The sequence below is a fragment of the Anabrus simplex genome, chromosome 13 (assembly GCF_040414725.1).
Source record: "Anabrus simplex isolate iqAnaSimp1 chromosome 13, ASM4041472v1, whole genome shotgun sequence".
Lineage (NCBI taxonomy): Eukaryota > Metazoa > Arthropoda > Insecta > Orthoptera > Tettigoniidae > Anabrus > Anabrus simplex.
This window is the reverse complement of record NC_090277.1, coordinates 86,382,789-86,454,877: the sequence shown is the minus strand read 5'-3', so window position 1 is coordinate 86,454,877 and position 72,089 is coordinate 86,382,789.

Here is a 72,089-nt window from a genome sequence, read left to right as displayed (position 1 = left end):
ATTCAAATTTAAGCCCAGTTCTCTTGCCACCTAATCTAATTCCATTTGGAAATTTGAACTTGCTCATTTCTTTACGCCATTCCCTGATAACTTTCTCTAAAACACAGTTGAACAAAATTATTATTATTATTATTATTATTATTATTATTAATTTTCTTCGTTTCGGTCGGTTGTCTACCACATTATTTCAACCGTTATAGCCCTTGAACTTTAAATCTCTCGCAGTATTTTTCCACATTCAGTTTCCTTCATATCCTTCATCAGTCCATTCGTTGTCTGTCTTCAACTTCGACTTTTCTTGTAAACACGTTCCTGCATGTCTTCATGTGCATTCTCTACTTCTCGATGGTCTTTTTAAACTTCGGTGAACCAGAGTCCCTTGCCTTTCTTGTTTACAAAGTAGGAAAAGATCCGCTTAGTCACCCTCTGCGAGCTCATACGTGTTATGAAGCCATAAAAATTAATCCTCCATTTCTAAATGGTGTCTTTATCCTCTTCGCATGCAGACACAGTTCATTGTTATTCCATCTCCTATATTCACCATTTTCTTTGATTGTTCCTAAGATCTTTCTCAGGGTTTTCCTTTCCTTGGCTTCTAACTTTTCAGTTATACCCTTCCTGTTCAATCCAAGGCTTTCTGAGCAATAATATCTAAGCTCGTCGTTGATGGACACTGATCTTTTGCTGCAGATATTTCTAATTAGTTGGAATGCCACTTCTATCTTGTTGATACTAGATAAGAATGCTACTTTCTCAGAGTTGCTAGGCATTATCCAATCGATTAAGCACTTAAAATGTTCTGCTCGTTTGATTTACTAACTCTCTAAGAACATGCTTGATAATATTATTATTTGCCAGTTAAAATGTAAATGACGCTCAGAAAGGGAGAATTAGGAGGAAGTGGATGGCCTTGATTATTTTACTCGTATTTTTTTTTATTTTTCTTTTATCTTTTGGTACTTCTTGTTCTTTATCTGTTTACCCGCCAGAGTCGGTTTTTTCCTCGGACTCACCGAGGGATCCCAGCTCTACCACATCAAGGGCAGTGTCCTGGAGCTTCATACTCTGGGTCAGGGGATACAACTGGGTAGGATGACCACCTGAACAGCGGCCTTGCGGGCGGGTGGGAAGATTGGAAGGGATAGACAAGGAAGAGGCCGTGGCCTTAAGTTAGGTACCATCCCACATTTGTCTGGAGGAGAAGTGGGAAACCACGGAAAACCAGTTCTAGGATGGCTGAGGTGGGAATCTAACTCATATCTACACAGCTGACCTGCCGAAGCTGAGTGGACCCCGTTCCATCCCACGTACCACTTTCTAAATTTCGTGGCAGAGCCGGGAATCGAATCCGGGCCTCCGGGGCTTGCAGCTAATCACACTAACCACATCACCACAGAGACGTACAATCTTTTGGTACAATTTTAGATAACATCAAATATTTGGTTATTTGTTGTTGTTGTTTTTTCTATTTACAACATTAATGCATTTCACATTATTTTGAATATTTGTCTGACAGTGAATCGCTTGAACTTGACCAATGAATAAAACTTACGACCCGATCAAGTGACAAAGACGAACAATGATTTAAAATATTGCAAATAGCTCTTTAAAAAAGAGATCACAGTAGATAATTGAATAAATGAAAATAAAATAAGGGATGTACCCGTAAAAGAAAAAGTGCTGACCAAAGTCGAGCTCAAACTCAAAACCTTCAGATTTCAGCGTCAATGCGCGAGCGACTACGCCACAGAGACAAGTCGAAGTTACCTTGCAGTTAAAAGACTAAAAACGGGGACAAATTTTAAACTTTAAATTTTGAATAAAGTAAGGCCCAATGACAAAAACACCCAGAGACATTTAATAACAACGATAAAAAGGAGAAAAGCGTCAGTTTTTGGCCACATTCTCCGGCATAATGACTTCATAAAGAACTTGTTCGAAGGCAAGGTGATGGGAAAGAAAGGCAGAGGAAAACCACGGAAGAAGATCATTGAAGAGGTAGTTGAGATGATGGGATGCCAAGGTTATGGAGAGATGAAAAGGATCACAGAGAGAAGAGATCAATGGTTGCAGCGACAAGATAATGAGATGATGATGATGATGATGAATGGCAAAAACGCACGAACAGGGCTATTTTTTTTATGAAGTGCAAATCCTTTTCTAGAAAATCACAAGGTGACCTCCCCTTGTCAGTCAATTCGTTTTTCTACCTGCACAACACAATATTTGGCCTGAGGGGGTAGGGGAAATGTAACATGGCAATGTATTGCTCATGCCTGCTGTAGCTTTACATATCGATGGTGTACAGGCCAATTGGCGTAACTAACTAGTCTTACCTCACAGTTAGCGGAAGGTTGTACCAGCAAGCCACAGTACTGGCGACAGCTAAATCTCGATCTGACAAGTCCGCATGAGCCAGCTGGCGTAGCACTTAGTTTGTCTTTGTGTGTGATTAAGTTATCACTAAAATTAACTACACAATTCAGCAATAGTTTTTTTGTCCCACGGTATACAAATACTTGTTTGTATACGATGCTAATTCAGTCTCGTTGTGAATTTGAGCGTTGCTTCGATGAGGATAATTTACCGGTATTTAAACTTCTTGATACTCGATGAACATTGCCATGTCTCAATAAATAAAAGGTGTTTATAATCGATTCAAATTTATACAATTTTTATTAACATTCCTCTTCATTATTTTTGGTTGTTTTGTTATGAATATTGTTCTTAGTACTTTTACTCGCAATGTCACTTACAAAACACATAAATAATTACCGTAAATATGTTCTATTTCTTAGATTCCTATGTCAATGAATGTGATCAAACCATTTCTATATGCTTACATAAATGTCGATTTATTTGCATGATGCATGACGTTCATTGTAATGCGTTTGTATACATGGCGTTCTTTGTTTTTCAGTCTGGTACGAAAATGAACAGATTCCTTGGAAATGAGTGGCTTAGTTATATGAAAGTACATCTAGAACACGGCATGTTGCATTGCTTTTTCCAAATAACAGGCAGAGAGTTGCCTAGTTACATGAACGTCCTAGCAAGAAAGGTACCTCATAAAACATGGCGGCGTGTTCCCATCCTCCTATATACAGCATTTATTACCGATACAGAGTAAGACGCTGTCGCATAGTGACAATCTGTCCATCAAGGTTGAGTCAGTCTTTGTGGGGCTTTGTAATTAAATGAATTGCATAAAATAAATATATTTCCGTTGACTTTTCAAGAAATGCAAGATTTTTTCTGTGCTATTGAGACGATTTGCAATATTTTGGTACACTCCGCAACTTTTAGCTCCTTCTCGTTTAAGAGCTTCAGTTTTATAAAATATACACATTAGCGCTATACAGTACATATATAGATAAATCAGGATAGAAAATGTGTATTTTATAATAGTTTTCTTAATATTAATGATCATTTTTTCACACAATAAACAACTCACCGTTTTTACTATTATTTGTTATAGCTAGTGTAACGCAAAATATACACTGTTGTAACCAACACTGAGTTGTATCAGCTCCACTGAAATAGCGTAACCCTCAAATTTACGTTAAGGAATTAATTTCAAAAAACTATATGATTCCACACCATATATTCCTGTAGATTACTATCTTAGATACATTATACAATTCATATAAACAACAATTAAGACACATCAATACCTGTAGTGAGGTGCAACTGCTATTTTTTCTCTTCTGAGGAATTTCTTTTTAGTGGCTTACGTTCTCACCGCTGGATACCGTGGTTCAAATCCCGGTCACTCCATGTGAGATTTCTGCTGGACAAAGCGGAGGTGAGGCAGGGTTTTCTCCGGGTACTCCGGTTTTCCCTCTCATCTTTCATTCCAGCAACACTCTCCATTAACATTTCATCTGTCAGTCATTTATCATTGCCCCAGAGTAGTGCGACAGGCTTCGGCAGCCGGCACGTTTCCCATCCTCGCCGCTAGATAGGGCTTCATTCATTCCAATCCTGACCAGGTCGAAGGATGAAAGTGTGTTTCTGATCCCAAAACTTCTACTCGCAATACTGTGGCTATGTGAAGCCATCCTCCAAAATCTGTTTCCACATCTGAATGTTGTCCCAATCACATTACAACACATTGCTGGTATGGATATTGCTATAATCTCCATAAGTCCTTGTTGCGCCATCTATACGCAACCAACATGTAATAATGAGCAGATTGAACATGGCCATCAAAGGGACTGTCTAGGGAGTTGACTGGATCGAACTAACATTACTGATGAGCTTCTGCATGTGCAGTTTTACTCCTCGTTAGTACATTGTGGATAACAGGCAACTGTAACTTAAGAAACATGTTCTACTGTGTGTAATTAAGCTCATTAGCGATTACTGAACAGTCTTCACCATTATTTGCGCGAGTAATAAGTAGCTTCTAGCCCGTTCAACAGTCCTACAATAAAATTTGCATAAATGTTCTGGCAAGAACCATTAGAAACCCTGCACTTTATGCAACTCTCCATAGATATCCTAACTATGGGTTACTTGTTACTTGCAAAATAAGTTTCCAGTGCAACCTGTTGTGGTATCGAAATCCGGGGCCTAATGATTGGGTTTGATCCACGTCTCTTTTCTGGATAGAGATCTCACTGCAATCTAACTTGCCCAACGCCACTGTAGTAAGATTTGCATAACCAACAGGGGTTTGATAAGTCATCTGTGTTCTCTAACCCGCCCAACGACACTGTAGAAAACTTTGCATAACCAACAGGGGTTTGAGAAGTCATCTGTGTACTCTAACCTGCCCAACAACACTGTAGAAATATTATCATAACCTGCACGGGTTTGACAAGTCTCCTGAGCACTCTAACCCGCCCAACGACACTGTAAACAGATATGCATAACCTGCAGGGGTTTGAGAATTCATATCTTACAAGAGAACTGTCTGTATTGGACAAGACCATTTGCCTTGATACTTGGTAGGATGACGAATTAAAATATTGAAACACCGCTGCAAGTCTCCCGTTGTTGCATGCGATATTAGGCCTCTTGTCGATGACGCGAATGTTCGTCGGAACGGAAAATTCCTCCGGCCGGTAGGAAAACCGTGTGGCCGTGTCAACGGTTGTGGCAGGCGTGCGGTGTTCCAGCTTCCACTCCTCTCCAGTCGAGGTAAGTCAGTGCTGTACATTGAACCTTATCGCACTACCCTATTTTTACAAAAAGAAACAGTGGTGACGTAGAAGATATTGGATGTATCCCACGGTACATACCTATATCGTTTCACCCTTCATCTCCCAGTCTTCGAAATTTTGTTTCTGGTGTGAGTATACTTCCTTCCAAGCTTGCAAATTTAGCCGACTGACTATGTACTCTTCAAATGTCTTTTCCAAAACACCGGGCTTTCCTCCACAAGCGTAATTAATAGATTACTGTCGGAATTTAAGTCTGCAATCATTATAATCAAAATGATATCACAGATACTCCGTCAAAGTTGCATTCGATCTCGCTGCCAAGTGATGGCTAGCGGTGAGTTCGCCGGCTCTTGGGCTCGTGTTTATGGTACTACATGTCGCACTGATAACACTGTATACCGACCAGCTGCCGTCTCCACAGTGGCAATTCGGTTCAGCAATCGGCAGTCATGGCTAGTGGACGAACTCCCTTAAGTAACAATTTCTCTGCGTCGTGGACAAGAGGCCTTACGGCATGACAAAATGAGTCATTCAAAACAAGATTCCGATCTATCCCGCGTTTGTGCTAATTAAATTTTATATTAATATAGATGAAAAAAATCATCCTGTGTAATATTTTAGCTTCAATTATAAAAGATACAGAAAGGTTTACACTGTGCACAATGGAAGGAGACCATCAAGTTGAAGCCATATGTCTGTCTGCACTGCTCCTTCCGTGCCGGGCAGTTTCCAGGAAAGCATCCTCTTTTGGCACTGCCACACGAAACATTTGCAGACGTTCCGGGCGCTTGGTCCATAATGCAACGTCACTGCATTGTCCTAAGCGTCCTGTACTGGTGTCTTAACGGCTCATTATCCACCAGTCTTGGACAGATGTGGCAATTAAACTGGTGATTCCACTTACACACTGGGGCGATGCGATCGTGATTTCATTATTCAAAAAGCCTAAAGAATTTCACTACTTTCATTATAATTATTTTATCTTCCAGCAGTGTTATTTGAGGATTCACTGAGTCTCCGGGTTGACAATACAACAGATCAACAGCTCTAAGTTCTGAGAGATCGAATTATCTCACTGATTCTTATGGCCCTTGCTATGCGACTATCGGAAGTTGCATGTTATGCAGCGTCCATTTATTAAATCCCATGTAGGTTATGCAAACCCTACTACAGTACTGTTGTCCGGGTTCAAGAACCTTGAAAACACATTCAAGAAGGACCAAAAAGTTTCTAATAGATAAGTGCGTAAAAACTCTAATCACAACCACAATTGGTGACTACCATCAGCCTTTTTATATTTGACGTTATTGTACTCAGCTTTCGGTACCTTCCTTCCCGTTGTACGATGAATGGAATCTTCGGAGGAATTTGAAAACTAACCTAGCTCTCTCCTCTGTGTATCAGTCGTCTGGATCTTAAGGTTGCGGGTTCAAACCCCAGCACTCATTTTGACGTTTAGCCGAAACAATTAATGAAAATCTCAGACATCCAGATATCCATTCTTGCACACGGTAGTTCAGGTCATATTATTATTATTATTATTATTATTATTATTATTATTATTATTATTATCATAATTTCAAACGTGTGGAAATAATGAGGTGCTGGCCTTCTGACACCAACTTTACAGGTTCGACCCTGACTCAGACAGGTGGTATTTTTAAAATACGTCAGCCTCATGTCGTTATATTTACTGTGACGTAAAATAACTCCTGTGGTACTAAATTCGAACACGTAGACGTCTCCGCAAACAGTAAGAGTAGTTACTGGGACGTAAAGCAAAATTTTATTATTATTATTATTATTATTATTATTATTATTATTATTATTATTATTATTATTATTATTATTATTATTATTATATATGAGTCTTCAGAGGACGTGGAGAAATTTTTAAATGGTATGCGCACAGTTTGGAGAATGAGTGGAAGACGAAAATAAGTAAGTCCGAAGCAAAAGTAATGGAGTGCAGTCCAACAAAATCAGCTGACACAGGAAATATTTGATTAGGAAATGAAGTCTTACAGGAAGCAGATGTTTATCGTTACTTGGGTACTGGATTAACTAAGGATGGCAGAAGTAAAGAGGATATAAAATGCAGATTATCACAAGAAAGGAAGGCCTTTTTTAAGAAAAGAAATTTGCTCACTTCGAACATGGATAAAGATTTTTTTTTCTTTTTCTAGATTTTCCTTAGCAGCGTGGCTTTGTATGGAAGTGAAACACGGCCGATAATGAAATGAATAAACCGAATCACGAATTATGTGATAATGAATGGAATTGGTGAGAGGAGATTGATTTGGCAAAATTTGACGAAAAGAACAGATAGAATAATAGGACCCATCTTAAGACATACACGACTTGTGCAGCTGGTTTTTGAAGGAAGTTTGAATGGTAAGAACATGAAGGGATAGACCAAGGTAGGAATATGAAAATCAGATTAGAGCAGATGTAGATGCAGCAGTTGCGTAGAAATGAAAAGGATAGCACAGTATAGGGTGGCAAGCAGAGCTGCATCAAACCAATCTATGGTCTGATGCCTCAAACAATTATTATTATTATTATTATTATTATTATTATTATTATTATTATTATTATTATTATTTCTTCGATTTTGGCCTACTTTGGACCGCGGTAAACAATTTACTTGCTAGTTAGTCCGTTTTTCTTCTCCCAGAAATTCATCATCATTTCGCTGTGGTTCCTCTACCTCTTCTCTGACCACATTTTCTTGGAATTTTCATTTTGCTGTTCCTGGAACCCCTTCAATTTATCAATTTTAGCTCGAAACGCATCTCTGTTAAGGATTTCTTTCAGATTGATGCCAACTTCCTTTATGTCTTTCCTTGTTTCTTCTACCCATTTAGTAATTGCACTTAACTTGATGATGTAACCAAACGTGTTGTTACTCGACTATCGTTCAGCCCATGAAACTTCACTCTCCTCTTACGTATGGTGTCTGTAATCTTCTCTGTCTGTCTTCATACATCTCCATTTTTACGGTCTTCCTCCATGTACCATTATTATTATTATTATTATTATTATTATTCCCTTGATATTTTACATTATGTCCTGTATTTCCGGCACCTTCCTGTCTCCATTGCACGGAAGGATTTCAACGCGAGCTTTCTGGCTGGGCTCAAAGGACAAGAGATGACAGTTTGCGGAAGTAACGTAAAACTCCCCAGGTAGAGTGGATAGCATGTTAGTTGTGGACCACGCCCGGTTGTACCAGAGGGAATTCATCGCATGTTGTCTATAGCTTTAATATGCTAAATGGCGCCTATATTATTCAATTATGTAAGGTTATGAGAACATTCGCATGCATGGGATATCACCGTAATTGGTTTACGTTAAGTACCTCAAGTCTCGCCAGTGTCAAATGTAATATGGAAGTCCTATACTAGAAGACAGTAATTCAATAACAGCAAAATTTAGTTCATTGTTGAAGTGGAATGATACAATCATCCAGCATTTTATTGCACTGTAGTTGAATATATGTATCAATGGTACATGACGGTTATCAAGTCCTCAGCTAGACCTACGCGGAATTAAATGACGCCTGTCATGATTTCTCTAGGGGTGACTAATTTGTTTGTTCGTGAGCTTACGTTTATGGTTTTGGAGACTTCCAGGTGCCGAAATTTTGTCCCGTAGTCGTTCATTTACGTGCCCGTAAATCTACCGACACAAGGCTAACATATTTGAGCGCTTTCAGGTACCACCGGACTGAGTCAGGATTTATCATACCAACTCCAGCTCAGAAGACGAACGATCTACCGTCTGAATTACTCCACCCGGTACCCTTGTAATTATTATTATTATTATTATTATTATTATTATTATTATTATTATTATTATTATTATTATTTGGATTCGTTGTGCCCAACTGTGGAGCGCGTTTGAACTTATTTTGCACAATGTTCCTTCTCCTTTTCTTCCCAATATCTCTTCATTTTTTCACTGTGTTCCTTTCTGCGTGTTTCTGTCCAGCCTGTATTTTTTCTTGTTGGTTTCTCTGCAAATTTATGTTTGTTTAATAAGCTTCTAAATTTCTTTTTATCTTCAACGGTTTCGTCCTCAATACCCATTTCTTGTAGATCTTCATGAATTTCTGCTAACCAATTGTTGCGGTATCTGATCCCAATTACATTCAGAATCTAAACTAGCTTGAATTGGACTAAAACCAATTCAGTTCAATACATATGATAAGAATATCACTCCTCCTCTCTCACAATAAAATAAACGGAAATAAGCTGATGAAACAAGACAGGAAAAATACGACCTTAACTTCAAAACGGGAAGTTCTCCTGTAAGATATGTGATCCTTCACACAGGCACGTAAAGCGTACGGCTTCCACAATAATATCCAAACCAATGTAAGATTAATCCAGAATTATTTTGTACTGTATTACATTTAACGGCGGCACGATTCAAGTTTAATCTCCTAGCTTCGCTCGAATCCTCCGCCGTGGTAGAACTTTCTCAGATATGAACTTATTTTACAACTTAAAGTGTACTTGAGATGACGTACTGGTGTTGTTAAACAAACAAATAAACAAACAAACTTGCTGGCCAACTAATGCTGTTGACTGGAAAACTTGTCTTTTAAAGAGCTCGCCAAACAAGGGATGCGGCTGGTTTCTACTGCTTTGCACAGGACGCCTCGCTGAAAGTACTCGTAGGAGTTTTATTCAGGAATACAGTTTACAGAGAAATCCATCCCCCATCGAGACAGTAAAAGGCAAAATGTTTTAATTATAATTGAAAGCATCATACAGCTTCTACTTTACATTGGCAATATTAACTTCAAATGAAAAATTTGTCTAAAGGTAAATCTTTCCATCGTCTTGTGAACACGGTTTCCCATTACGTTTCCCGTGAGCGTTCTCGAACAAGAGACGAGTAAGACCATTCCTCATGGACAGAATGAACTTTGAAATTATGATAATGATGGTTATGATGTTTGTTGTTTAAAAGGGCCTAACAGGAAGATCCTCGGTCCTCAAAGGTACGAAGTGCAACGAAATGACACGATAATTGAAACTTCAAAATGTATCCACCGACTAGAATCTAAAGTAAATTATGATGAAAAATTACTATGATTCCAAAACAATCAGTGGATCCAATTCGCAATTTCTTATTTTCTGAGATAATGATTTTTGTCATAAGGGGTCCAAAAATTAAGGTCACCAACACCTCATGATAGTACTAATCACTGGTAATGTAGAAATATGATGTATTACTCGCACACTTTTTAGTGATAGATGGACACCTTAGTGTTGAATCGGTCGACCTCTGTCATCTTCGAGATTCGTATTGGCAACATTTGAAACACAAACTATAAACCGCTTATGCATCGCTGTGCGACATTCGGCGTACACTTTACGTACTAGTACTGTTGTTGTCTACACAGCAAAGCCAACCTATAGAATTCATGCTAGGAACAAGATTCGCATTGAGAAATGTTATATAATGTGTGTGTGTGAGACACAGTTGTTGGCTTAAGATAATAAAGGTTTAGAAAGTTCATATCGATTGATCATACTATCGTTTCAATTCAGATTTCATTTCCATTCAGTTGGCAGTATTACAGGAACCGGGAGAGCTCCCTCCTTACTCCTCAACCCCTTATACAAATCTATCACTAAAAAGTGTCCGAATAATCCCCCATAGAGTCGGACTATTCATTGGAAGCGTAGACTCATGGTGTTTCGCATATAATGGTACGACTAACAGGTAACGTAGAGCCATAGTGTTCCCCATACAGTGGTTCTAATTACAGGCAACGTCTAGACCTGTGGTGCTCATCACGTAATGGGGCTAATCACAGATTATTATTATTAAGCGTATGGAATTTACAGAATGGACAAGTATATACAATATTATACAAAAGAAAAACCTGCAAAGAATACAAGGTAAGTAGGGAACAATTACACATGAATATCTAAATTGTTTATCCACTGCACTAGGGATACTGAAACATCAGCAAAGTCTTTTCGGTCTCCACCATAAGCATGGACAGGGCATTCGTCCATTATATGATGCATGGTCTGGACTAAAGCACCACAATCACACGCTGGAGAGTCCCTGAAGCCCCACTGGTGAAGGGAGAATGCAGATCTTCCACAATTTGTGCGGAACCTGTTTAGCGATGCCCACGTTCTTCTTGGCAAGCTGAAACCAGCTGGGGCGTGGTTTGGATTAAAGAGGCTTGGCCACTCCGGAGCTGTACGAATCCATTGCTCTTTCCATTCCTCTTTTAAATTGAAACCAGCATCCATTAGATTCTTAGCTGTTTTCTCATTGTTCAAAATGCATCATCCCTAGGTCGCTCCTTGTAGTCTCCTCTTAAGACAGGCAGGGTATACCGTGTGTACATTCATCGTCTGCGTCCCCCACACACAGGGGCTTGAACTGTGAAAGTAACTCACCATATAATCAGCGATAAGACACCCCATACTGTACATCGACATACCTGATGGGCAAATTAAAACTCTCCCTGAAAAGATTTACAACAGGACTAACTCAGGATAGACCCGTGTTATTGAACATCACATGATGTTGGGAATGGCCTCATCTGAGGATAAGAAAAACTGCGGATCCCAAAATCCTGATCTCAGAAATCACCGGTAGAACTCAACACGGGAAGGTTCGTCTGAATGCTTTGGCGCATTAACAATAGTGAATTTGAAAGGATACAGATGCAGGGCAATTTTTATAAAGTTTCGAAATGACGATCTCCTAATTCCCACTTGCACAGATAAACGGCGCTGAGATTTCGTCGGACTTGGTTCGAGGCCTTTCTCGGGAGAAGCGCACATGCAACATGTTACAGCAACCGAATGGTGAATCAAACAGCTGGACACGATAGACTCAATCTCTTGGCAAAAGTCAGATCGGAATGAACGCTCACTTCACGGACAGGACTGCTGTCATTGCACTGACTCCTCAACATCGACGGAACTTCAGTTTGAACTGAACTCAAACTCAATAAGTGAACTGAGAAATCCACGCGAGTACTCTCACACACAGTATTCCCTCAACAGTACAAACTCTCTGAATAAACTGAACAATCGAGCTCGTCCGTCCCACCTTAAATATGGGTAGTTCTCCTATTTATTAACAAGGATAAATTCCGCGTTAGTCTTATAAATATTTTCCGGGCAGATTTATAATAATAATAATAAGAATAATGCTATTTGCATTACGTCCCACTAACTACTCTTTTACGGTTTTCGGAAACGCCGAGATGCCGGAATTTAGTCCCGCATGAGTTCTTTTACGTGCCAGTAAATCTACAGACACGAGGCTGACGTATTTGAGCATCCTCAAATACCACCGGACTGAGCCAGAATCGAACCTGCCACGTTGGGGTCAGAAGGCCAGCGCCTCAACCGCCTGAGCCACTCAGCCCGGCCGGGCAGATTTATATTGCCCACACTGTATTTCCTAATAAGGCCAGGAAATTTGAAGTACAATTGAGTGCAATGCAAAATCATTCAACAAAAATCAAGTATCGTCTATCTGCAAGGAACTTTACCAGGTGATAGTCAGATGGCGCCAGGTCAGGGCAGTACAGCGATTTCAAGGTGTCCCTCACTGGTCTTGCTGTGTAACGTGTAACGAAATCACTTTGCCATGCCTTCTGGCCCATTCGGGTCGTCTTTCGATCAATTCGCGATTTAAATTAATAATTTGCTGTGAATGTCGATGCGCATTAACGGATTCTCAGGGCTTCAAGAGTTCATAATACACAATGCCGCTCTGGTTCCACCAGACACAAAGCATGGTCTTCTTACCGAACAGATTTGGCCTTTGTGTTGAAGGACCCGCTTCGCCAGGTGACAGCCACGATTTCCACCGCTTCGGGTTTTCAAAATACACTGACTGACAGTGACAATGCAACACCAAGGAGGAGTGGTTCGAAAGGGATGAAAGTTGGGGAAATACAGAGACGGCACGGACGAATAATTGATGTTTATTTCAAACCGATATGCAGGTTACACAATGCGCACGGCATCGACTCAGTAGGATGTAGGACCACCGCGAGCGGCGATGCACGCAGAAACACGTCGAGGTACAGAGTCAATAAGAGTGCGGATGGTGTCCTGAGGGATGGTTCTCCATTCTCTGTCAACCATTTGCCACAGTTGGTCGTCCGTACGAGGCTGGGGCAGAGTTTGCAAACGGCGTCCAATGAGATCCCACACGTGTTCGATTGGTGAGAGATCCGGAGAGTACGCTGGCCACGGAAGCATCTGTACACCTCGTAGAGCCTGTTGGGAGATGCGAGCAGTGTGTGGGCGGGCATTATCCTGCTGAAACAGAGCATTGGGCAGCCCCTGAAGGTACGGGAGTGCCACCGGCCGCAGCACATGCTGCACGTAGCGGTGGGCATTTAACGTGCCTTGAATACGCACTAGAGGTGACGTGGAATCATACGCAATAGCGCCCCAAACCATGATGCCGCGTTGTCTAGCGGTAGGGCGCTCCACAGTTACTGCCGGATTTGACCTTTCTCCACGCCGACGCCACACTCGTCTGCGGTGACTATCACTGACAGAACAGAAGCGTGACTCATCGGAGAACACGACGTTCCGCCATTCCCTCATCCAAGTCGCTCTAGCCCGGCACCATGCCAGGCGTGCACGTCTATGCTGTGGAGTCAATGGTAGTCTTCTGAGCGGACGCCGGGAGTGCAGGCCTCCTTCAACCAATCGACGGGAAATTGTTCTGGTCGATATTGGAACAGCCAGGGTGTCTTGCACATGCTGAAGAATGGCGGTTGACGTGGCGTGCGGGGCTGCCACCGCTTGGCGGCGGATGCGCCGATCCTCGCGTGCTCACGTCACTCGGGCTGCGCCTGGACCCCTCGCACGTGCCACATGTCCCTGCGCCAACCATCTTCGCCACAGGCGCTGCACCGTGGACACATCCCTATGGGTATCGGCTGCGATTTGACGAAGCGACCAACCTGCCCTTCTCAGCCCGATCACCATACCCCTCGTAAAGTCGTCTGTCTGCTGGAAATGCCTCCGTTGACGGCGGCCTGGCATTCTTAGCTATACACGTGTCCTGTGGCACACGACAACACGTTCTACAATGACTGTCGACTGAGAAATCACGGTACGAAGTGGGCCATTCGCCAACGCCGTGTCCCATTTATCGTTCGCTACGGGCGCAGCGCAGCGGCGCATTTCACATCATGAGCATACCTCAGTGACGTCAGTCTACCCTGCAATTGGCATAAAGTTCTGACCACTCCTTCTTGGTGTTGCATTTGCTCTGTCAGTCAGTGTAAATCCATTTATCGTCACCCATCACAATTCTTTCGTGGCACTGAAGCAGGATGTCATATGTGACTCCGCGATTTTCCATTTGCTGTTTATTCAAATCGTGTGGGGCCCCATTTACCGAATTTATTGATCTTTCCCATTTCTCGTAAACGTCTACCGATTGTTTCTTGTGACACAACTAATTGCTGTTGAGTTTCAGTTGGGTCATCAACCACAGCGCACACTGTTTTTACATTAAAATAACAACACTTACATTGTCGAAACCTTGTCTGATATGTTCTAATCGATGGAACGTGTTGACTATGTGTTTGCACCAGCAAACGATGACTTTCCACAGCCGTTTTCTTCAGATTAAATAAGAAAAGCTATGCGTCGACATGATCACCGAACGATACAACACAGACGCTAGTGTTTGGCGGGCTTAACTTGTGTGTGTTGGTAGGTTAATGTCAGACTGAAGTATGTGTCAAATTCATACGCTGTGTACTGTTCGCTGGGGCCATCCCTTAGTGAAACCGGAAAAGACTTATCCATACATTCGGTATATGAACATGGGTGCGGAAACAATGTTAGAACTCATTTTCTACAACTCTACATAGTACATTAATAATGGGAAACACACAGGAAGAGAACTATCAGCATACCAAAAGAAACTCAGCATTGAAGTATGCACTAATCCACCTTCCAGGAATACATCATCGCATCCGAGATGCAATTGTACCATAAGCTCATTCACTAATTGAATTTCCTATTGTGAACTGCTGTTCTAGAATCTGAGTATGGTAATGAAATATAAAGGGCATCAGATGAAAACTACACACCCGCTACAACGTGACCATGGAATTGTGTTATTCAAAAGTAATTACCAAAGGTGTTAATACATTTATCCCACTGGGAGACGAGGCGATCAATTCCAGTTTTGTAGAAAGAGGTAGGTCATTGACGGATCCACAACTGCACCCACTCATACACTTCCTCGTCCGAATTAAACCGACGTCCACAAATATGTTTCTTCCTTCATGATGCCAAGATGACGATGATGATGATACTTGTTATTTAAAGAGGCCTATCAACTAGGTTATCGGCCACTAATGGTACAAAACGAGACGAAATGTAATGACAATTTAAAAGTGAAAAGTCATCCACTGGCCAGAATAAAAAGAACGTGATGATGAAGAATGAATAGGTCGATATAAATTTGTAACAATCAGTGGACCCAACCCGCAACGCCCCACATTCCCAGAAACTATCATAAACAAACGAGTAGTATTACAAACAAAGAGACTGGTTCTATAGTATAATCCTGAATCGAGGATTCTCGTTGTCTAAAGGTGTCCAAAAATCCAGGTTATCGGCCCCTTATAATGATACTTATCGCTAGAGAAGTAGAACCATGGTATTTGTCATGTTGCGGCACTAATCAAAAGTGGCGTAGACTCACGCTGTTCCACACATTATGGTACTAATCACAGGCAACACCCAGACCCGTGGTGTTTCTCATAATGGTACTAATCACGGCTACTCGAAAACCCATACAGACTCCCATTCTGTTTTTGTTAATCACAAACCTATTTTGTACATAACATAGTGGTACTACTCGCAAGTAAAGGCGACCCATGGTGTTTCCGCGTGATGGTACTAACCACAAGTAGTTTCATGGTTCTAATACAATCATCACTTGGTCGCCTCTTACGACGGGTAGGGGATATTGCGGGTGTATTCTTCCTCTGCCTTCCCCACCCACGGTCGGTCCTTCGTGATTCGTCGGTTTTCCCGGATAAGGCCATCAATCAGCCCTATCACATCAGGAGTAATGGCTTCATGGAGCTGTCCTGAGCAGTGATGTGCGCCCTTCTCGTAATCTCGTGAACCCTCAGCCACCAGCAGACGAACCACACTCCTCTGCTCTCCTTTGCTTACCTCCATTTCTGCATCTGGACGAACACACTAGACCAGTTCATGCACCAACAACTGTGTGCACATGTGAGTTGTCACTAGACAGTTCTCCTACAACAGCGAAGGCAGTATGGACACGTAACAACAGTGTTGCCAATTTTCAATAATATTAATGTTATTTGCTTTACGTCCCACTAACTACTACACGAGTACTCTCACACACAGTATTCCCTCAACAGCACAAACTCTCTGAATAAACTGAACAATCGAGCTCGTCCGTCCCACCTTAAATATGGGTAGTTCTCCTATTTATTAACAAGGATAAATTCCGCGTTAGTCTTATAAATATTTTCTGGGCAGATTTAAAATAAGAATAATGCTATTTGCATTACGTCCCACTAACTACTCTTTAACGGTTTTCGAAGACGCCGCAGTGCTGGAATTTTGTCTCGCAGGAGTTCTTTTACGTGCCAGTTAATCTACCGAAACGAGGCTGACATATTTGAGCAACTTCAAATTCCACAGGACTGAGCAAGGAAATAACATGCCAAGTTGGGGTCAGAACGTCTGCGCCTTAACCTTCTGAGCCACTCATCCCGGCGCTTCTGCCACCTTTCGTGCGGAATGTGCATTATCGCGGATGTACGATTTTCAAGCTCTGGCATTTATTAGTTTGAACTACCAATCGACCACTATTCAGCCAGAAGACATGCATATTGTGGGGTTGTGCGTGGTCAGCGCAACGAATATTCTCGGCCTTTATTCTTGACTTTCTAGACCGAGGTCACAATCTCACTGTCGGATATATCCTGTATTGTAATCAAGTATTCTGGGTGGACCTCCAACCTGACCTCACGTCCACGTAAAATCCCTGACCTAGTGAGGAATCGAACACGGAACCACCGAATGAGAGTCACACACGCTACCACTAGAACACAGTGCTGGCATTATTACTGTTCATACATACATACATACATACATACATACATACATACAGACATACATACATACACACATACATACATACACGTTGCAGCTGCATCAGTGGATATTCTAAACACCAACACAATCCTCTATTGTAACTAGCTTTTGTCTCTTAGTTCTATATCTCAAAATCGTTATAAACTGAGCATAACCATCGTCGTCTTGGTCTGCCTCCACTTCTCTTACCCTTCATGACAGTGTCCATTTCTTTCATAGGTAACCTATCCTCCTCCAGTCGCCTCATATGACCAAACCACCGAAGCCGATTGACGGGTACAGCTTCATGCATCGAGTTCATTCCTAACATAGTTTTATCATCTCATTGTTCTACCTGTTTGTGTAAAAACAATCATTCTCGCTACTTTCATGTCTGTTACTTCTAACTTATCTATAAGATATCCTGAATATACCAAGTTTTTAACTCCCGTACAACGAAGTTGTTCTGAATACAGACCGGCGTAAAGAGAGTTTCGTCCGGGAACTGATTTATTTCTTATACATTACTATTGTATACACCACCCTGCACAACTGTCGTGCCATGAGATTTGCATAAACATTTGGGGTAATGCCCAGCAGAACCCCTAGAATTTAAGTTACCCCTGCTACATTACGGATAAGTGGGCTGAATGTCACATCCCATTACTTTGCATTTTAACCTATTACTGCCTAAATTTCCGGGGACTGTGCGAGCCCTAGTTGAGTTCTATACGCAAGTCCACTAACGGATGATGTAAATGAGTCTTTTAATCTTCATTTATGAACGAAAAGAGGAGTCGAGATTCTTATTACTATTGTGGCTTTGAGTCATATAACTCTTCTAAATTCACGACTTTGAATCTTTCTTTAATCTCCCCTTAATCTTCCATATAACATCTCTGTAGCTAAACGACATAAGAGGCAAATTAAATCCTAATAATTTTGTTTGACGTCCCTTCTTCCCTTTGTATCCTACATTCATTTCTCTCGTCCTTGTCTGTTTTAGTGGAACTGTGCTCCACAGTTAATGAGAAAACTTTGCGCAGAATTTTATGGGTTACACGCGCTGCCCTCATATTTCGTATGTAATGTTACTCACTCCTTATAGCCGTAGTAGACACAGATGGGTGGTTAAGGAACGATCAAATTGTTTTAATACACATTTTGTACCAGATTTATTTCAAAATGAACTTCCCACATCTGTTTTAATTCATAAATAAAATCCTCACACAATCACCATGTTATATATTACATCGTATGCAATACCAACGCTGTTTTGACCGTACTTAAAGGGTTTCATGCGCTAGCAAATATACAGCCACTCAAAATAATTCAATATCATTGTTCTTTACAGTAAAATAGCATCCACTAAAAGCCTTATTTCTGATTCCATTTCTTTACTCATTGCACATATACACAAAAAACTGTCCTCAGCGGAAATCCGAAAGACCGCACATTTTTTCCGCTGTATTCAGAATTCAGCCCCGCCTCGGTGGGATTCACACGATAGTACTGATCGCAAGTAACGTCGACCCATGGTGTTCCTCACATGGTGTTCCTCACATGGTGTTCCTCTCATGATGTTCCTCACATTGTGTTCCTCACATGGTGGTACTTATCGCAAGTAACGTCGAACCATGGTGTTCCTCACATGGCGGTACTATTTACAAGTAGTCTCAACGTTCTACAGAAGTGTGAAAATTAGTAGACACAGCACTAATTTTTAAACACTTCCATTTTTCGAATTACCTATTACTTGCTTGACCATAAAAATCTCTTTTGTGTTCCAGTGGAGCTCTACTATTGTTATTTTTTGTCTGTTTAAAGTAAATTATAGAAAACACGTTATATATTCTTTCAATTACATTAGTAACGATATTATAGTAAATAAACTCCTCTATCAATATTAAATTCCTAAGTTGAAGATTTTTTATTTCTCTTTTGAACGAAGTTAGATAAAGTGGAATTACATGAAGTGGTTCAGTGATATTTTGAGTAACTTGAGCACTGTTAATTCACTGTGCTTTGTACTATTTACTGTGCAAATCCTTGGAAACTGATGTTGTAACATATGGAAGTAACAGAACAGAAGTTTTTAATCTTAACGTAATATTTTAAAAAATTAGGAAAGCAATTTTAACTTGGGTCTAATAATTTTCACAGCTCAGTAATTCCATCACTCCATGGTCACTCCTTTTAGTCGCCTCTTACGAAAGGCATGGTAAGGTTCTGTATTGCATGAACTTTATCAATGAAGTTACGTTTTAAGTAATATGTGCTGCGGGTTAGTATTTCTCCCCTGAACACTGTCTCACCTAACGTTATTTCGGGGAGGTATGACGTCACATATTTCCCAATTTTATAGGCTACCCAAGTTTGGTAAATTTTTTATGATGTTTATTGATACACCAGATTTCAAGAGCCATAACTTCCTTATTTTTCAAACAAAATCCTTCTTTTATTTTTATGAAATGTATCCTCTTTATTCTTAAGTTTCCACTAATAATTCAAAATCAATGTATTACTAACACATTACGGACAAGAAGAAGGCAATTTATGAGCTGTGTTCTTATTGTAGTGGCCAAGACTGTACCTTCTGTTTCTGCTAATCACAAACCTATTTTGTACCTAACATAGTGGTACTACTCGCTAGTAAATGTGATCCATGGTGTTCTTCGCGTGACGGTACTAATCACGAGTAGTTTCATTGTTCTAATTCAATCATCCCTTGGTCGCACCTGTTTGTCGCCTCTTACGACAGGCAGGGGATACCGTGGGTGTATTCTTCGTCTGCGTCCCCCACCCACAGGATTAACTAGAAATACCTACACCAGGCCTGGCCGGAGACCACACAACATAACATGATGATTAAAGCCTATTTGCCTTCTTTATACGAAATCGACTTTGGATTAAACTGAACGGAAGCTAAGATATTCCTTTTCGTTTCTGAATTTATGCCACACATATTCGCTGCAATAATCTTCCAGCCGTACGTTTTCTCCACTACACGAAATGGCATAGAATTATGGATACAGTTTTGGGATTAGAGGACGAAAGAGAGAGTACAGATTCTTCTTTGGTTGTTCTTCTCTAAGTAGCCTCTTAAAATATAAAGGACGAGCAGACAATGCATCTTTCACTCCATGCACAAGAGAGAGAAATATTTTTGATACATCGAAAGAAATATGAGGGTATACATAAAAGACTGAATTGTGAGAAATTAAAGACTTTCTAGGCCCCGTAAATATTATTATTACTAATATTATCATTCTCTTTTCTTGATTCGTTATGCCAAATTAAGGAGCACGTTTGAACTTATTAGCATTAGCTTTGTTTTTCTTCTTCTTTACCCAGTATATCTTCATCCTCTCGGTGTGCTCCTTTTTACGTTGTCCAGTTCATCCTCTATTTAGTCGGGTGAGCTTTACAGAAAATTTGTCTTTGTGGATTAAAATTCTGAATTTTATTCTATCTTGAATGTTTTCTTCATGAATGCCAATTTAATTTAGATCTTCACTGATTTCCTTTAGCGGATTATTGTGCTTTTTGATTGATAAGGCTAAGTTTAAAATTTTCTTTGTGAGCCCTGTTATTACCCATTCTATATAAGTGACCATAAAATTGTAATCGCCCTATCCTCATTGTATCTGCGATTTTACCGAATCTTGATAAATTTCATGTGAATTTCCCTGAAGATTTTTCTTTCTTGTTTTCTGATCCACTTTATTCCAGAACGGCCACGAATTATAATAGTTTCAGATGCATAAAGTGCTTATGTTTTAACTACTGTGTTGTTATTATTATTCTTAGCCAGCTCTGGGGTGTAGAGGAAGTGTGCCTGACTGGGTTGGATTCCTATCCATGTCTGGGATTGATGTAAGGGTCTGAAGGGTGGTTCTCGAGGTCCCCGTAGGTGACAGCAATATAGGAGGTATCTTTCAGTGAGAAAGCGACTCCGGTCTAGAAATCCAAGAATAACAGTGAAGAGGATTCGTCGTATTGACCACACAACATCTCGAAATCTGCAGGCCTTCGGCTTGAGCAGCGGTCGCGTCGTAGGCCATGGCCCTTCTGGGCCGTTGTGCCATGGGGTTTAGATTTTTGTTTTGTATTTAATATGTATATATTTATACAACGTTTTTTTCTATATATATATGACAAGATTCTACCTTAATATCGCTAGGTTTGATTACATTATTAATACGATTACTTTTATTATTGGTAACATATTTCTTATTATTATTACGTTTTGGCCGACTATGGACCACATTAATTCGAATGCAGCTTCTTCTGTTTCTGGGGTTTAATACTCGTCCAGTTCCCCTTCATCCTTTCACTCTACAATCTCCTCCTGTCTTCTGTCCACGGCGCTTGGGTACGGGATCTAACTTTTCCTTGAAACCCCTTCATGGTCTTGATTCTCGACTTGTAAGCATCCCTGTTGCTGGTTTCCATTCCTTGCATTCCAATTTATTTCAGGTCCTGCTTCACCTCCTGTTACCAGCGCACCGTAGTTTTCCTGGTCTCAAAAAACTTATCGTCTTATTGGTCAGCCTTCCCGAGTTAATTCTTTAGATATGACAAAAGAATATGGCTCTCCTCTTACGGATCTTATCGGATCCATCTTGAGGTGTAATCTTTAGTTTCCTTCCTTTCTTTACCATCCATCGTCTGTTCTTTGGGGTGTCAGTATCTACTTCAGAATCTTCCTCTCGACTTGTTCCAACTTCTTGAGCAATCCTGTTTTTGTCAGGTTCAGACATTCATCTGCATGTAAAGCCTCCGGGTGGATGACTGTCTAGTAATGTCTGAGCTTTGCATTGATCGAGATCATCATCTTGTTGTAAGTGTTCAAAGTTTATATACAAAGTTCATTTGTATTAATTTCGATAACTGTGCTTCCTTTTGCGACAAGTTGTTGTGTATCCAAGATATTTGAATTTCTCCAATTCTTCTCATAACTAGGCTCCGGTTGTTTATGACAAGTCATTGTTTCTTTACATTGTTTCGGTGGAAAATACAAGTTAAGCTTGATTTTTATCTGCGGTGATCAGAATTATGTAATTTTCACGGGAAAGTCATATTTTTGCTTTCTTAACGTTTGTGTTATTTTCTAATAATTTTCCATAATATAGTCATATTTCCCGTGAATATTCTATTTTCTACAAATTTGTATCTTTTCTTCCATCTTTGCATAACAGCTTGCAGCCGTTTCAAAGACGGACTTTTCACATATCCTAATTTTAGTCTGTCATTCCTTACAATTATCTTTCTTAGAAATATGTATGTACGTGAATTAGGAGGGAAAGCTGTATAGAAAGGGACAGAAAGGTGCGTCTCAATTGAGCTGTTAATGATCTGATGTATTTAAAATGTGCCCCAATAACATCCTGGGATGTTGAGCGGTTTTTTCCCCGTTACAAGTCAACGTTGGGTGAAAACAGAAGATCGTTATTATTTCAAAATTTTAAAATGAATGTAATTTTCTATTGTAATTCTTTCGGATCACCTTTGTTTCATTCTGTGAATAGCCGACAGTTACCTCTGAATTGAATACTGTAATTAAGCAAATTCAAATTTAATATTATCACTTATTTATTACTATTTAATGTGCTAGATTTTAACAGTATAATGTTAATTTAAACAGCAGCAATATTTTGAACATTTCGAAAATGTTTCCAAAAATTTTGACATCATATTTATTGTCATATTTTAGTACCTTTTCGGGTCATAAATGCTTACATATTAATAATATTTTAGCTCATAAACATCCGGACCCTTTCCATAACCTTTTTGTTATCACATTTATTTTGCTTCATTTAAAAGTAAAGTGCTACTTATCAAGAATGTTTCTAGGTTAAGCGTGGTTAATTGTAAGAACGGGAGTGCATCCTAAACTGTTTTTGTCAGGTTCAGACATTAAGCTGAATATAAAGCCTCCGGGCGGATGACGATCTAGTAGTGCCTGAGTTTTACATTGATCGAGATCATCATCTTATACAATATTAATTCCTTTACTTTTATTAATGGTGAAACATTTCTTCTCTTTCTTCTTCTTTGCCAGGATAAATAAAATATGTGATATTATATTTGAGCTTCCGTGGCACTGCGCCGGTGTCTCTAATCGCTGCTTTCTGTGGTTCAATTCCCGGTCACTAGATGTGAAATTTGTGCTGGACAAAGCGGAGGCACGACAGCTTTTATCAAAGTACTCCCGTTTTCCCTGTCATCTTTCATTCTATCAACACTCTCCAGTATAATTTCATTTCATCTGTCAGTCATTAATCATTACCCCAGAAGAGTGCAACAGGCTTCGGCAGCCGGCACAATTCCTATCCTCGCCGCTAAATTGATTCCATTGATTCCATTTCTGACCCCTTCGAATGAGTGGAAACCGGCTGTGGATTTTCAGTTCCATCTTATCTTCCCTTTTCATGTTGAAAACATATTTTAGCAGACAAAGTAGCGGTCCCCATACTAAAAGAACAGTAAAATTAAGCTATTTCCTCAATTGCGGCGAACGTTTAAGTGCTAAAAATCCCCCAAAAAAGTTTCAAATTGTGAGTCATCGATAGCTCTATCACTGAATGAAATTCGGAAAAATAGCCTAAAATCGCTTGCTTCTTTATTCGTTTTCTTTTTTATTCAAATCCTAGCCACATTAACCAGGAGGGGAGGGGATCAAATGAGGTGGGTAGGGTTGAGACTCTGGTCATGGGGGATTTTATCGTTAGACATGTAGGGAAAGTGTGTGGAAGAAAGGGAACCAAGGTAGAGTGTTATCCAGGAATTACGTTAAGGCAGATGTTGAGGAAAGTAGAAGAGAAGGAGGAGGGAAAGGAGAAGGTGACAGTGTTTCAACGTAAGACAAGCAGGTATAAGTACCAATATAGTTGGGGATGTCTGGGACCTGGTAAATGCTGCTCGGGTGAAGTTTAAGGAAGCGGAGATTGTTATCAGTGGAATACTGTGTAGGAGGGACACTGACTGAAAGGTGAATTGGGGATTTAAATGAGACTATGGACTGGCTAAGTGGGAAACTGGGAGTAACATTTCTATACCCTAATGGGTGGGTAGGAGATAGGGATCTGCGCTCACATGGCCTTCACTTAAACCGCAGTGGTACATATAAGTTAGGATATTTGTTTAGAAGGATTAAAGGAAGGTACGTTCAGGGAAACAGGGTGGCCTAGGGAGCGGTTTTAATGGAACAGGGAACTGGAAATCAAGTAGGGATGACATAAAAATGTTAGTGAACTGTAGAAGTATTGTAAGGAAAGGAAAAGAATTAAGTAATTTAATAGATATATACTCACCAGATATTGTAATCGGAGTTGAATCATGGCTGAGAAATGATATAATGGATGCAGAAATTTTCTCTCGGAACTTGAGTGTGCATCGTAGAGATAGGATAGGATTGGTAGGAGGGGGAGTGTTAATTCTGGTGAAAGAAGAATTTGTAAGCTACGAAAAAGTTAAAGACAGGCACGAAATTCTAGGGGTAAGGCTCATCTCTAAAGATAATAGGCAACTTGATGTCTTTGGAATATACAGACCAGAAAAGGGTAGCGCAGGTGCTGATTCAGAATTATTTGATAAGATAATCAACTATGTGGGAAATGATAAGGAAAGGAACGTGATCGTAGCGGGTGATCTCAATTTACCAAATGTCAATTGGGAAGGTAACGCAACGACAGGAAGCATGACCAACAAATGGCAAATAAGTTAATATGGGAAGGGCATCTGATTTAGAAAGTGATGGAACCAACTAGAGGGAAGAATATTCTGGATGTGGTGCTGGTAAAGCCAGACGAGTTCTATAGATAAACCGAGTAATAGATGGTATTAGTGATCACGAAGCAGCCTTTGTTGTAATTAAATGTGAAAGAAAGGAAGGGATTAAAATTAGGGCTATTAGGCAGTACCATATGGCTGATAAAACAGGCATGAGGGAGGTTTTAATAAGTAACTATGATCGGTGGAAAACGGTAAACAAAAATGTAAACAGACTCTGGGATGGGTTTAAAGCAATTGTTGAGGAATGTGAAAATAGGTTTGAATCTTTAAAGGTGGTAAGGGATGGTAAAGATCCACTATATTATAACAGGGAAGTAAAGAGTCTAAGAAGGAGGTGCAGCTTGGAAAGAAACACCGCTCGAAGTGGTAGAAAAAGGCAAACTGATAATCTAATAGACCACATAACGATGATTAAGAAATGGTTGTAACTTTTAGGAATAAATAAAGAGTATATTATCATACTTTATTATATATATATATATATATTTACTTACGTACTACGTAATTCGTAGCTCGTATCCCAAGAATATTTTCAACATTGATTTTCTTGCCTGAAGAGCTAGAACTGTGGATACTTCTAGGTTACAATTATTATTAAGGAGGACAGATTGTTTTCCCATAAGGATGGAGGCAGTTCCTTTCTCGTCTTCTCTGGAGGATAAGCTCGGACTATGACTTAAACAAACACGCGCGGCCAGAGATATTGCAGTCCTCGAAAGACCGACCTGGACAGAGAGGTCAGGCTTGTGCAGTGTGACCCAGGCAATTACACAGCAGGACTAGAGGGACTACCAGAGCGCGCTCAAATTACTTTCAGAGTACCCAATTCCCCGGCATGAAACCAAACCTGAGATTCCGATTAAAAGTCTTAAGGCTCTTACAGCTACACACGGTGTCTGAGCGTAGTGTCCAACAAGTTTTAATCAGTGTTACGATGAAGGTTTTGGCAACAGAAATTAAGAAAAGAATTGCCATAGCAAAAGAAGGCTTTAAGAAAAAATCACAACTATTTTGTGGACCACTAAACAAAGATTTGAGGAAAATACTTGCTAAGTGTTACATTTGGAGCATAGCGCTGTATGGCGTAGAGACTTGGACATTGAGGAAGAAAGATGAGAGAAGATTGGAGGCACTAGAGATGTGGGTATGGAGGAGAATAGAACGAGTGAAATGGGAGAGGAGGTATTACGAAGAGTTGGAGAAGAACGAAGTATGTTACAAATCATTAGAAGGAGAAAAATGAACTGGATCGGACATTGTTTGAGGAGGGACTGTTTACTGAAAGAAGGAATAGAAGGAATGGTGAAAGGCAAACGAGGAAGAGGAAGAAAAAAGTATCAAATGTTGGACAATATCCAAGGAAATAAATATTCGGACCTTAAAAACATGGCGCAGGACAGGCAACAGTGGAAGAGGTTCATCCCATGACAAGACCTGTCATAAGGCAGAATACCTAGATGATGATGATGATGAATGCCTTAGCAGTAGTTTAGAAAGTGTAGGAATTTTCTCATCTTTACAGATACAACTTTCACACAGTAAAGGACACAGTACACTATATTCGCAGACATTTACACTTAAACGACTCTAATGTGATCATTACAGTGCGAAAACGGTTCTCATATGTTTTCTGTTAACCCTAGAACTGCGGACAGTCTCTCGGTCTGTTTCATCAAGTGCGATTGGCTCAGAGGCTGTCCCCGAAATTAAACTTAGGTTTATTAGAACTTGATACACTCATGCTCATTCCAGAATACTCCTCATGGTCATTTCTCCAAACCTATTCCAATACGAAAGCCAGTGCGACAAGGACATCCTCTATCTCTGATCCTCTTCGCCTTAAGTGTAGAACCCTTCATTGGAGCTACCCATCACCTCGTAAATGATTTACCAAATCCGCACAAGATGTTTACCGTCCGAGCGTATGCTGACGACGTAACACTTTTATTACGGAACCGAGCCCAAGCGGAATAATATCTGTGTACGAAAGAGCCGCCAAGGTGAAAGTGTATTATCAGAAATCTGTCTTGTTACCTCTCGGTATCTGCCCAAACCACATAACAATTGCTGGAATCCCTGTCAAAGAAGAAATAAGAATTCTCGGTTTGAAATTTGGAGGTAATTTTCATGAGACAGTCGAAAAGAATTGGACTGCAGTCATCAACACTGTTCGGAATACAATGACGGTGCATCTCAGCAGGAATCTTAATCTAATACAGAAAGTATAGCACATTAACTCACTCATTCCCTCTGTCTATGATATGGTACGCGGCTCAGGTCCTTTCCATTTCAGAGAAACATAAGCAAAGAGCGGAATTTGGAATGAGTTGTTATCTATGGCGAGGATACATCAGTCGCATATCAAGAAATCAGCTCAGAAGGCCGGTTGACCAAGAGGGCCTAGGTCTCATCGCCCTCTCCGCTTCTGACAATGAGATCAATTCTAATGCCAAAGAAAGGACTCGGAGATATAAATGATATGTACTTTTGGACATCACCTCAGACTTCAAGCTTTAAACGAGTACTGTATAATATTAAATCTTTCTATCCTCATGTGAATCAACAGTGCATTTCGTCTTTTAAACCGTCATCTTGTTACACCACAGTTCATGGAAGAATTCCCCAACGGAAATTGGAAAAATATCTGGAAGCAGTTCACAACTCAAGAGATCCCAACAAACTGGAAAAGTTCAGAATGCATAGCCATCAAAGATGCCATACCAACCGAGGAGAAAAAATTTCGCCAGAACTTGGTCCAGTCACCCTTGCGTAAAAAATGTGAGATTCCAACTATTGACACACAACTCGACATACGAACACGATGTGATGGTGTGATGGACGCTTGGCGATGGACACTGAATCTGTTGCAGCAGTTAACATCTTCCAATAACCCTAACGATATATATCGTATCTTGTTAACTTTGGACATACCCAACAGGAACAACAATGTTGCCCTAGTATGGCTAGCAATGGGCTTCCTTCATTATGCGCAGACCAACGAGAGATGCTCTGTACAATGTTTTAGGCAGTTTCTCAAGACACCAAGACAACAACTGAGAGTGTATAGTGTATAGTGTATAGTGTATAGTGTATAGTGTATAGTGTATAGTGTATAGTGTATAGTGTATAGTGTATAGTGTATAGTGCTTCTGAAGCGCAGGAGGATGTTAGAGCTTGTAAATACTATTTTGTTTCTGTATGCATTTATTTGTTTCTCCATTTAATAATTTAAATTAACAATGTAACTGTTTCGTAGTTATCGGTCACAGACGAAAGTGAATCGTCTTTCTGGTCTTCATTTTAAAGTGATGGATCACGTGTGTTAGTTATTACAAAACGGAGATATCTTAATTGTCGTGTCCGGCTCCATGGCTAAATGGTTAGCGTGCTGGCCCTTGGTCACAGGGTTCCCGGGTTCGATTCCCGGTAGGGTAGGGAATTTTAACCTTAATTGGTTAATTTCACTGGCACGGGAGCTGGGTGTATGTGTCGTCTTCATCATCATTTCATCCTCATCACGACGCGCAGGTCGCCTACGGGAGTCAAATCTAAAGACCTGCGTCTGGCGAGCCGAACTTGTCCTCGGACACTCCCGGCACTAAAAGCCATACGCCATTTCATTAATGGTCGTGTATCTCTGAAGATGTGTTGTTTGTTGCTTTTGTGTTTGATGTTTATTCTGTAACAGTATGTCTAGTTTAAGCAGCACTGTAATTAATTATGTATCCTTTTCTTGGCTATAGAAAATAAAATGCTGTTTTTTAAATTACCTGAGAGGCCGTCCCCGAAATTAAACTTGGGTTTATTGTAAAAATAACCAGATGGCATTAATGTCAATTCACGCTGGTTCCGGATAGTTCTGTTTTTCGTTTTGAAAGGCTTTGAGAAACAAATGACTATCGCATCCTATTATTTTGCTGCAGAAGTGCAAGTACTTTCATGTTGATACTGAACTTGCATTGAGTAAAATGGCAGCCAAGATACACTGAAGAAAATGGAAATTGCAACACCCAGAAGGAGTGGTGCTACATTGCTGCAATTGAACATGCAGGACAAGTGTTCCGGTTGTGCTTCGATGATTACACTTTCAGGTCCCTCTGACCGCAAGTTTGGACAACAATCAATACAGAATGTGCCCACCACGAACTGCAAAATACATTGATGAATTCGTCGAGGCATGGAGTCAATAAGGCCCTGGATCGCTTCCTGAGGAATTCTGGCCCATGCTTGCTGCACTGCACGGGTCAGTTGTTCCAGAGTTGTGGGTGGCTGAGGACGGTTGACCAGTTGTCGACCCATCATGTCCCACACATGCTCAATAGGACTGAGGTTCGGAGATCTGGCGGGCCATTCTAAGGTTGTGATGTAGTGGAGAGCTTCTCTGGAGATGCGTGCAGTGTGAACCCGGGCTGAGTGGACCTCTAACTAGCCTTCAGATGCAGGTAAAAATCCCCAACCTGGCTGGGAATCGAACCCGGGGCTTCCGGGTAAGAGGCAGGCCCGCTACCCCTACACAACGGGACCGGCGATGGTAACAATCATGTATCGTATATAGTCGTCACTAGGCAAAGGAAACCTCGAATCTCCATCGGAGTAATGTTTACAGAAGAAGTCTAAAAATTAATGGCCAGCAATGCCCGGAGAACTATTTCTGGCATTTTCATTGTTTATCCCAAATGCAACCGTAAGCGGATTGATGCGCGCTCCGTCTTACGGGATAAATGTCCATGAACGTACTTGTCCGCATCCGTAACCCCATTAGAGAATTGGAAAAGCGGTGGAGAAACGAAGAAAGATAACAATGGCTGAGGGCTTATTCGATCTAATATGACTCCCATTTATCTTCTTTTATCCTTCTTCCTCCGCTTCTTCTGCTTTAGGAAAGAAAGAAACAAATAGAGCAGTTGCTGAAGGTTTACTCGATCAAATATGGCTTCTTTTCTTCTTCTTCTTCTTCTTCTTCTTCTTCTTCTCTCATCCTTTCCTTACTTCTCCTCTTGTCTTCGTCTTCTGCATTAGGAAAAGCAATATCAAAAGAAAGAAAACAGTTGCTGAGGGCTTACTTGATCAAATCTGGCTCATTGTTTTTCTTCTTTCCTTATTATTTTCTTCCTATCCTCCTTTCTCTTCATTCCTTCTCCTTTAGGAAAAGCAATGGAGAAAGAATGAAAAATATCAGTTTTTGAGGGCTTACTCGATCTTTCTTCCCTTCTTCTCTGCTAAGAAAAGCGAGGGGAATGGAAAAGAACAATGACTGACGGCTTACTGAATCAAATACGACCTATTCTTCTTCTTGTTCTTCTTCTTCTTTAAGGAAAGCGGTGGAGAAAGACAGAAAAAGAACAGTTAATTAGGGCTTATTTAAATCAAATATGGCTCCTTGTTTTTCTTTTCTTCTTATTAGTTCTTCTTTAGGAAAAGAAGTGGAGAAAGGAAAATACGACTTGTTAAGAGCTAATTCGACCAATTATGGCTTCTTATTTTTCTTTTCTTCTTATTATTATTATTGCAATACTTTATTCGCTGCAGATAAGTCAATTTCTGGCTTGTTCGTGGCACTTCGGAACAGTCCTGCTGAAAGCATTTTGATTCCAGTCTATAACACCAAAACTAAACACTAGAAAGTTGGCGGAGTCCTACCATTGTCAGTGAACATGGCAGCTGAGTGCATACGGGTTAATGATAACCCAATTATTCGACGATTGGAGTCTTCTCTTACCTTCTCATCCGAAGTGGTAAGCCTGCACAACACAGCTGGAGAAACATGGTTGAGTGGAATTACGAAGTTTTCATTGACCAGCAACGATATACAGCGCTACTAAAGCAAACTGAAGTTAATGACAAAAAATTAAACAGGAGCAGTGCAGCGTAAGTCCTCCTGACAGATGTCCGGTCGTGAAAGTCTCTTTCTGTTCCTCGCAGTTCCTGCAGATCCTTCTTTACTTCCATCAACCATGGTGAACTGATGTTCCTCTTCTGCCAGCTGGTTGGTCAACCTGGCCTTATGCATCCTGTAGACATGGTCCATAAAATTTTAGATCTCTCTTTGTGGCCATTTCCATGATTTTCTCACAGTATTTGTAGAGCTCTTGATTTGGTCGCCTTTTCTATTTGTTCCCTTCTTTGGCTGGTCCTAATATCTTACTTCTTCTTCTCCTTCTTGTTTCAGAATTTGCCGCCTATGGACAGCATTGAACCTAAAGCTATCTCTTATTTTTCTTCCCCTTCACCTTCCAGAACCTCTTTTTTGCTAGTTGCTTTACGTCGCACCGACACGGTAGGTCTTATGGCGACGATGAGACAGGAAAGGGATAGATAGGAGAGGGAAGGAGGCGGCCGTGGCCTTGATTAAGGTACAGCTACAGCATTTTCCTGGTGTGAAAATGGGAAACCACGGAAAACCATTTTCAGGGCTGCCGACAGTGGGGTTTGAACCTACTATCTCCAGAATACTGGATACTGGCCGAACTTAACCTCTTCATCCTTTCACTTTTAATCTTCCTTTCTTTCTCAGATATGACTAATTTTGGTCTACATTTTGGTGGTTTCTCCTGGAATGTTTTGATGCTCTCCACTCGGCGTCTAAATTATTTTCTGTTGTGAATCACATTCATTGTAAGTCCGCTTTCTATTGCATCCATTTTTACCTCTTCCACCCACTTCATTGAAGCTTTTAGTCCAGTGATGTACTTGAATATTTTCTTAGTTAGCCGTTTCTAATCTATTCTTTCTAGATGCCCATAGAATTTTAGCCTTCGCTTTAGCATAGTAACAGTGATTTTTTTTCGGTGTACTTGTTGTAGATCAACATTTGTTCTATTCCTCCACTTCCCATCCACATTTTTCTGTAGTCATAAAATTGTTCTTAAGATTCTCCTCTACTTTTTTCCCATGTCTTGAAGCTCACCCTTTTTATTCTGAAGCGTAGAGACCCTCTGGCTTTACCAGTAAGTTTCGCCTTGTAAGATATTGCTCTTTTGTTGTATTTGTTCTGGGTTAACCTGTAAGCTAATTCTATTTTTCTAATTCTTGCCCTATTCGCCTCTTTATCCAATCCGTTAGCTTATATCCGTTCCCCTAGATATTTAAATTTATCAGTTCTTTGTACAGTCCCATGGTTCAATTCTAAGTGTCTCTCCCCTTGATGTCTATTTTCCATGTATTCCGTCTTCTCATATGAGACTTTGAGACCAGTTTTCTCAGTTGTGAGCCAAGAGGGCAAGATGATCTTCGAAAGCCAAACATTTAATTTCTGTCCTTTCCTCCCTAAATGTATTTTCAATTATTCCTTTCACTTCCAGTGCTTTTTCTCAGGTTCTAATCATTTTTCTAGGACATTTTTAAAGATAATTGGTGATAGGCAGTCCCCTTGTCTGACTCCCGTTTTTATCTCAAATGGTTCAAAAATTTACTTATTTCACGTATTTATTAGTTCCCTGTTCGGAGGCGAAGTTAAGATTCAAAGCCCTTTCTTAAACTTCACCACACTATTTTTGCAATCTGAAATAAAATAAAAATATCTAAATTAAAGTACAATTGAAAGAATTTAAAATGAATTAATAATTATCAGTCACATAATCATCGAAGGAATCGAGAAAAGTCCTAAGAAAACTCCTGCAACCCAAACAAATGCGCTAATTATGCAGCAACAACAAATTTTACAAAACAAGCTAAAGGAAATTAGACGCCATTTCGAGAATGAGCGATTACAGGCTAACAAGAACAATTCGACCATTTTAACAAGTGCAGTAGAAAAGAAAACTCATATGAAAAATAATTTCCTAACGCCAGAAAGGACATTCGAAAAAACGAATATAATGAAGGAAGACATCCACTACAGAATCAAGATGTAGACATTTCAGAGGTTCCAGGAACCAGAAATAGTGACCAAGAAGAAACAAAATTGTACGGATGAAAGGAAAGAATCTGCAAGCGTATTAATGAAGTAATTTAAAAAATCCACAGCCTGTTTCCCGTCATTCCACCAGGTCAGGAATGGAATGAGTGAAGCCCCATCTAGCGGAGAGGACAGGAAATGTGGCGGCTGCCGAAGCCTGTCACACTCCTCTGGGGAAATGATAAATGACTGACAGATAAAATGTTAATGTAAAATATTGCTGGAATGAAAGATGACAGGGAAACTCAGAGTACCCGGAGAAAAACCTGTCCCGCCTCCGCTTTGTCCGGCACAAATCTCAGATGGAGTGACCGGGATTTGAACCACGGTATCCAGCGGTGAGAGACCAGCGCGCTGCCGACGGAGCTATGGAGGCTTCAAGGATGAAGGCATATCGTTGCCAAACAAAACTGAAATCTTAAAGCGTTATTACGTAGCCATAAGTTCTCCAAAATCGATTTTAAAAATCTAACTAAATTAATATTAAAACATACCGTAATTTATGACATAAGCGCATCAGAAAATAATTAATATAATTAAAACCAAGTAAGGAGAAATAATGAATCCTTAAAGAAAATTAGATCTTTCTTAAGAAGCATATATGAACATAACAAGGTAACAAAAAGCTACAATAAAATAAAAATATGCTGTGACTGATCCCAATAAATTCTAGGAATGAAATACAAAATCAAAAGCGCATAATTCAACATTATTCCATAGACCCTATTTCATTCTCTTATACTACAGCGTTATAGTCAATACGTTCATCGCTCACCACAGACAAGAAGTTAGTGGGCTGGCGCCTACAATATAGGCAACACTGAATACACTTATGTACCACAGTGACACTAGGCAGCCAGTCCACGGACTTAATAACTGCACTGCATATATCTTACTAATCCTCAGCACACGCTCATTCATGAACAGCCATTCAACTATATGTGTCTAACTAATCTCTCTAGCGTGGGGACTATTTATTTATTATATGAACATATACTACCTCATACAGAAAAACACTACTAATTCCCACTGAAACGCACTATAAGGGCATACATACTCCACGTATAGTTGACGTCAGGAAATATATTTGGTCGTAAAACTGGGCTTTATTGACCCCGAGAGCCCATTTCAGTGAATTGAGAATAATATCAGTAAGACGAAGATACAATAAGAAAATTACTGAGTTTCTTCATTGTCTGGCAGGAAGCAGAGAAACATGCTTAGAATATATATATAATAACTGACGTAATACTCGCATGAAGCAGTAGTAGTCCCCGTCCAGTAAGTTATGGATATCTCCTAGATATAAGTCACGTTCGGGTTTGTTCTCAACCCAATCACAGATTCAATGAAAGGTAGAATTTTATTTTCCAAATAACGACATTCAGTGTTAAGAAGGAAAGTGATTCGCTCCCTCATTCTCCCACCTCTAATCCATTATTATTTCCCCCTTTCTTTCATCATCATCATCATCATCATCATCATCATCGTCAATAACAGGGTGATTTGCTATGCATTTATAGGGTTGTACATGCAGACTAGCCCGCACTTAAGTGCTGTATACAAAGTTGCATATTAAGAGGAGTGGCACGCCAACTCCTGAAACCGAACCGCTTTGCGGCCAAAAAGACTCTTATTACTCGTTGCAATCTAACCTGTTACTGTAAAAAAGTAATCAGCTCCCAAATCCGCCACTGAATTCAGGCGAACTCAGTATGTAAGGAACGGAATTAAAACGGCCAACGAACTGCGCCATTAATATCCACTAGACGGAAGATAGATAGCTACGAAAAATACGTCACGGTCTGATGGATTATAAGGATTACACTGGGCCACATCACACGATAAATGGACTGATAACACAAGAGTTAATTAACTTCTGTTGATGAATAAAGCTGATAAAAGAATTTAAATCGATGGACCATAATTACGCGTATTTTTAAAAAGGATTCTGTTACCAAAGTAAATATATTTGACTTTGTGTAATGAAATGGAATGATGGACGTAATTACATGTTGGTAATAAACAATGCTGATCAACTGTTTGCGTGGAACAGTACAAAGGCTCAGTGGAGAGCTCACTGACGTTATGCAGGAGGAACTATCGGGCAGGATGCACAGAGAGTAGGAAAAACAGCTGAACAATAATTACAGGACACGATAAAGGGAATCATGTCCATTAAAATCAGAATGGAATGTTACGTTCTAACTCGCAATTTATTTATTTATTTATTTATTTATTTATTTATTTATTTATTTATTTATTTATTTATTTATTTATTTATTTATTTATTTATTTATTTATTTATTTATTTATTTATTTATTTATTTATTTATTTATTTATTTATTTATTTATTTATTTATTTATTTATTTATTTATTTATTTATTTATTTATTTATTTATTTATTTATTTATTTATTTATTTATTTATTTATTTATTTATTTATTTATTTATTTATTTATTTATTTATTTATTTATTTATTTATTTATTTATTTATTTATTTATTTATTTATTTATTTATTTATTTATTTATTTATTTATTTATTTATTTATTTATTTATTTATTTATTTATTTATTTATTTATTTATTTATTTATTTATTTATTTATTTATTTATTTATTTATTTATTTATTTATTTATTTATTTATTTATTTATTTATTTATTTATTTATTTATTTATTTATTTATTTATTTATTTATTTATTTATTTATTTATTTATTTATTTATTTATTTATTTATTTATTTATTTATTTATTTATTTATTTATTTATTTATTTATTTATTTATTTATTTATTTATTTATTTATTTATTTATTTATTTATTTATACATTTATTTATTTATTTATTTATTTATTTATTTATTTATTTATTTAGATTCAGTAACATGTTAGATTCCAACGAGTAGTAGGAGTCCTCTTGACCGCGCAGCGTTTCTGTTTTAGGAGTTGCATAGACATTAGGGGCACAGGCTCTTGCTACTCCTACCGGTACGCGACTTCCCATACATCACTTCAGTGCGGGCTAGAGAACAAGTAACACCATATCGATGCAATCTGGTCCAGAAAATATTTACAAAAGGACTGACACGGGACTGACACTTCTTAATGAACATCACAGAAGATAATGGAAATGGACTCATCTCCAGAAATGAAAACTTGAGGACCCAACTGTCCTGATTCCACTTCAAGACGCGAAGGTTCGTCTAGACGCCTTAACGCAGCCGCAACAGTAAATTTGTAAGGATACAGATGCAGGTCTTTTCTGATAATATTTCGACACGACGAATTCTTAATTAACATTTGCACTGATAAACAGCGTTGAGATATCGTCGGAATTCGTTCCAGGTTTCCTCTTTGCTTTTACAATTTACCTTACGTCGCACCGACAAATACGGGTCTTGTGGCGACGATGGGATAGGACTAGGATTATGAGGGAAGTGGCCATGGCCTTAATGAAGGTACAACCTAGTGTGAAAATGGGAAAACATAAACCATCTTCAGGGCTGCTGACAGTGGAGTTCAAACCCACTATTTCCCGGATGCAGACTCACAGCTGCGCGAACCTAACCGCATGGCCAACTGTCCCGGTGGGCTTTCCTTCAGTCCAGCAATGATTTCTGATGTTCGAACAATTTTCAGATAGTTACTGTTTTTATTCGCTACCTTCTCACGCAATTTTGCCACTAAGTTTTACAATTTAGACTATGTTCGAGATTTTTCAAAACACTTCCAGTCTTAAACTCTTAGGCAGATACAGTTGTTCCGCACAGGTTTTCCGCGAATCACGCTTGGCATAACACTCGACGATGAGCAAGCGCTCTTTTATCGTGAGCACCATACAACTGGTCATTCAACACGTCCGCTCCTCTCACTCACACATATGTAATGACACAGCGATGTACTCGGGAGATGCGCACTCTCAGACATGTGATGGTGCATCGATATCACGGTTTCTAGCATTCCCTGTGATGGGCAGTTCACCTGTTCGTTAACAAGGGCCAATTCCGCGTCAGTCTTATCCTACATATTTTCCGGGCCAGTATTAGTTTATTACAGGAAGAGGAATTAGGGATTGTAGCAATGTAGGAAAGGAGATGTTCAAAGAATTTCCAAATTCTTTGAATTTATTTAAGACTAGGTAAACAGCAGATAGGGAATCTGTCACCTAGGCGACACGGCCAAATGCATGTCATTGGTGATTGATTGGTAGTCAGTGATTTTATTCAACATTTCCTACACTTGTGTAGGAATGCTACTTCGCAATCACCACTGCTCTGTGACATATTTAAGAAGTGTTCATTTCTTGAAAGCACCCGGCGTTCTTTTTTTAAGAGAGCATCAGGTCCTAAAACTTGACTGCCGCATGGCTATAATCTTGCACGTAAGATCAGCTGATGTTGCTGGCGAACAGAATGCGCGCAGTTTTCATAATAAAAACAAATAGCATTATAACTGTGGCAAGCTCTCGTATAAATGTTAACGTCCCTTTACAAAGCACAGTGTCAGCACAGCTGAATGTGCAATAACAAGCTCTCTGTAAAACTCTCAGAGATAGAACAACAGTTCGGCTTACAGTCGACTACCAGCAGTTTTTTGGCTTACAGCAGGAGCTGTGTTTTAAAACATTGAGAAATACAATCTCGAAAGGCTGATAGGCTTCTTAGATCACCTCCGGAAGGAACAATGGAAATTGACGCAAAGAAACTAACTACAAGACGCTTTCGGGAAATATTTGTATAAATTTTGAGTTATGATATTGATGATGATAATGATATCGTTTAAGGGACCCTAAGAGCTAGGTCATCACCCACTATTGGTGCGAGGTGTAACGAAATGCAAATTAAAACTTCCAAATGTATCCACTGACTAGAATCTAAAAGGAATGGTGATGAGAAAATTACCATGAAACAGAAGCCATCAGTGGATTCAATTCACAATATCTTAATTACTGGGATGATACGTATTATCTACGGAGGTGCAAAATCCAGGTAACCGGCCCCTCATTACGGTACTAATCACTGGTAAAGCGGAACCATGGTGTTCCTCCTATAGTGGTACTAATCACAGGTAATGTAGACCCATGGTATTTCACACATAATGGTACTAATCATAGGCTAAACAGAGTGGAAACGACCAGTGGAAATCACACGATGATCATTATGACAAGCAACGCCTATCCCCGTACTGTCCCTCACATAATGGTACTGCTCCCGTATAACGTAGACCCGAGGTTTTCCTCGCAATGTTGTACTAGTCGCAAGTAACGATGACCCATGGTGTTCCGCACTTATTAATACTAATCACAAGTAGTCCATGGCTGCAATGCCATCCCTTGGTCGCTCCTTTTAGTCGACTCTTACGACTGGCAGTGGATACCGTGGGTATATTTTTCGTCTGCGTCCCCCACATACAGATCGTCCGTGTCAGTATATCAGTGTATTTAATACTTCAATATTGTAATTTCCTGTCCTTTCATGTGTGAGTAAGTGTTGGGAAAATAAATAACTAAATGAAAATATCATGTCATCATATTCAATTCATATTCGATGCTCCATCACGTGCTGTTGCTCATATGCATACTCGTATTTCAGGTATAATTCTTATATATAAAATTTATTTATTTATTTATTTATTTATTTATTTATTTATTTATTTATTTATTTATTTATTTATTTATTTATTCCTTGTACGTTATGCCCAACTAAGGGGCACGACTGAACTTATATCGCTGACATCGTTGCCTTTCTCTTCTCCCAAAATCTCTTCATCTCCTCGCTGCGGCTTTTCCTGCGATCTTCTGACCAGATTTTGTTGGTGGCAGTGCCTGGATGATGTTTAAAGTGGTAAATGTCGAGTAATTTTCTGAATTTATATCTCTCTAACACAATGTCATCTGTGACGCCTATTTCTTGAAGATCTTTTCCAACTTTGAGCAGCCGATTGTTTTTTATCTTCATTCTGGGAAGATGTTCATAACATTTCAAACGTATTTTCCTAAATATGTCTGAGAATTTCTCTGAGTGTTGGTACAGGACTTGAAATTTTCTTATCATCTCAATTTTCTTTAAGATTTTTCTTTCTAAATCTTTAATCAATGATCTGCCCCCAATGATCAGTGCTTCAGGCTTGATTACAGTGTTATAATGTCTTAATTTTGCATTTCTGTATATAGATTTGTTATTATATCTGCTCCAAGTGGGTCTGTATGCTCTTTGTAGTTTACAGACCATTTTTTGTTTTCTTCACGATTGAGTCATGAAGGTTGGCTGACTTCTCCCAGGTATTTGAATTTAGACACTTGGGATATTTTGCCATATTGGGTTTTCATCTAGGTACCGAAGAGATCCCTCCATGTAGTGAGTTTTCTCATATGAGATCTGGAGTTCTGTTCTAGATGCAATTTCATGGAATTTTTTCAATGGATGCAATTAGGTGAAAATGTAGTAAATAGTTTGGCCTATGCTGACGACTTGGTCTTAATGGCAGACTGTGCCGAAAGCCTGCAGTCTAAGATCTTAGAACTTGAAAATAGGTGCAATGAGTATGGTATGAAAATTAGCCTCTCGAAGACTAAGTTGATGTCAGTAGGTAAGAAATTCAACAGAATTGAATGTCAGATTGGTGACACAAAGCTAGAACAGGTCGATAATTTCAAGTATTTAGGCTGTGTTTTTCCCAGGATGGTAATATAGTAAGCGAGATTGAATGAAGGTGTCGTAAAGGTAATGCAGTGAGCTCGCAGTTGCGATCAGCAGTATTCTGTAAGAAGGAAGTCAGCTCCCAGACAAAACTATCTTTACATCGGTCTGTTTTCAGACCAACTTTGCTTTACGGGAGCGAAAGCTGGGTGGACTCAGGATATCTTATTCATAAGTTAGAAGTAACAGACATGAAAGTATCAAGAATGATTGCTGGTACAAACAGGTGGGAACAATGGCAGGAGGGTACTCGGAATGAGGAGATAAAGGCTAATTTAGGAATGAACTCGATGGATGAAGCTGTACGCATAAACCGGCTTCGGTGGTGGGGTCAAGTGAGGCGAATGGAGGAGGATAGGTTACCTAGGAGAATACTGGACTCTGTTATGGAGGGTAAGAGAAGTAGAGGGAGACCAAGACGACGATGGTTAGACTCTGTTTCTAACGATTTAAAGATAAGTTGTATAGAACTAAATGAGACCACAACACTAGTTGCAAATCGAGGATTGTGGCGACGTTTAGTAAATACTCAGAGGCTTGCAGACTGAACGCTGAAAGGCATAACAGTCTATAATGATAATGTATGTATGTATGTATGTAATCACTTCGTGTCTGTTATTGGATAACACAGACAAGTCATCGGCGAAGGCCAAACTCTGTAAATTAACTTTGTTTTCACGTAATCTGCAAAGGGTTGTTCCTTTAACATCCTTTTCCCAAGATCCTATCACTTTTTCCAAAACAAGATAAAAAATGCAGGGGACAACACATCTCCTTGTCGAACTCTTGTTTTAACATCAAATGGTTCAGACAATTCCCCTGAGAACTTAACCCTTGAAGTGGTGTCTGTTAGTGTATGCATTATTAATGCTATCGTTTTCCTGTCTACCTTGAATTCTTCCAGTACACGGAAAAGTGACAGTCTATCTATAGAATCATATGCCTTTTTGAAGTCCACAAAAGTAATCGCTGTTTGCCTGCATTTACGAATTTGTAGGATGGTCTTGAGGTTAAGAATCTGTTCTGCACATGACCTGCCTTTCGCGAACCCTGCGTAATATTCTCCAATCAAATGATATGTTTGGACTTCATAGGAGTTTTGAAAGAATTTTGTAGGTGACTGCCAGAATGGAAATACCTCTGTAGTTATTTATGTCAGTTGTATCCCCTTTCTTATGTAATGGGTGAATTATTGCACACTTCCAGTCTTCATGAATTGTTTCACTGGTCCAGATATCTCACCCGTTTTATCCAGAGTATCAAACCCACATCAATGTTGAGTACTGCAGTAGTGTGAATACTATCAAGTGCCTCTGAAAATACGTAAATAGTGAGTGACCAAGATTATTTTGTTTTGTAGAATGATCATGATGTAGTTCTGAAACACCAGACTAGCAGGTATGTCAGCACGTTCGAAGCTGTTTGGTGCATTCTCGCATTTCATATTCATGGAAACTGTGCTAAATACCATCGAAGCTAAGACGGTTTAACCAACAGAGATCGGGTGGGATATAAAACATATAATGAAACTGACACATGTTAATGAAATCTAAATCCAGACTCAACTAAAAGCCCCGTGTTTGCAAAGACTAAAACTTATATAACTCCCTCTACACATCCATACGGTGAGCTTCAAAACTTTTGGGGCTAGATAAATTAATATTATTAGAGACAGAATAATGACGGGGCCTTTTAATGCCCCTACAAATTATGCAACTCTTCCAACATTACCGTGATCTCCCAGCCGCCTGCCCCTTTACGTCACTTCTTACGACAAGCAGAGGATACAGTGAGTGTATTCAACTACTCCCACTAACAGGGTGGGATAAAGAGTGTACTCTCTCCCGTTTATAAATAACCCCTACTAAGTTTAAGGCGGATAAAATATTAACAAAACTCAGATTTATGAAAACATCACCTTTAAAACCTGAGCTTTGTATAAGATGAACGTTTACACTGTCTCGCTGTCTGGAGAGATTATATAACATTCCGCAGGTGTGGCCGGGAGACATTGTATCACAGTGTCGAGAGAATGAAATGAAGGAAGGCGGGCAAGAAATCCTTGTCGCTGTAACCTCGCAGTTTAGGACGTGACCGGAGAACAAGACAAGGAGAAGACGACGACGGCTACAGGACGCAGAGTGACGCAACAGTACGCACTGCGCCACCTGGCAACTATATGGCTTACCGCAACTGTGGTGGGTACGGTCCTTTACCCTGCAGCACGGTTATGTTGTATGAGTTGCATAATTAGTAGGGGTACTATGTTTACTATTGTAAAGACTGGAATACAAACTTACTGAAGCAAATATCAAGTATGTACAATCCCGGTTAACAGTTCTGCTTTGAAATTTGTATAAAGATTAGGGGCCCAGGCTATTAGAACACATAGGCGTTATGCTACTCTCACTGCGTTACGGAAAAGCAGGTTAGACAACACGTCCTATCAACCAAATTAGTCTGCATTATAACCTATTACAGCATAAACATACGGGCGCCACTAGTAATATTAGTTCATCTAATACTAAAACTTTTTGAGCTCACAGCATAGACGTGCAGGAGGTGTTAGATAAACAGCAGCACCGAAATTGCTTATTCTTATGACAACAGAGAAGGCTTTGATAGTTTTACACGTCATCTGATATCCTGATCATAGCTTTGGATCTTAAAACTCACGTGGAATCCGGGAACAAATGGGCTTGACTGTACGCTAATGTATTAACTTATCTTGTTCTACGGAATTTCAACCTAAACTATGTTTGTCTAGAAGGGTTTGAATAAGACAAATTATGTGGATAGCTGTACCCCTATTATTTACACGATTGATATTTTCATCTCGGGACGCCTACCTGATCAAAAGGTAGTAATTAAGAATCTTGCCGATCTGAGGGTTATTAAATACAACTCCTTCAGTTGGCTTTCCTGATGTTAATGAACTTTTGAGAGATAAATTTCGACACTTGCGCATCGCATAGCATAGCAACTGAAGAGCATGCTAGGGTTTTCTAGTCCAAATCGAGTGAAAGGCATGAAAATTATGTTCTTCTGCGCGTCTTGTAAAACTTCCATCCAATTTATAACAAACTCAACTTTCTTGCCGGACCTTTCTTGGGCAGTTCTTTTCTTACCAGAGTGGAACTGTACATACAGCGACTGTTTCTATGCATGGATGAAGGATTTCCGTTGATCTTTACTGAGGTAAAATGAACGGGCGCATCAGAAGCAGCCTTAATATCAAACTGGCTTTCAATTCAATGAAGGTATGAGTATTTCTAATACGTTCTTGTAGCTGCTTCATGTAAGATTCCGGAAATCATTATTATTAGCCAAAAATAGCTAGTGTGTGTGCGTGTGTGAGAGAGAGAGAGAGAGAAAATGAAAGTCATAAGTTGAACCCAGTAGTTCAGGCATATCATCATCATCATCATTGTCCGGCTCCATGGCTAAATGGTTAGCATGCTGGCCTTCGATCACAGGGATCCCGGGTTCGATTCCCGGCAGGGTCGGGAATTTTAACCATCATTGGTTAATTTCCCTGGCACGGGGGCTGGGTGTATGTGTTGTCTTCATCATCATTTTATCCTCATCACGACGCGCAGGCCACCTACGGGAGTCATATCAAAAGACCTGCACCTGGCGAGCCGAACTTGTCCTCGGACACTCCCGGCACTAAAAGCCATACGCCATTTCATCATAATTTCCCCTTATCCAGCTAATACTGGGTCGGAGCATTTATTGCGCTTCTCCAACTTTTTCTCTTCTTCCACCATTCCTCTTCCATCGGTTGATCCAAGTTTCTTCTTCTTTCACCCCTCCTTATTGAATCGATCCACCTAGTACTAGGTCCTCTCTCGCTCTCTTTCTCTCAAACTTCATCTCCATCATCTGTTTTGGTGTTCTGTTCTTCTCCATCCTCTTTACAAGTTCAGACCATCTTAGTTCACTCCTATCAATTCTCTCAGTTAGGCTTTTTATTACAACCTCCTTTCTAACATATTTGTTTCTTAATCTGTCTTTCCTGTCATAATTCTTAGGTATTTTATCTCACTGGCTTCAATTCCACTCTCCTCCCTACTTTTCATTGTCAATTTCTCAGCATAATATATATAGTACATTATTCCTTTCCACCTCCTTATTCTCGACAAGGTTTTCTACACTCTGGTAGAATGCATTGCCCTGTTGCACCCTCTTGCTAATCTTCATGTCCAGCCTTGTACTCTGCATTAATTCACTTCCTAGGTGTTCGAAACTGTCCACAATTTCAAGCCTTTCAGGCATTATTTTGGCTAAAATTTAGGAAATAGACAGTAAGATAATTAAGTCATTTAGATTGACGAAAATGGGCACTAAAATAATAAAAATGGTTTAAATGAACGCATATCTGCACCATATTTTAGTTCTTAATCCTGCGTAGGAATCAGGAGGACCCGGCAACACTCTCGACCAGTTGGCTTGTGCAGTGAGATCTGAGTAAAACAAAAATATCGATTGTGCAAATGTTATTTTTTCCCTGTCAAATTAAAATGAATTTTAAATATAACAATCGTTTATGTAGGCCTTGCCCATGACTAAATTGCTTATGAATAATTCAAACTGTTACCAATCAAAAATTGAGAAATGAATTCGTTCTTTTTAATTATTAATACAGTATATTTGAATTATATTTCCAATGATTAATTTTCATAAGTAAATAATAATAGCAGAAATCAGCCATGGCATTCTCTAACCTGCAGTACGGTCATGCTGGAAGACTATATTTAGGCTTTTATAAGTTTGAAAATACAAATTTGCTGAAGCGAGTAACAAATATATACTATCCCGGATAATGGTTCTGCTTTGAGATTTGCATACACATTAGAGGCCCGAGGTATTATAACCCCTAATAGGCAATGGATGCTAAAAGAGGCACAAAGAAGGCAAAATAATACCAAGTCCTAATGTTCCCAAACGTATGGTAATATGTCTATTTCTATATGATGCCTAGAAAATGCTACGAATGCTTTAAGAGTCCAGGGATATAATGGTGGTACACCATTGGAATGCAGGATATGTATGTATGATGGCTATTCAGCCCGAAGGCTGGTTTGATCCTCTACAGCTCCACCAACAGCTGTCATAGATAGCCTAGGTGTCACTGAAGAGGCATACTAGGGAAATGAGGAGCGAGGTATTTTCCCGTTGCTTTTCTCACTAAGCCAGATCCAACCGACCCTATGAGCAATATTTTCACACCATTCATAACAGGGACTGGCTGCATAAGGAATGGCATTATTAGCATCGCTCATACCTCGGTCACTTTCATATTGTCAAAACCAAGGATGAGACTGAGACAGGTCGATGAAAGTAACAAATTTATTCCAGTCCGTACCAGAAGACATAGTGCACTGTAAACACTACATCCTGCCAGCAAAGACATATGCAGGATATAAAAAACGATTGATTATTTATTTATTTATTTATTTATTTATTTATTTATTTATTTATTTATTTATGTATTTATTTATTTATTTATTTATTTATTTATTTATTTATTTATTTATTTATTTATTTATTTATTTATTTATTTATTTATTTATTTATTACACTTAACCATATTACTGTACATTAAAAATTATGATAGAATATTAAATATAAAATTTCATTTGTAATACAAATGTGAATTCAAAATATATGTAATATCTGCCTCGTTTACTAATTATAACCATCTAAACCAAACAGAGCTATAGAATAAAGTACAGTGATACAATAATGGTGTACAGTCACTGATAGAATGTTTTGTCTCCTAGCGTATTGTCTTGAAAATAGTCTAGTAGAATGCGTGACAAACAGTGATTCGGAAGAAGCGACTGTAATATCACGGCGAAAAAAAAATGGGATGTCGAAATGGTTGGCTCTCGTATGCATGTAAACCTCATTTCTCGTATTGTGTTCCAGTTGACTTATAGCTCACAAATATCACCTTCAGAATGACTCGGGAGATATATGAATGCTATCAAACACTGAATAACGTCCTGAACTTATTTGTGACCACTCTTCTAAAACGTTATTTTCGGACCGTATTCACGGCTCTTTCCTTCCTTCTTTCTTTCTTTCTTTCTTTCTTTCTTTCTTTCATGCCTTAAAAAACTGGTCTGCTGCTATCAAATTTATCCAATTCGCACGATAAATGGCAGCTCTTTCATTGCTACGTAATTATCGTAATTATTCGTTCCCGTGCCTTCGATAATCTGTTTACTAAACGTTTTCCTTGGTCTTTCTCTTGGTTTGTTTTTATATTCAGTGAGTGTCGTTGTAAATAGCCGCATCATGACAGGCGTCGATTTGTAATTATTTTGACCTCTGATTTCCTCCGCGTCAGCATTTTATAAGTAGAACCCGGATTTTTATGCATTAATAGGTTAGAATACAAAGTTTCTGAAGCGAGCAGCAAGTATAGTCTACCCTCACAACGATAATGCTATGGGGTTTGCATAAACATAAGGGGCACGGCCCATCAGAACTCCTATAATGTATGTTACTCTTGCTGCATTATGGAAGAGTGGTTAGCAGATACTTCTTATCAACGAAATTTAGTTTGCAATCTAACCTGTTACGGCATGAAAATCCGGGCTTTATAAGACTTGGGTATAAGATATTTTCGGTGTCCGTTAAAATTTAGACATACATAAATCTTCATTATACGTTGTTACACCTTTCAGAGTTTAGTCTGAGAACCTTCATAAATGATCTTACAACCTCCACAATCAAAACTAGAGCCATGATTTTACGCAATGACCAGTTAGAATGCAAACTAAGTTAGTTAATAAGAAATGCAACCTAGCGCGCTCTTCGGAAATGTAGTGAGAGTAACATAACTTGAGGGGTTTAAAAAGGCAGAGCCCCTAATGTTTATGCAAATCTCAAAGCGCAACCGTTGCCCGGACTACAGTATACTTTTTATTCACTTCAGTAGGTTTACATTCTAACGTATAGAAACCTAAACATCCGGGCTCTATTGATTAGTATACAGTAGCGTAGAGATATTAGGGCAGAAGAGCTCAAAAGAGGAATTGTCAATTAACTCCATTAATACGGACTGTATTGAAAAAATTTGGAAATAATACAAACAGTGCAAAATGTAATGTGCTATATTTTATGTACAATGGGGGCCTCAGTCGAGTTCAAGGTTATTCCCTGCGCTATGTCTGGGCGAGTGGATGATGCAGTAGCCACCTGGCCAATATAACGTGGCTAAAGAAGTGATGTCATGATCATAACTAGTCTGCGATAACGTTCCGTACAGCGTGATTGTTTCTTAGACTATAGTAATTGATCTGTTTATTGTATTTCATATTTCATGGCTTCATCAGTGTTGAACACGGGAGTATTCATCTGATATAATCCTGTTCTATTCCAGGCCATTCAGTCTCCAACGTCTTCCAATTTCCTACTTCACGTGTTGTCCTCCTGCAAAATGGTCCCCCAACCCATTTCATAAAAGATTTTGGGGCATTAATAGGTTTGAATGCAAACATATTTGAACACGGCGCAAGTATCTTCTAGGTGCTCTACAGTTATGTATGTCAGTTGCTTAAATTTAAGGGTTCTGATAATTCAAATTGCTAATGCTTATACAAATCACACTACAGAACCGTTGTGCGGGTAGTCGATACTTGCGCCTTGGTTATCTACGTTTGCATTTTAACCTACTAGTGTCTAAAAATCCTTTCCTTATTCCTAACATGAAACCACCTGCATGAAGGGGTCCCCCTGCCTCGCTGTCAGTCTCAGGGATGCCATTCACTCATCACCATTGGCCACTTCAGGGAACCATTCCCCCTATATGACCTGCCCGGGAAATTTATTTTAATTCTTCTCTGACAAATTCGCAGTTTATTTAACTGTAAGTCTGTTATATATCAATTCTGAGCACCACATGCAAGGAAAGGCAGTAAATATGTGTTTAACATCTCCTCTTTGAAATTCATAAGATAAAATGTAGTGCGTTTGATATACGAAGAATTCGAAACAAAATATTACAAAAATGGAACATTTTTGATGTATTAGAGTGAGATAAGGTTTATTTAACACGAAGCAAGTCAGGAGGACAAGGAAATGTTCGCTGGAGAAAGAGAAGAAGAGAGGCAACAGAAAATTTATCAGCAGAAAGAACGTCCTGGCGTCTCTCGAGCTTCCTTCCGCACAGATTGGAATCATCAAAAGAAATGTCATGCTTGTGAAATGTATTTTTAATGGAAGCTATCGCTTTGCCTCGCACACAAGGTAAATACAGAAGATCGGAACTCTGTTCAACAAGTGTGATAATATCAAACAGTAACACATCGCACACAGAGATATGGAATGTGGAGATCGTCTGCGGAGCATAAAGCAGTTGGTTAAACGTTTAAGAGCTAAACTGCTGAATCAAATCACATACCTCCTCAGTTGCGCAAAGTAAGTGCGTCTTTGAGTTCATAGTAAAAATGTCATATCAGCTAGCGGATCCTGCCAGCAGAAGAAGTATTTTTAAGGGAGACAAGAAATATTTTTGAAATCCCATGTCGTACAATGTTTGAATGTAAGGTACTTCCGATGAGTAAGGGCTGGCTTTCCACGCATTTCAACGAGAATCGAGTATCCTCTGGGCTGCACAACACATGTGTTTAGAGAGTTGCCTAAGTACTAGGGGCACAACCACAACTATTCTTATTTTGCGCAATTCTCTCTACAGAATTTATCTGTGAATTAGACGACTGGTAGAAACAGGTCAATATGAATCAATAAAAGCTCTGGGATTTTCCGATGATATTGTAGTTTTATCCGAGTACGCAGAAGATGTGGGAAAACTGATGAACGGTATGGTTACAGTCTGGAGAAGGAGTGCAAGATAAAAATAAATAAATCCAAAATAATGGGTATGGAGGGCAGCTGATCAAAGTCAGGAAATAGAGAAAAATTATATGAGGAAATTATGTCTTAAAGAAAGTACTTGAATGTTCTTTCTTGAGGAGTAAAATAACTAACGATTGCAGAATTAGGGAGGATATAAAATGCAGACTAGCATAAGTAAGGAAGGTTTTAGGAAATGAAATTCGTTCCATTCGAACATTGAGAGAGGACTTAGAAAGATGCTTTTGAAGCTTCCGCCTGGAACATGGCATTGTGTAGAAATGAAACATGGACGATAACAAGCTCAGTAAGGAAGATAATATAACCTTTTGAAATGTGGTGTTACACAAGAATGTTTGAGGTTAAGTGGGTCATATAATCAGGAATTAAGAAATGCTGAATCGAATTGGTGGAAAATGACGACAAGAAGGGACAGAACGACAGGACACATGTTAAAACAACCAGGACTTGCTCAGTTGGTTTCTGAGTGAAGTGTAGGCAGTAAGAACGGGAGGGGTAGACCAGGGTATGACATGACAAGCAGACTGTAGTAATTAAGTAGAAACGAAAAGTTAGCACAGGATAGGGTGGCATGGACAGCTGCATCAAATCAGTCTGTTGACTGACGACGCAAGAAACAATGAATTTATACTATGCCATTACATCCGCTGCCATTTGACGAGGCATTCGGTTTTTAAACAAAGCAAAACGAAACTCATGTCACTACAGCCCTGAACGGTCTTGGTCTTCCAAGCGAGCGCTGCTTAGTGCGAAGACCTGCAGATTGCCGATGACGCGTGGTCAGCGTAACGGAACTCCCGGGCCATTTTTTTTGTTTTCTAGACCGGAGCCGCTACCACATTGTCAGATGTTCTGATGCAGGCTGGATGTACCTCAAAACCTAATTTGGCCGGGTATCTAAAACGGTTAGTCCGAGTAAAAGGCAGACGAGGATAACCGACAAAGTTACTTAAATCACAGCACAGTTCACCCAACGGAATTCCAGTTTATCTGCCCTGGTAGCGTAAAACGGAACTTAGAGAATGACATGTCGGCAACCTAAATGGCATCAAAAAATGACCGGAATACACTAGCTTCGGACAAACGTTATGAGGTTTCTTCATGTTACCGTGCTATTATTATTATTATTATTATTATTATTATTATTATTATTATTATTATTATTTTGCTAGTTGCTTTACGTCGCACCGACACAGATAGGTCTTATGGCGACGATGGGATAGGAAAGTGCTAGGAGTGGGTGTGAAAATGGGAACCAGGAAAATCATTTTCAGGGCTGCCGACAGTGGAGTTCGAACCTACTATCTCCCGAATACTGGATACTGGCCGCAATTAAGCGACTGCAATTATTATTATTATTATTATTATTATTATTATTATTATTAATACACCTCCAAGTACCTTTGTTAGACCAATTTGGGCTTATTCGTAACTAATAACTAAGGAGAATGTATATACAATGGCCCATCCCGTATAAGAATACTAAGGAACTTCAAACAGTTATCAACTCTCTCTCCCGACAGAGTTATCCTCTTCGTATTATCACAGCTACCTTTACCATTAACATCATTACAGGTTTATTTTTTTATAATATCCTACTTCAGGTGCCATCAATAATACATACACGTAAGTGTGTCATTCTGATGAAATCGACAGTCACAATATTTTGAGACTATGGCCCAAACAGTTTGAATGCAAAAAATAAACACATATTACAATTACTTTTTTCTCTGCACGGGTTATGAATACCTATGTAATTGATTTGTTAAACATTTATGTACTTATCCATACAAAATTAAACTGAATTTAATTAAATCAATAAATAATGGAAAAATTAATTCAAAATTGTAATGAAATAGTGTTTTGTCCGACTCGTTGGCTGAATGGTCAGCGTACTGGCCTTCGGTTCTGAGGGTACCGGATTCGATTCCCGGCCTGGTCGGGGATTTCAATCGCTTCTGATTAATCCTTCTAGCTCGGGGACTGGGTCCGTCCCAACACTCTCCTCTTCATATTCACGCAACACACTGCACTTCCAACCACCACAGAAACACGCAATAGTGATTACGTCCTTCCATATAGGGTTGTCGTCAGGAAGGGCATCCGGCCGTAAAGCAGAGCCAAATATACATTTTCGGCGCAATTAGCACCCGCGACCCCACAAATGTGAGGAAAAGCGGTAGGAAAAGAAGAAGAAGAAGGAGAAAAATTATTGAAATAGTTCTTGAAAAATGAATTATGAAGCTGTAACTTCACGGTAAACGTTATCAAAGGCAGCTGTACTTTTAGCTCTTCCTCTTCCACCCTCTTTCTCTCTTTCTGTAAACATTCAAAATTAATACAACTAAAGATTTATTTCATCTGTACAATTTGCTTGATGTCGCACCGTCACAGGTTTTATTGCGACTATGGGAGAGTAAAAGGCCTCGGAGTGGGAAGGAAGTGGTCGTGGCCTTAAGTAAGGTACAGCCCCAGCATTTGCATAGTGTTAGAATGGGAAACCACGGAAAACCATCTTCAGAGTTTCTGACAGTGGGGATCGAACCCACTATCTCCCGAATGCAAGGTTACAGCTTCGCGTGCCTAACCGCACGGCCAACTCGCCCGGTGAGAAAAAAAGTCACCCCTGCAGAAATCATTACAAGCACCATTTAAAACCGTGTAACATCGCCTCCGGACTTGATATCCGCCTGGATTCGGTTAATAAGCAAGTCCACTAGATTCTTCAGGCACGTCGCATCCATGCTAAGCCACTCGCTTGGGATTTGATCGCGCAATTCCACCAAATTGCGGGAATGCTGATGTCTGCGTTTTACCCACTGTTACAACATGTCCAAAGATTTTCATTGGGATTCAAGTCAGGTGATCCTGCAGGCCAATCGAGATGGAATACGGTGCGGGAGTATTCATAAAACCAGTCAAATATACGTCCAGCAGCCTTTGCTGTTGTCACCTTGAGAAATCGGGGAATCAATAGCATACCCATCATGCAGACGTTGACTGAAAGGCAACACCTGATCATCCTAGTTCGCTGTGAGACGTGCAAGCGTAAACATCGAACGCGCTGTTCTGTTGTGTACTGTGAGGTAGAGTGTTTCGAGTGGTATTAGTACAAAGTGCAAGACAATGGCAAGCTAAAATATTAGGAAGAATACAGTAAAATGTGCATTTCCTGATAAACTAAACAAACCCGGACCGGCAGAAATTCATGAGTGGATTGAAACAGTTTTAAAATTAAATGTTGACCAAGTGGAAGCAATACAATTGGACAATTTGGAAACAGCAGTGTACATAAAATTAACCAGCAAACTTCTGATGGAGCGCATTCTCACTTCAACAGCAGGACAATCTCAGGTAAAGAAATTCAATGGTTCACTTTCGGAGGTAATTATCACATGTGCTGATGTGGACACGAAACTAGTACGGATAATGAATCTTCCTATTGAAATGGCCAATGAACGCGTGGCAACTTATTTCAGTAAATATGGGAAAGTTAGGGACATACGTAATGAAAAATGGTCTTCTACATACACATTTAATGTATTTAGTGGCATTAGAACTATGCATATCGAATTACAAAGTGATATCCCGACAATTGTGACAATCGCCGGGCTGAGTGGCTCAGACGGTTAAGGCGCTGGCCTTCTAACCCCAACTTGGCAGGTTCGATCCTGGCTCAGTCCGGTGGTATTTGAAGGTGCTCAAATACGACAGCCCCGTGTCGGTAGATTTACTGGCACGTAAAAGAACTCCTGCGGGACTAAATTCCGGCACCTCGGCGTCTCCGAAGACCTTAAAAAGTAGTTAGTGGGACGTAAAACAAATAACATTATTATTATTAATTGTGACAATCGACGGATATCGAGCTCAGGTACTTTATGAAGGACAACCAAAAACATGCTATTATTGTCGTGGTAGTGACCATCTCCGACAAGATTGCCCGGTAAGGCGAGGAGCAACTTCGACAGGTGAAACAGGTAGTAGGCTTATGAGTCAAGTAGTTGCAGGGCACTCCTCTGCCCCATCTCTCGCGAGCGACACAGTTGTAAACACAGGCAGGAGCGACAAGCTGGACTCACGACAGGTTATCGGTCTTGAGTCACAACAAGACCAGACCAGCCGGGGACATAAACAAGATACACTACACGAAGTTCAAGTTACCACAACGGAAGCAGAGATACATTCCCTTCCAAATAACCTTCTAACACATGGACAAGGCAACTCAGTCGATGTGCACGGACCAGAAACAGACACACAACCAGCTCATGTCGGAACTGTAGGACTGGAACAATCTACGGATCACATTCAAGTTGAAGAACACTCACCCCACCATAACACAAATGTCCCTGAACTTACGACAGGAAACGAACTTATTAATTCTGACCTCGTAAATACAGACTTTGACGTCACCAGTTTGATGGCAGACAAGTTAAATAGTTCTAGTTACCCCAACACTAGCAGTCCTCCGAAGGAAGATATGGAACTAGATACTGATAATAGTAACACCACCGAAAATTTGACAGGTCATAGTGACACTCCTAAACAGCTGTGGTCAGATGACCTTGAACCCTCGCCTCATTCACTGCTTAACGACATTAGCGAAGTTCCCGCAAGTCAGATTGTTCCGCCAGAGAAAAACGTTAAAAATCTAAAATCTACCCCGACCACCAAAGATGGCGTCCATAAGTCAGTACAACCTTATATCAGCCCAAAGGATCCTCGAAGACAAGGAGGGAGGATAGGTGAGAGACGGTAGTTTGGCAATGTCTGTCAGATCCAAGGGCTCGACAGTTCAGTTTGGTATCCAGATGAATGTTACATTCCTCATGCTATTGACGCACACTATAATGACCTTAAACATTAACTGTATCCAGATAGACAGCAAGCAGCAGCTTCTTAAGAAATTAATTCGTGACCAAGATGTTGATATAGCATTGTTACAGGAGGTTGCTACAGATGATTTACTTCATATATTTGGGTATGAAAGAATAGTAAATATCAACGAGACCAAAAGAGGTACAGCTATATATATAAAAGATACAATTCCCCATACAGCTCCCGTTTTTCTTCCCAGTTCTCGTGGTATCAGTTTCAACATAAAAGGACTTCTAATTGTAAATATTTATGCACCTTCTGGTTCTCAGGCGAGAGCCGAACGAAATGAATTCTATACAAGTGATATCATACATCTAATTAAAAATCATAGAGATCGCATGGTTATTGGCGGGGATTTTAATGCAGTTATCAATGCTAGAGATCAGAGCGGGAGTTTTCAGAATTGTATAGCCTTGTCAACTCTAGTGAAAGGGCTCCAACTGATAGACACCTGGGAATTACAAGCATCATCCGACCCCGGCTATACATATTTTTGCGCGAAAGGAGCATCGAGATTAGACCGAATATATGTCAGTCAAAGTCTGCAAGAGCATGTTGGGAATGCGGATGTGTGCCCCGTCGAATTTTCGCACCATGCAGCATATATATGTAAATTAAAGCAATCAGAGCTGGGAGTAGCTCGGGGAAGGGGTGTATGGAAACTAAATGCAAATATTCTCAACAGTGAAGAACTGCAGGAACAGTTTTCTGTGCAGTGGCAACTATGGAGAAAACATCATTCACGTTATACAAAGAGACTTGAGTGGTGGTTATCCTATGCAAAGCCCAATGTAATCAAATTCCTGAAACGGTTTAGTGCTCAGTATACTCGACAGCTCAATCAAAAATCCGAATTCTTTTACAAGTGTTTATAGGGAAGATCCCAGAAACCCATTAACATATCTTCGTATCAAGAAAACAAGAGCACTTCTCCTCAAACTACACAGAGAAATGATTGAAGGACTTAAAATACGAGCACGAGATAATCGGAATACTACCGATGAAATGTCATCATTGTACCATCTCATTCGTGAGAGTAAACGAGGCAAACAAAAATATATTCGAAACTGGCATCGTCAAGTGGTGAGTCTTCTGGGGATGACAATATCATTAAGAACACAATTGAGCATTTCTTTACACAATTGTATGAACAAACGAATGATGTTCTTCTTGACAGCAACAGCGCCTTTTTTGATTCTGTTCGAGGAAGACTGAAACATGTGCAACAAGACTATCTTATTGAAGAATTGCGGGAGGAAGACATTTATGAAGCCATACAGCGCAGTCTGCCTAACAAATCCCCTGGATTAGATGGCCTTGGACGAGAATTCTACCTGACATTTTGGCCAGTTATCAAGGAAGACCTTACGCTAGCTTTAAATGATGTGTTATATTCAAGACCAAATATAAGTCGCCTAAAAGAGGGATTGATTGTACTGGTACCAAAATAGCCTAATCCTAAGAGTATAGATGATTACAGACCAATTACTCTGCTGAATTTCGATTACAAGTTACTCACCCGATGTCTTAAACAGCGACTGACCTTCCTTATGTCCGATGCTTTAGGGGCACACCAATCGTGCGGAGCTCCCGGTAGGAGCATTATACACTCAGTATGTGCAATAAGAGACAGTATCAGTGATTGTAGGGTCAGAAGACAGTGTAAACAACTAATATCTTTAGATTTCGATCACGCGTTTGACAGAGTGAATCATACCTATTTAATTGCTGTTCTACGTGCAATGGGACTAGACAACCGCTTTATTGCTATCCTACAACATGTTCTTCAGGGAGGTTCTACGAAGGTCCAATTTAATGGTTTTTTTACTAAGGCAATTAACATAAAAACAGGTGTACAACAAGGATGTCCGTTATCTATGTTATTATTTGTGCTATCTCTTGAACCACTATTGAGTAATTTAGCATGTTTACGCGACCGAGATAAGATGGAAATCCTTGCCTTTGCTGATGATGTTACTATCATTGCGGACCGCAGAACAAACGCACAAGACCTCCAAAAAACTATCAGTGACTACTGCAATATATCTGGTGCACAGCTGAACGTTAATAAATCGTGTTTGTTAAAACTAGGAGCAAGCCATATACGTGATAAACCTTTGTTAAACTGGGCAACAGTTCAGAACGAGGTAAAAATCTTAGGCCTTAGTTGTTTTAACAGTATTCACCAAATGATCCAGCGTAACTGGGGCAAAACAGTGAATGTGATACGCGGACTGTTACAGCGAGAAAAATACAGGAATTTATCATTACTACAAAGAATTCAGTACATCAATACATACATAATCAGTAAACTGGGTTACATGGGTCAAATCCTACCTCTGCCTCGGGTATCCGGTATTAAGATAATGTCTGCTGTAGGATGGTACATATGGCAAGGTTCAATCCTAAGGGTGAATCGTGATACTTTAACTCTGTCAAGATCTACTGGTGGATTAGGACTCAAGAATATCCAGAACCATGTGACAGCCTTATTCCTCAATCGACACATAAAATTCCTTATTGGTGAAGGTCATCCGTATTCTCAAAATTTTCTCCAACAGTGGTGCAGTTTACAGCAGTTGCCTAACCCTCCCCCTTTCCATGATGTAGATAAATTCGCCCCTCATGCGCGATATTTGAAATATGAAATGAGCTATCTACCACAAACTTTTATGAACAATAACGTGACCTCAAGAAGCATCTATATGTTTCTGCAGCGTAGCCAATATGTAGCTCCCAGGATTCAGCAGTCTATTTTGGTATGTAACTGGAATCGCATCTGGAGAAATATTACGCATCGGGTTCTTCCTCTTGAACTTCAAGCAAAGTGGTATATAGTTGTTCATGATATTGTGCCGACAAATAGTAAACTGTATAATATTCGTATGGCAGAAAGTTCACTATGTACCGTGTGTCGCAGAGGAGAAGACACTCTTCTCCACCGTCTGCATGATTGTGCCCGTGTTACGCAAGCTTGGCGATATGTGACGTACATCATCAAACGGACTGCTCGATCCCAACATTTTGAAGTATCACCGGAATGGCTTGTCCGCCCCACCTTTGGGACAACTTCAGCTCATTTTACATCTGTGCTCGTGTTAGTGCTTGCAGTGTACGTGCATACAGTATTAAAAACTCCTGGAACTTGGAACTCTCGACACAATAGTTTGTATCCAGATATTCAAGATGGTATTGGTCAAGTTTTATCGTCACCAAAAGCTAAATATGTGGGGGAATATAGTCCGTTATTGTACTCAATCATGGAAGACTTCTATACTGAAAACAACATGAATAATTAAGCAACTTATTTATTTTTAATGTCTTTTGTAATTCTCCGAAACTTGTGCTACTGTTTCAGCTCGGTAAAGCCAAAAAGAGTGTGTTGCTATTTTATTTTATTATTTGTATTTATTTTCATCCTAACGCTTACATAATAATGCTTTCTAACAAACTTCAATAGTGCCAAGTTATCAAAGCAAAAAGAGACCTTTTACTTTTTTTACTCTCTATATTTCTACTAAGACATTGTTTGTTAAATTTGTACTGTCATCTATGTCATTATTGGTGTCGTATTCTGTATGTGTACCAACTGCGCCGCAGGATTAGGCACAAGAACTATTCTTTTTTTTACCCAAGACCAGGTCGTTAATGGTCATCAATTAATGTCATAGCAATGTAAGAATGTTCCAGAACTGACAAGTGGTAGTGGAAGTGGAACGGACTTACTGTAGACCAGGAGACATGTAAACCTACCAACTGTAAAACTTGTAAGCATGTATTTGTATCAATAAAAAGTTGTTTAAAAAAATACAGAATGTTCATGTTAGTTGTCACCTCAGGGAACGGCCCAAACCATGACACGAAAAATACCTCCTAAACATCATAGTCCCATCTCCGACTTGAACCCGACCTTGCTCACATCCAGGGCGGAATGTTTCATTTGACCTTCGGTGCACTCGAAGACGTACGTCATTAGAATACAGGCAAAAACGTGATTCGTCAGACCACATTACTTTCCGCCAGTCAGCTACTGTCCACGTTCGATGATTGAAAACGCACAGTTTTTGGTGGCTGTGTGAGCAATGGCCTCTTGCGAGGTTACCGACTCCAAATATTCATTGCCTGCAGTTCCCATCGCAATCTTCTTTCGCTAGCAGGTTGAGATGGATATTCACTCACTGAATGCAGCAATTCCTGCCGCGTTTGGAAGCGATTTTGATCCAGGAGTCGTGAAACGCGTCTCCGGTTCCTCTCAGTCAGGATCTCGATCACAATTCTGACGTCGTGTTTCGTCGCCGCGTGTAGTACACCACTGCTTGTAGACATGTTGAACAGTCCAACAAATCCAGCAACTTCACGCACCATATGGCCATGGGCACGGCCAAACACAACTGCCCCTTTTTCCTACTCTGACACATCCTTTCATCTACCCATGTTGGCATATACTGTCCTCTTCAAACATCAAGGTCTCACTGATCGCTACAGCCTTATGTTCACGTGGAGACAGAGCGCGTCCGGTTGAGAACGGGACTCTTGCCTGCGCCATATGTACAGGCTTAATAATTAATTTGGGCGTGCCCACTAGGGCGACAAAATTTTTGTCCGGTGAGTTTCTATGTAAAGCTTTATACCAGTCTACATTTCAGGTTACATACCATTCCATCCAAAGATTTATACGCCTAATATGTATGCAAACCTTTATACTAGTCTGCATTTCAGGTTGCATACCATTCCATCGAAAGATTTATACCCACAATATACCGTGTGGTTCACCAGCCCCTTATTTTTTGGAGACAGGCAACCCAAATAACGCGTATAACCTAAAGATCCTTATAATTTAGTTTCATGAATACCAAATAACTTATGGTCAATGCCTGTGTATCGTCACTGTAAATTGCTCCATGGACCTAGCAAAGGAAAAACTACTATGCACAATTCCGCAACAAATACCAAGGACCGTTCTGAAAACATGTGATGTATTGCGCCTTGAAGTAACACAGGTACTCGTAATACGTTCAAATTAACAGGTTATGCCACATGCTCTGTAACGTAAGGAAGTTAAAAGAACGCTGTAAACCTGCATTGAAGACATAAACACGGATACTAACTTTCGAGGTGGAACGGCCGTACTTAAGTACTAAATCTCCTGCAAGCATTATGACTTCGTGGCTGAATCGGTCAAGGGCTGGAGCAGAAGATGTGTGAGTATCGGCAGCGTAGTTGTTCGAATCCAGCATCAGACAAATTTTTGAACGATAAAGCTGTTCCATTTTAGCGGGGATACAATAATAATCAATATATTTTAGCTGTTGGTTTTAAGGGGTGCGCTCTGATTTGGCGTCTTTACCCTAAGAAAAGGCGGGGGAAGGGTTGGCCTTTTACTAAGGTAACGTCCCGGCATTCGCCTGGTGGTATAAATGGGAAACCGAGGAAAACCGTTTTCGGGACGGCCAGCATGAGATTCGAATCCACAACCTACCGAATCCAACGCACGCAATTAGTAATCCAAACCTACCAGGTCACATCACAGCACCTATTCATTTCCTCACGATGTATTTCTATGAAAGGTACGCTCAATTGTTGCTAATTTATGGAGAAAGTACGGCGGAATTAAAATGTATGCCACATGCTCCGTGTTGGTAAAAAGTTAAATGAACACTGTAAAGTGCTGATAAACTTAACCATAACAGGTATTTTATTCTGCACTGACGTGTCTAAAGCTATTAAAGTTATTCTGTAATTGTAAGTGTTTGGTCCACCTTGTCAATAAACTTTTTAATAATTGAAAATAATTTATTCATGCGTATTTCAGTAATATAGAGAATTCCCTTCATCAGTTAAGTCTACCAGGCAAAGAATAAAAACAATATAACACTATCATTTTTTATCCCAAAATTTTAAAGAAACATGTATGGATAAATAATATTCAATTATAAAAGGTGTATTGACAAGGTGGATCAAACACTGTAAAGTGGTCAAGTTTTCGAACACTTGTTACTCTGAATATGCAGGGTAGCATACTTCTCACCTACAGACTGTCACTTTGTAGTCCATTCTGGTTACGTAACATCGGATAAAAACGGTCCTTTTCAGGACCAAATAAATATTTACTCTTTCGAACAGGATGCTATGCGGCCATATTACAGTCACTGTAAACGGCGTTAATCGATAAAAATGTGTACCAGCTTGTGATTCGAACCTACGACCACATTGCTTTGCTGATGCAACAGCACTGACTCGTGCTTTAGCCACCTTAGCTACCGTGAGCCACGGTGAATCTATAGCACGTTGTAGTCCTTGTAGACACTTTCTGTCCAAACGTAAGATAGAGTTATTCACAGCTGTTGACCGTTTTACACATACATAATAGTTTACTTAATAGAAATGGCACTGCCGCTAATTATTTCTACCATACTCGCGAGCATTATATAAAAGGTATCGTTGTACTAAGGTCATAAGTAAAGCCGGGATTTTTATGCGGTAATAGATTAGATTGCAAACTAATTTGGTTAGTAGGAAATGCCGGCCACCCGCTGTTCTATCATGTAGAAAGAGTAACATAAATTATAGGGGTTCTGATGGGCCGTACTCCTAATGTTTATGCAACCCCCATAGCATAATCGTTGTGAAGGTAGACTATACTTGCTTCTCGCTTCAGTAAGTTTGCATTCTAACCTATTAGTACATAAAATTCTGGACTCTAGTCATAAGGAAGCGGATACTAGTGTTTTTTGGTTGACTATGATATACACGTTAGTTGGGTTACCTACCTTCGAAAAAATAAGGGCTGGTGAACCACTCGATACATGCACCCCTTTATATCATTTTGCATTTCAGGCTACATTCCATTCCAAGATGTTAAACAGTTCACACAGATGAGTAATAAGTAAGCTAGGATTTGAACGGCATGTCAGGGGGTTTCAGAATGGTACAATTCTAAAGAGAAGCTGCAAATGAAGAGAGACTGAACATGAGAAGAGAATTCATAGATATCCAACTTCTCTGTTAGCAGTAAGCTTCGCTCATCACGCTAATAGAAATGATGGACAGATGGTTAAAATGAAAGCAAATGAACGTATCACTGCAATGGTGATAACGTGACCAGGACAGAAAGGACAAAAAACAAGGGACAACACAGTGGAAGAGAGAGAGAGATGGGAACGACTTTCTGTGTCCGTTGATGAAAATGTCCGGCGGACAATGAGGCAGCAGATGAACAGACAAAAGAGATGGCCCGCGAGATTTAGCAAAAGAAGACACAAAAAAATCATATCATGGCCAGCCAAAAATAAGAGTGTGCTCCTGTAGAGAAAACTCAACAAACGATGCCATTTCAAACCCCAGCTTCAGATAAGGTTGAGCGAGGTCGGGCAACTTAAAGGACAACCCTATGTTTTAAAAAATCTCGAATTCCCAGCGAACTTTTCACGGGATAAAAAAATCCGTATTTGAAGGAGTGAATGAACTTTCTATTTGAACTTTAAAGAATGAGAATATTAGCCGCAGGACTTTGTGCGTACAATTACCTTGTATAAGTGTTGGAAAAGACCGAATACGCAACATTTACTTTTAGAAAGCTGCCTATTTATTCACAAAGCAGAACATACAGCTACACAGAGCTCATTTCACTTGTACTGAAAACAGACTAATTGATGATGTGATGATGATGATGATGATGATGATGATGATGATGATGATTGTTGTTGTTTGAAGGGGCCTAACAGCTAGGTCATCGGCCCCTAATGGTACGAGGTAAAACGAAATAAAACGGTTATTAAAACTTCAAAATGTATCCAGCGACTAAAATATAAAAGAAATGATGAGGAAAAAATTACCATGAATTCGAAACAATCAGTGGATCCAATTCACAATGCCTTCCTTTCTTAGATAATACTTGTTATAAAAAGGGATCCAAAATCCAGGTCACCGGCGCCTAATAATAGTACTCCTCCTCACAGGTAAAGCAGAACAATTGTGTTCCTCCTATAGTGGTACTAATCAGGGGCAACAGCCAAACTCGTGTTGTTTCTCACAAAGTGGTACTAACCACAGGGAATGTAAACCCATGGTGCACCTCGCCTAAATATACTACTTACAGACCTATGGTGTTCTCCATACAGTGGTATCAACCTCAAGCAAATTTGACCAATGGTGTTCCCCAAGTGATGATACTAATCACAGGTAATCTCCTGGTTCCAAAAACATCGCTTTGTCACCACTTCTAGTCGCCTCTTACAACAGGACAGGGATTCCGTAGGTATATTCTTCGTCTGCGTACCCCCTCCCACGAGGGTCTTCCTAGATTCGTTCTGGCCCAATCTGTCTTTTTGTTTCCCTTTTGCAGAAGGCTTGAAAAAGAAAATCCACAGCCTTTTTCCAGTCATTGGACCGGGTCAGGAATGCAATAGATAAAGCCCACATCTAGCGGCGAGGATAGGAAATGTGCCAGCTGCCGAAGCCTGTCGCAGTCCCCTGGGCGATGATTAATGACTTATAGATTAAATTATATTGGAGAGTGTCAGTGGAATGAAAGATGACTGGGAAAACCTGAATACCCGGAAAAAAGTGTCCTGCCTCCACTTTTTCCAGCACAAACCACATATGGAGTGACCGGGATTTGAACCACGGAACCCAGCGATCAGAAGCCGGCGCACTGCCATCTGAGCCACTGCGACAGGAAGCAACTCGTAAAACAAAAAGAAGAGAGAGAGAAAAAGGAAGAGAAGAATTAAGAGAAAATCGGAAGAAGGGATAAAGAACAACAAGAGGGGAGGAAGAAATATCCAGTCATTTCCTTTCTTCCTATCTTTCTTTCTTTCTTTCCTTCTCTCTTTCATTTCTTCCTTCTTGTTGTTTAGTCCCTATTTTCATGTCCTTCATCAATCACCTTTCTTATTATTATTATTATTATTATTATTATTATTATTATTATTATTATTATTATTATTATTATTATTATTATTATTCAGCGAAGCAGCTCTCTCCAGCCAGCTGGTACTGAAGGTTTTAATTAGATTCTAATTTCACATAGAACTATTTCGTTAGTCAGCCCCGCGGTGTAGAGGTAGCGTGCCTACCACCTACTCGAATTCCGCGGGTTCGATTCCCGGCCAAGTCAGGAATTTTTCCCTGGAACTGCGGGTTGGTTCCAGGTCCACTCAGCCTGCGTGATTACAACTGATGAAGCTATCTGACGTTGAGATAGCGCCCCGGTCTAGAAAGCCAAGAATAACGGCCGAGAGGATTCGTCGTGCTGACCAGACGACATTTCGTAATCTGCAGGCCTTCGGGCTGGGCAGTGATCGCTTGTTAGGCCATGGCCCATCGGGACTCTAGTGCCATGAGTTGTTTTACTATTTCGTTACTTCTTTGATAATACCATGAAATTAAAATACATTTTTCATTATGCCTTAATTTATCCATTGATTGTCAGCTATACTTCCAGAAATTTTCTAACAAAAAACCAAATAAATAATATATCCACTGTCTAACATCTATCATGACGATATTCATTGTCTCGCTACAGGAGGTTGTGTGCGTTCACTGGACATTATTGCGATTGACAGAAAGAAAGGGATGTGCTGCTGTAATTGATCCGACAGTTAGGTTTGAGAACAACACTTTAAAAAATTAATCCTAATTTAATTACAGATAAAATTTTATAATTACATTGAAACGTTCAATATTATAAACATGAAAAATCTTTATCAACATTAGCGAGAAATTACCATGAGTATTGAATATTGACCAATCCAATTTGCACTTCGTGTCAATTTCAACCCATCGCGGTCGACACTCACAGAAATATTATCGAAATGATATTACCTGACCTGATAGGTAAATGTTTGGAAATTACCGAAGGTGGTTCGCAATTGACCGCTCTTTGTAACCTAACGCGTAGTATTTACAGGCGGTGGATAAATCTAATACGGTGGCACGTTCAAAGAGATTTGCAGAAGAGACGTTACCGCATTCGTATGAAATAATTATATTATTCAATAATATTATAAAAATACCTGTTATTTTCAATGTATTAATACTGATTATTAAAAATATCATTCAGTAAATAGTCTTAGCAATGTAACCGGAGACCACTGGTCCTTTTTACCAATATACTCAGAAGGCATCCCTGAATAACCTCCGAACGCCTAGATTCGAAGTCTTAGCATGCAAATACGAAGTATATGCCAACCCCTACCCGTACGCTACAATAACGTATATTGCGTACTGTTTCGGCTGCTGCTTATGGCCTGTTGATCACTCTGATATTGCCCTAGAGATATCTGGATTAATATTAAGGGGTGGAGCATCATAAATCCCTACCACTTATACTGATAGCTATACAGACCTGTAGTGCGTGTTGCTGTGCTCTCAGATTGTGATCTCATTTATTAGAGCACATGATTATTCCGTATTACGTTAATAATACAGATGCATGCAAAGTTAGCAACTACAGTGGTAGAAAAATATATTGCAACATCTCCAATACCTTTAACTCTTTATAGCAGTAAATTTTCCAATCCCCCTATTTTTTTTATTTTGGACACAATAATATTCAATAGAAATATCCAAAATATGACTTTCGTAATCAGCAGAGCCCGGATCTTTACCCAGTAATAGGTTAGGAGTTGTCGTCTAGATCGTTCTTCCGTAACGTAGTGAGAGTAAAATAAGTTCTAGGGATTGTCATTGGTTGAAACCCTAATGTTTATGAAAATCTCATAGAATAACCATTGTGCACGATAGACTATTTTTGTTACGCGGTTGTAGTGAAAATAACATAAATTCTAGGGGTTCTCATGGGTCATACGCCTAATGTTTATGGAAAATTTGTAGCATAACCGTTGTGCAGGATAGGCTATACTTCTTACCCACTTGTAGTGACAGTAACATAAATTCTATGGGTTATGATGCATCATACACCTAATGTTAATGCAAAAACGCATAGCATAACCGTTGTGCAGGATAGACTATACTTGTTACTCGCTTGTAGTGACAGTAACATAAATTCTAGGGTCTAACTCCTATATTTATGGCAAACCCATAGATTAGAGTATACTCGTTACTCCCTTCAGTAAGTTTGCATTCTAACCAATTACTGCATTAAATTCGGGTCTCTAGTTATCAGAATTTTCAAAAATTGTCCGTCCCCATGGCTGAACGATCAGCGTTCTGTATTCGGTTCAGAGGGGCCCAGCTTTGATTCTCGATCCGGTCGGGGATTTCTACTGCATCTTGTCAATATCTCTGACTCGGGGACTTGGTATTTATGACAGTCTTAATACATCTCATAATTTACACACAACGTATCACACTACCAATCTCCAAGTTTCGAATCTCAGGCTTCCGAAGCAGCAGCCACTGAGCTTGGCGGTACAACTGTTCAAGCAAACCTCGTTGTTTTTCACAATTAATAGGTATATGCAGGTACTCCATCTGGACATAACTTGACATATCCAACTGAACAACAAAATATAATCCATTAGCAAACAACCTAAATGAATTTAAATGTAAAATTCGCTATAAAATAACACGATGATAGTAATTCTTCGCCACTGTTTTCAGGGGCATCCGTGGACGTTATTATATGCAGACGATATCATGCTAGCTAACGAGAGACGTGAAGGTCTCAAATAGCAAGTAAAGGAGTGGAAAATGCATTTTTACAAATTTGGTGTGAAAGTAAATCCGATGAAGACGGAGTACCTAGAATGATGTGACCAAACTGATGGTACGACACTGTATGTGGAGTTCAATTCAATAAAGCGACGCAATTCAAAACCTAGTGACTTCCATCACCTCGCAGTGCAGTACGACTCCCCGTTGTCAAGGAAACAGTCAGTGGCGCATGGATGAAATGGCACCATTTACTGGCGCCCTATGCGATAACAAAGTTCCATTACATCTAAAATCTAAAGTCTACCCCACAGTGATCAGAACGGTGGCTCTTCATAGAGCTGAAGGCTGGCCTACAACAGGTACTTCATGTAATGGAAATGAAGATGCTGCAGTAATCCAATGGCTTGACTCGACGAGACCTTATCAGGAACGAACGATGTTGTGCGGAAAAAGTTCTAGGTTGCCCCAGTCACAGAGAAAATGGCTCAATCATGCCAGCGATGGTATGGAAACTTCACTTGCAAAGACCCCCTTCAAATGAACGTGGAGGGTCGCCGACCACGAGAGCGACCTCAAACACGCCCGCTGGACCAGGTGAGAGATGCCGTGTGGCTCACATAACTTAACACTCGGAACGCTATGGATCGATTGAAGTGGAGGAAACGCATCAAGAAGACGGACATAAAAGGGGAATCCAAATGATTATGATGGCGAGGATTGTTGGTGTTTAAATGGGCCTAACATTTAGACCACCAGCGTCTAATGGTACGAAATATAATATCAATTTAAAATTCCAAAATTCATCCACTGACTAGAATTCAAAACATGATGACAATGAACAATGATTATGAACTTAAAACTATCACTGGATCCGACCCTCATTGCCCCATTTTTGCAGAAACTAACTTAAAACAATGGTATATACTGACAAAGGAGCTGCTTCTAAAGCACAATCCTGAATCGATGATACTTTTAGACTAAAGGGGTCCAAAAATACAGGTCAACGGCCCCTCATAATAGTACTTATCGCTAGGAAAGTAAGAACCACGATATTTCTCAAGTTGCGGTACCAATCAAAAGTAGCGTAGACTCACTGTGTTCCTCACATACTGGTATTAATCACAGGGACCCGTACTATCCCGTGGTGTTCCTCAGAACGCAGACTCATGACGTCCATAATCAAATGCTGAAACACCCCAGCGAGGACAGCTCCTTTTCTTATCTCCTTGGGGGGTTCCAACCGAACGTGGGCAAAGGGGAGCCTCCGTCATAGTGGTGGATACTATATAAGGTTACTGCAAACCCATAGCGATCACCCGCAGATCCACGGTGTTCCTCGTGTGATGGTATTAATCACACGTAATCTAACGGTTCAAAATTCAACATGCCTTGGTCGCCCCTTTTAGTACCCTCTTACGATAGACAGGGAATATAATGTGCGTATTTTTCGTCTGAATCCCCCACCCACAGGGATGTGACAATCCAATGATGATGATGATCAAGAAGAAGAAGAAGATGATATTTGGCTTATGGAACTCCATTTTGCAATATCATAATTGTTTTATCCCCAAATTAATAATCATAATCTCTTAGTTCGTGAAACATTAGAAAAATGCAGTTGTATATCTAACATGTCCCGACAATCGCTATCTCCAAATATTCACGCGTCCCTTTATTGATTAGTTTCAGTGATTACCAGTAATAACCCTCCGGATCCCAGAATACGTGCTCAGAACTCACAGCGGTAGCATTTACTGGCTTATTTACCATTAAGGCCCCGGATGTTTAGGCAATAATAGATCAGAATGCAAACTAACTTGGTTATTAGGAACTTTCTTCCAGTCCACTCTTGTCCAATGTAGCGGGAGTAACATAACTTCTACCCCCTAGCTCCTAATGTTTATGCAAACCTAAAAGCAAAGCTGTTATCCGCCCAAGGGTATACCAATAATTCGCTTCAGTGTGTTTGCATTCTAAATAACCTTTAAAAAATAGTTGTTCAAGGAAAAGTAAATGGTATTAGGCCGCGTGGAAGAGTTCCCAGAATATTGAGAGATCAGATCAAAGACACAACTCACACACCTCTTGGTGTGACCATCTGGAAAGCAGAGAACCGTAGACAATGGCGACTGCGTCAAGTAGTAAAAGTAAGCATGAGATCGCGGTACTCAGACATGAGTTATGCGACTGAGAATAATAATAATAATGTTATTGGGTTTACGTCCCGCTAACTACTTTTACTGATTTCAGAGGCGCCGAGGTGCCAGAATTAATTCCCGCAGGAGTTCGTTTATGAGCCAGTAAATCTACCGACACGAGGCTGACGTATTCGAGCACCTTCAAATACCACCGGACTGAGCTAGGATCGAAACTGCTAAGTTGGGGTCAGAAGGCCAGCGCCTCAACAGTCTGAGCCACCCAGCTCGGCAAGAAGAAGAAAAATGTGGTGTGTATTCTAACCCATAAAAGCTTAAACATCCGCGCCCTATTCACAACTATACAATACAACGGTGCAAGAACGAAACCAAGTCCCCATGGTACAGCCGTAAAGAGCCTTGACCTTCCAAGTGACCACTGCTCAGCCATAGGCCTGCAGATTACCAGGTGACGCGTGACTAATAAACATGGCAATTGTTCTCAGCTTTTTAGACTGGGGGTGCTCTCTCATTGTCGGATAACTCCTGAGCTGTCCTAGGGTAGGCTGAATGGACCCCGAGCCAGTTACCAGATACCCAAATCAAAAGTTTTGATATAGTCATTAATCGAACCCAGCATCTACGGGTAAGGGGTAGGCTCACTAACGCTAAACAGCAGGGTCACAGCGTAAATTAATAAATGAAATCTCAAGAATGTTTTCTTTAAAACACGTGAAAATAAAGCTAACCGTTTCTAAAGTATCTTCAAAAACCATTATAGTCCGCCGAGCTGAGTGGATCAGTCGATAGAGCGCTAGCCTTCTAAACTCAAGTTAGCAGGACTAGCACACAAAAGAACAACCGCGGGACAAAATTCTGGCACCTTGGCGTCCCCGTGAACAGTGACAGTAGTTAGTGAGACGTAAACCTAATTATTATCCTTTCTTCTTTTCTTCGTTTTAGCCATCTGAGGACCACCTTAATTCGTATCTGCTTAGTTTCTTCTGTCTTTCTCCTTGTCCAATAGTATTTCATTGCCATACTTGGCAACCTCCTCCACCCTCCTGGCCATGATGATTTTGTACTGGGCCTAGTTCTGTCCTGAAAACATGTGCAAGTCTAAATGTTTCATATAAAATCCACTCTGTTGTATATCTGTGGTTCATGTATTTACATTTCTTCAAGATCCCTTTGTACCTCTTGGATCCAGCTTACTTTGGTTCTCTTCTTCACAAGAAACGGTATTATTATTATTATTATTATTATTATTATTATTATTATTATTATTATTTACATTCCTCTCTGAAGTCCCCTTCCCTACCTGAATATCGTAACGCCGGTTAGTTCTTCATCTAAGTTTACAAAATCGCATAATATACGCAGACCTTCATAAAAGTATGCTTTGTCATTCACACATGACACTTGAGCAAACAAACAAAAAAAAAACAAGCAAACACAAAGTTATAAATTCAATCTCTTCAATATTAAGAGCCCCGTAGAACATAATTCCTTTACATGCTAATAAGTAGACCCCGAAATTTTAGATAGTAATAGGTTAGAATGCGCACTAATCTAGTTATTAGGAAGAGTCGTTTAGCCCGCTTTTCCGTAATGTAGCGAGAGGAACATCAATTTTAGGGGTTCTGATGTGCCATGCCTCTACAATTATGCAAAACTCATAGCATAAACGTTGCGGAGGATAGCGTATAGTTGTTACTTGCTTGTAGCGACAGTAACATAAATTCTACGGGTTGTAATGGACCGTACGCCTATGTTTATGCAAAACTCATAGCATAACCGTTGTGCAGGATAGGTTATAGTTGTTACTCGCTTGTAGCGAGAGCAACATAAATTCTAGGGGTTCTAATGGACCGTACGCCTATGTTTATGCAAAACGCATAGCAGAACTGTCGTGCAGATTACACTATACTTTTACTCGCTATAGTAAGTTTACATTCTAACCTAATACTGACTCAAAACCCGGACTACGATAAATCAACCTACATGAGGCTGCCGCATTTGAGCACCTCCAAACACCATCGGGCTGAGTCGCGATCGAGTCCACCAACTCAAGCAGAGACGTTAAGCATTCCTCCACGATCTGAACCACCCAGTTTCTGAATGTTAATCAGGAGCTTAGGGGCATGATTGTTCAGATAACATTTTCAACCCGAAACCGAACGAGATTCAAATTTCGGCAGTCCAGATCGACAGCAATAATCACACAATATGCATTATCATTATTATGAATAATATTATTATCCAGCACAATAAGTATTATAGACATCAGTTAGAAATCAGAAAATATTTACTCAATATAAAAACAAATGTATAAGCGACACGAGCAGTACTATTTTGACTTACCGGTCATGCCGATGTATCTGTCTCTCTTTCACTGGAGGAGTGATGAATCGACGAGCCGTCAGCAGGTAATACACGTGTTCACAAACTAGCTAAGTTCACATCCAATTCGCACAATTTCACGAATCACACGCAAGTCATCAAGGGTTTTGTTTATTTCCTTTGTAATTATTTTTTCTTAAACTGAGGAATAAGGGGACAAAGTCAGCACGCTTTTCACCTATCCCAAACTTACCGTACTAAAATGAATGTTAAAAATTCTTCTAAATGTCACCGACGATATACTTTTGTTATCACAAAGTTTGCATAGATTTTGTTACTATTATTAATATCCCAATTTGTCCTGCAATATATTTTATACTTTACTGCCCATGAAACGTCTTATGTGTCTTTTCTACTTATTTCCTTGTTTGTTCTGCAATCACACTGAAACACTGCTCCGTGTAATGCCATTAGCTCTGCCGGTGATTGGACCCAGGTGTATAGTACACTAACTTTCCAATTCAAAGAAGTCGACTCGTTATCTGTCACATAAGTTTAATCGTTCAACTATACACCATAGGAATTTAAAAAAACGATATTGTCAAAACTTATTCTTCTAAATATATTAACATATCACGCCAAGATGTAATTAATTAAGCAGGCACTAATCGGGAAAACGTATGTTATAATTCGATGGTAAGAAAATAGACTAGCAAAATTTCAAAAGGAAATATTGTCATTGAGTAATATAGAGCAGTCTCGTTGGAAGCATTGTATACAATTATCAGAAAGCGATTTGCAAAGTAGCTTCATGTTCTACACAGGGAATCTAATACACGCATTTGTAATTCAAATTTTAGTCCCCAATTACGCACGTGAATTGATAACAAATATTGCTGCAAAGCAATACTTACGTACGCAAATTCTACACAAACGTAACGAACCTCTTTATCATTATGCTTTCTGAAAACAAGGCAATGATTATTCCAATAATTAAATATTCTTGTTCGTTCAAACTGAACAGAGAATTTTGTACAAAAAATTATTTGCAAATATATGTTCAATTTTGGAAGGAAATATATGTAAACAAAATTAATTAATTTTATTTGAAGACCTTTCCTGTCTCTAAGAATAAAATATTGACTCTTACGCTGAGATATTAAGAATCAACCTCAGTAATTCAGAGTGTTCAAAGTAAACGTAATATGTCAATCAAAATTGTGTTGTAACCTCCTTGAAAATTTGTGATTGATTTTGGCAGGAGCTTTCCGTAAACAAAATTGTTTTGAAAAAATATCCTGCTTATAAGAACTAAATATTTACTCTCACAGAAAACCCAATATTAGAGTTTGCTGAACACAAACAAATTTTGTTTACTGAAGCCCATATTGAGGTGAAAATTTGTAATTATCACACTTTGTTTGCTCTGTTAATCAAAGTTGTGTCCACGTTCAGATATTCATCACACGCACAGGCGAAGCTAAGTTCCAATCCTCACTCAAATCTATTTTAAAATCTTATACACAACTGTAAGTTTTAAAGTTAATTATTTCATCCGAAATGCCCAAGAAACTGAAATATTTATCACACAGTGAATCACGTTGTTTTGCTTGACACAGTGTTTTTCTCTACTTCTGGCAGTGAACTGAGTCGCACGATCCGAGTTCCGAAAGTAGGACCATGTCTCCCTCTCTGTCACAAACACATACACAAGCCTGTCTTGGGTTCGAGTCCAGTGCACAGTCCTCCTCCACAATGTCACGCGCGCGTCTCTCTCGACTGACTGCAACCAAAGGGTGCATACACGGGCTCAAGGGGGGGATCGATAGCGTGCAGTGCGCATGACTGCTGCTACTGGCGCCTTGACGCTCGCTACAGAGATGCTGGCTCTGTGGGGTACCCCAGGTGTTTTGCATGCTGCAAGGACTCCCTCGCCTGCTGCCAAATAATGGTGTCCCTCAGCGACGTCCTATCAATTCTGCCCCTTCCCCGTTCCGAGATAGACAAGGATATCAGCTTCCGTTCATACGTAACTTACAATTCCAGCTTTATCAAAGAACATATGAACTAACATATGTCGACTCCTATTCACAATAGAATAACAAAATTTCCATCACATAAATGTAAAATTGTATTAACCGTTATTGTACATTTTTAAGATCCCAATGCTGTTAGTTGACCAACAATTGATGTTTTCAGAAATCTGAGTTTCTTCGATATTCAGGTGCTCTTTTCTCTTCAATTATTTGATATATAATTATGATTTTTATCGATATAAGATCTCGAAACCTCTCACAATGTAGTAAACAAAAGTTTATATTATTTAAATTGAAACTATTTCGAATATTTAAATTAATGTCATCAAACCTTCACCCAAAATAAATGAGGTAAATAGAAACATTTATTTTCCTATATATTAAATCATTTTTAATTATTATTTTTGTTTGTAGATCTCATATATTACATCCAATCTAAAGGTTTAGAACATGTAGATTTGTAATATTATGA